General features: G+C 37.8%; 1 protein-coding gene across 3 annotated transcripts; it reads left to right on the forward strand.

The window, feature by feature from the left end:
• Nucleotides 1-15346: 15346 nt before the first annotated feature.
• On the forward strand, nucleotides 15347-46949 carry SH3GLB1 (SH3 domain containing GRB2 like, endophilin B1). Of its 3 annotated transcripts, none has more exons than XM_049771253.1 (11): nucleotides 15347-15501; nucleotides 22677-22818; nucleotides 24247-24375; nucleotides 25678-25811; nucleotides 27313-27405; nucleotides 32315-32401; nucleotides 34211-34234; nucleotides 40688-40777; nucleotides 41058-41158; nucleotides 45251-45473; nucleotides 46763-46949. In XM_049771253.1, exons 1-11 carry the CDS (start codon nucleotides 15430-15432, stop codon nucleotides 46868-46870), a joined length of 1203 nt encoding a protein of 400 aa, XP_049627210.1. In that variant the 5' UTR covers nucleotides 15347-15429; the 3' UTR covers nucleotides 46871-46949. The 3 variants fall into 3 exon arrangements, with proteins under 3 accessions (XP_049627210.1, XP_049627211.1, XP_049627212.1); XM_049771254.1 differs by having other exon boundaries at nucleotides 32315-32353; XM_049771255.1 differs by lacking the exons at nucleotides 32315-32401; nucleotides 34211-34234.
• The last annotated feature ends 25140 nt before the right edge of the window (nucleotides 46950-72089 follow it).

The raw sequence follows: 72089 nt of genomic DNA on the forward strand, positions 1-72089 counted from the left end.
CTTTGTATTTAGGCCAAGGTTATTCCTTTCCATGCCCCTCATATTTTGGTGGGCCTATGCAAACAACAATTGCCACTCTAAAACCGTTTTTACTGTGCTCCTTTGACTCTAATCCTTAAAAAAAAAAAAAGAAAAAACACTTAAAAATTGAGGTTAACTTAAGCTGATATGCATGTACATGGAAGTGTAAAAAATACTATGCCTCTAATGTTTAAGGAGTTACGTAAGTTTTATGGCTTTAGGTTGCCTTGTGTGCTGTTAAGAAATATTATAATGTGTTACAATCTGGGGACTTGAGGGACAAAGTAATTGTACATGGATTCTGTTTTATTTATCTTAATGTTCTTTGGCTGAAAGTTCAAAGTTAAGATATCAGCAAGGGGACTTCTTCTGAGAATTATGTTATGGGTGATTGTCCTTCCACTGTAACTTTACCTTTACCTTGTCCTCTTTCTTTGCATCTTTGTTCTCATAATTAAAAAAAAATTTAAAAAAAAAGAAGGGGTAAAAAAGAAACCTCATAAAAATTAACTCCAATATGTCCATTAGAACTCATCTAGATCTAAAACTTCTGTGGTAAAAAATATGAAGATTATCTAGCCATTTCTCACAAGTTTGTTTTTGATAAATTCAGGTTAAGATTCATCCCATTTTGGGGCCAGAGAGATAGCATGGAGGTAAGGCATTTGCCTTGCATGCAGAAGGAGAGTGGTTTGAACTGAAGCATCCCATATGATCTCCTGAGCCTTCCACGAGCGATTTCTGAGCATAGAGCCAGGAGTAACTCCTGAGCACCACTGGGTGTGACCCAAAAACCAAAACCAAAAAAAACAAACAAAAAAAAGTACTCATTCCATTTACTGGTTCAGAGCGGTAAGCATCTGCTTTACAAGCTAGCCTAGGAAGGACCCTGCGGTTTGATCCCCTGACATCCCATATGGTCCCCCAAGCCAGGAGCGATTTCTGAGTGCATAGCCAGGAGTAACCCCTGAGCGTAACCGGGTGTGTCCGAAAAACAAAAACAAAACAAAGATTCATTCTATTTAAATTGTTTTTAACTGTGTATGTCTTATCTGTCACTTTTATCTGGTTTTACATAGGAAGAAATTGTATAAAATGTTAATTTAAATATACAAGTTGGTCATGTCTTCTTCATAATTTATATAATTTTTAATATTTTACTAAGTATACATCATGTTTATTGAATCAAAAAATTTTACTTCTCAACTTCAAAGAATTAAGAAAATAAAAGTTATGCAAGTTATATAGAAGATAATGAAAGCTAAAGTCTACAATTGCACCCATTCTCACCTCACATCTTTTCATCAATAACAATGATTTATTTCTTAAAATTCTTTTTTTTTTTTTTTGGTTTTTGGGCCACACCCGTTTGATGCTCAGGGGTTACTCCTGGCTATGTGCTCAGAAATCGCCCCTGGCTTGGGGGGACCATATGGGACGCTGGGGGAATCGAACCGCGGTCCGTTCCTTGGCTAGCGCTTGTAAGGCAGACACCTTACCTCTAGCGCCACCTTCCCGGCCTATTTCTTAAAATTCTATTCTATGCCTGTCTCAAAGACAAGCAAAGGGAGAAGGGAGATGGGGGCATTGGTGCTAGGAAATTTGCACTGGTGAAGGGGTATATCCTTTTTATAACTAAATCCAACTATAAACATGTTTGTAATCATGGTTCTTAAATAAAGATATTAAAAAGAAAAAATAAATCCCTTATCAATTACTTGTCATAAAAAATATTCTATTCTTTAAAAATACAGGTAGGATTTTACTAATATGTACAGCATATATATTCTTTTTTTACTTATACAAAAGAGCAAATACACAGTTCTGTGTCTACCTTTTGTTATTATTAATATATCTTGGAGAGTTCCCTATATCAATAGTTTTATATACATGTTTCCATGTCAGCCCTTACTGTGCTCATTTATTCAAAATGTCACAAGAATAAAGATTTCACACAAAGGCCAGAGGCAATGTACAGCAGATAGGGCATTTGCTTTGCACTCAGCTGACCTGCCTCCCATATGATACCCTGAGAACAGCCAGGAGTGATTCCTGAGGGCAGAGCTAGGAGTAAAACTGAGCACTGCTGGTATGCTCAAAACAAAGAATTCGAACAGGCCAATAAATCACAAGTTAAGAATACACAGAAACTGACAAACACTATGTTGAAAATGACAGGAGAAAGGGCAACTCCATAGTTCTGTTTTTCCTTATTCATCAGTAGTAAATTGAAGATAAAGAGTAGGATTGAAAGTATATAGATTGGGGCCAAACAGAGAGCATGGAGGTAAGGCTTTTGCCTTGCATGCAGGATGGTGGTTCAAATCCCAGCATCCCATATGGTCCCCCAAGCCTGCCAGGAGCGATTTCTGAGCGTAGAGTCTGGAGTAACCCCTGAGTGCTGCCAGGTATGACCCAAAAATCAAAAACCAAAAAAAAAGAACGTATATAGATCAAGAATTGGCAACCAGCAGGTGGGCAGGGGTTGGAGGAGGAGCAAACTGTGATCAGGACTTATTCATGGCTCTGCACTCTGTACTGGAAGTTTCAGGGGTACAAATGGGATACCAAGGATAGCAGTATGCAAGTTCTTACCTCCTATACTATCTCTCTGTTTCCCCCCAAATTTTGATTAGATTTGTGCTGCATTTCCTCTACTTTGATAAGAACTAAATCTATAAGCATTTTGTGTTGTAAAATAATTTAAATGACTAGGCATAAATTAAATGCTTTTATATTATTTTTTTATTTGTTTCAAATGACACTGACACTGGAGAGATAGTACAGGATAGATAAAAAGAGTGGGTGCGGGGCCGGGCGGTGGCGCTAAAGGTAAGGTGCCTGCCTTGCCTGCGCTAGCCTAGGACGGACCACAGTTCGATCCCCCGGTGTCCCATATGGTCCCCCAAGCCAGGAGCGACTTCTGAGCGCATAGCCAGGAGTAACCCCTGAGCGTCACCGGGTGTGGCCCAAAAACCAAAAAAGAAAAAAAAAAAAAGAGTGGGTGCTTGCTTTGCATGTAACAGACTCTGTTTTGAACCCTGAAATCACAAATGATCCACCAAGACTACTAGGAGTGATCCTTGATCATAGACACAGGAGTAAGTACAGCTGTGTACCCCTCTCCCAAACTAAACAAAAATGTAATAAAATAACATTAAGTAGAAAATAAAAAAGTATATCAATTTGAAAAAGTAACACAAAATAAAAGGAAAATTATTTATTCTAGAATCTTCTAATGGCATTTTTCCCTGCATCTTAAAGCTTGTAATGAGCTGTAATTTATATACCTGCCCTGTTTATCAATCTTAAACATTGAAAGGAAGTTGCATTGTAGTAGAAAGATCACAGAAAGACTTTCATCTTTAGTCTTATAGGAGTAAGATAGACTTTGATAATTACTTATATTCAAGAAATGCTTGTGTGCATGTGAGGGAAGTGAAAGCAAGTGCTGTACTTATGTTTTTGAGCCACACCCACAGGTGCTCAAGGGCTAATACTGTGTTTCCCTGAAAATAAGACCTACTTACAGGTTTCCTTCTAGGTGAAATATAAGGTATCCCCTGAAAATATGCCCCCCCCAGACTCTATCTCGGAATGAAAATTAATTTATATTTACCTGGTTGCTAGGGCCTCCCTGACTGGAGTCTGTAGGATTCCTAGTTTGTCTAAATTGTTGACAACTACCATACCATATACAGGTAATAAATTTTCTTTATTTTTATTTAACAACAAAGGTGTGCCATATTCTTCTTCATGAAAAAATAAGACATCCCCTGAAAATAAGACCTAGCATATCTTTGGAAGTAAAAATTAATATAAAGCTCTGTCTTATTTGGGGGGAAACAGGATACCAGTCCTGAGGAGTTGCTCTTGTCAGTGTTTGGAGGGATTCCAGGGTGGTACAAGATAGATATCAAACTTTGGCTTCTTGCTCTATGCTTAGTCTGGAGAGCCATTTGTTTGACACAAAGAGAATTTGCCAAGCTCTATAGCATTTATAAGAAATCAAATGACCCAATTCCAGCCTATATAATATAAATCAAAAGTAAAGTTGATAAAAATGCCTTTTCTTGATTTACAAAAAGTTAAAGCAGACTCAGTTTGCAAATACTTTTACCTGTCATCCTTTTTTTTTCTTGAAGACATAAAGATTTTTCTAAGATGTACATTATAAAGGCGTAGAAGAAAAACTAAAGACTAAGAATAGCAAAATAAAAACAGAAAACTCCCTGAATTTCTTAATAAGTAATAAAATAGATGTCAGTTTGATTAAGTCATGCTTTAGCTCTGTTTTCAAATCTTGATCTGTACACAAGTAATCCTTAAGGAGTACAAGCAGACTAGGTCAGTGTTCTGAAGCCATGTGTCCACAGACCAGTGCAGTTTCACAGGTCTTGAAAATCACTTGAATGAAAACCACTAGTTATAACTATTTGTCCATATACTGGTATTTAGGACAATAATCTGCAGATGTAAGAAAAATGAACACTGGACTATAAAACATTAACCCTTCTATTGTAAATACTAGGTAATGCTGAGTAAATTTCAAATATTGCATATACTATACTTAAAAATTACATATACTTTTGTATTTTGTCACTTATACTTGATTTATATTTGTAATTTATATTCAGGTGTCATAAACACCAGAGCATTCAACATGAAGCCGAGTATTAGGAGAATAGGTTAGACCTTGGTTCTTAAACTGTGAGTAATAAACCTATGTGGGGTCATTTAACTGAATGTGAGAATTTCAAAAAAAATTTTTTTTGATAAAAATGAAAGGCTTCTGATTGTGTAAAGATCAAAAATTTATTATAGGGCCCGGAGAGATAGCACAGCAGCGTTTGCCTTGCAAGTAGTTGATCCAGGACCAAAGGTGGTTGGTTCGAATCCCGGTGTCCCATATGGTCTCCCGTGCCTGCCAGGAGCTATTTCTGAGCAGACAGCCAGGAGTAACCACTGAGCAACGCCGGGTGTGGCCCAAAAAACAAAAAACAAACAAAAAAATTCATTATAAACCAAATTTCTGGTAGCACTACCCTGTTTTCTATTTCTTGAGTGAAAGGTGATCTTAAATAGAAAAATTTAAGCTCTGAGTTAGAAAAGAAAGATTCTTTAATGCTTAAGTCTCTGTATGGTAACCTGAGATAAGACTTTAGGCCCTATCATATCTATACAAGCAATTTTTACTTACAGTTATCACAGTTTTACTTTCCACAGCTCTTTTCTGACCAACTTCCTTGAAGTCTGGAACCACGTTTTACTCATCTTTTTATACATATTTCAGAATCTTCCAAGGCCAGGGATGTGGCTCAGTAGCAAAGCATCTGCCTTAAATTTATCAGACCTGGGTTCTATCCCTGGTACTGCAGAAAATAAATAAATAAATAAATAAATAAATCTTCCTGATCAATTCCACAAGTCAAACTATCAACTCCAAAGTTCTTGTTTACTTACATTTTGTTATATTGTTATTCTGTTTTCTTTGGTGAAAACTCTTTAGGCTATGTGCCCATTTATTTAAAGAAAAGTAAGAGAAAGCCACTGTTTAACCAGTTATACTTTATTACATAAACATATGGTGAAGGAAATAAACAAATAAATATCAAGTTTGTGTCAGATAGCTCAAAGTGTTCCCAAGCAAAACATCAAAAGAGGGGCCGGGTAGGTGGCGCTGGAGATAAGGTGTCTGCCTTGCAAGCGCTAGCCAAGGAAGGACCGCGGTTCGATCCCCCCAAGCCAGGGGCGATTTCTGAGCACATAGCCAAGAGTAACCCCTGAGCGTCAAACGGGTGTGGCCCAAAAACCAAAAAAACAACAACAACAAAAAAAAGAAGCAACTGGACACTGATGAAGGTAGCTGAAAAATAAAAAGAAAGTACTAATTTTAACTCTTTGTGGTTGTGACCTTCCCACTGTTCCCTTAGACTAGCTCCTATATTTACTTCAGCCAGTACCATCTAATGTTCTTAAAAGTAATAATGAAACAAAAGTTCTTTTCTACTTATTAAAGGTACATACAACAGAACTACCAATATTTATTTCTGCACTCCACTGGATCATCTTGCACACCCCAAAAAAGGAGATTAATCCTCACTTTAGATGTTTTGGGCCTAGATACTAAGTACCAAAGACCAGCTATCCACAACCAGAAAATTGATACTAGGACCAGAGTGATAATACAGCACATAGAGCTTTTGCCTTGCACATGGCTGACACAGGTTCAATCCCTAGCACAGCGTAAGGTCCCCTGAGCCATCCAGGAAATGATCCCTGATCATCAGGCTGGGAGAAAGTTCTGAAGTAATATGTCCAGAATGTAGCCCCAAAACAGAAAAAAAAAAAAAACACCTAATATATCAGGCTATGTCAAATATCACCTTTATAAAGATTTAAAGTGGGAAAATCCTCCATGCTTTGGGGAGAATTTAAGGTATTTAGCATTGTGTATGAGGTACAATTCTAGAGGACAAATTCCAGTCCTCACATATGTGTTGCATGTACTATCATCAAATCACCCCCAATAGCACATTTTATGACTTAGAAACTGTACAGAGTCAAATCCACAAATTAGAATTCAGATTAATGGGTAAAAGCTGAAGGAAGAACATTTAAGAGCACTGGAGATACCTCCCTGGCTTCTCATCATGCTTTTAGCTAACTATTGATTCATTTTCTGTCTTACCAAATTTATTTATAAGCTTCAAGAAAGCAAGAACTGTCCCTGTTGCCTGCTAATCCCTAATCATGATTATAATGTTATGCAATTGATACACAGTAGGTATTAAAATATTTAATAAATGTAAGAATTTAATGGTATCATTAAATTTTCAAATAGAAACAAAAATATTGCTGAGCAATGAATCTTTAGAACTACCTACAGTAAATCAGAAGTTTTAGCAAAATAGAATGCATTTAGGTAGAGTTGTAGAAGCAGAAGTTAACTACAGAGTTAGGCAGAATACAGACAACAAAGAAACAGGGGTAGTATTTAGGTATTTATCAGTGAAAAAAAAAGGAGGAAATGTATTATAGCTAGAGTGGGTAAAAATTGGGGATAAGGGACCAGAGCTATAGCACAGTGGTAGGGCTTTTGCCTTGCACATGGCTGACCCAGGATGGATCTCGATTTGGTCCCTGGCACCCCATATGGTCCCCCACGCCAAGAGCGATTTCTGAGTGCATAGCCAGGAGTAACCCCTGAGTGTCACCGGGTGTGGCCCCAAAACAAAACAAAAAAAAAGTGAGAATAAAAGTATAAAAGTGAGAATAATTTTTTTCAAATCTATATAGAACTATACTTTTGAGAAGTATAGCTTTTTTGAGATGAGCTTTAAGGTTTTTCCTCTAATCGCAGAGACAGTGATATGATCATTTTTGTTAAATGGACAATGACTGACAATATGCTTATTTTAAAAATCTGGAAAGCGGGGACTTGAGCGATAGCGCAGCAGCAGGGCATTTGCTTTGCACACGGATGACCCAGGACAGACCTGGGTTCGATCCCTAGTGTCCTATATGGTCTCTCAAGCCAGGAGTGATTTCTGAGCACACAGCCAGGAATGACCTCTGAGAGTCAAAAAAAACAAAACAAAACAAAAAAATCTGGAAAGCATAAAAGATTTTAGAAAATAATGAAGTGCAAAATATGTGATTGAAACAAACAAATAAGTCAAACACAAAACTATCAACACGCTGTATGATCAAGAATGCTTATGATCCCCTGCAGCTCTTTATAGGTGATCCCTAAGCATTGAGCCCAAGGCATAAGACCTGATAACAAATAGGTGTAGCCCATACAGACAAGCTCACATTTAAAACAACAAACAACAACAACAACTTAAGAAGTTACTATAATATATTTTGAATAGATTTTTACATAATACTTTCATGTTATTAAAATTTACAACATAGAACATAAAATTCACTGCCCTCTTCTCACATCCCTGGGCCAGAAAATTTCCAGTTCTGACAGTTTGTCTGCCCTCTGATCCCAGGTATGTCACAATGGATGGTACCTGGCCCCTGGAGCTGAAACTGTATGCTCCCGTGTACCAACATAGGACCCACAAACCAATTTAGACATTCATATATATATTTTTTTTTCTTTTCTTTTCTTTTCTTTTTCTCAATAGTTTTCTTAACATACTTAAATAACCTGCAGGTTAGAAAAATAAGCTTTAAAAGGCCAATGTATTATTAGCCACCATTTGGTAGAAATGATTCAACAGATCACTTTCTCAAGTAATGGGGAACATGAACCTTTATCATCAAAACCACAAAATGCAAAGAACAATTGGGAAACTAAGAAGGTCAATTGCAGTTGCAGATAAGGAGAAACATAGCCAAATCTCCAAGCCCATTAAAATACTTAAGCTTGGTTGATGAGGGCCTAAAATCAATAATCAATGCATTAACAATGAAAATCACAGAAGCATTAGTCAGTAAAATTAAGCAATAAATAGATGAGAAATTCAATCAACTCAAAGAATTCTTTCAGAAGATGAGAGAATCCATACAAATGAAATTGAAGTAGCTAAAGAACATGCTAGCGAAAAAACATCCACCCCCTCTGTACTGCTCTGCCAGACCCTCCCCTTCTTCCCTTCTCCCCTGTACCCCCTCATCGATCTATCCCTAACTCCTCCTTCCTGTCCCCCTCATCCCTTCTCTCCTTTTCCATCTCCTCTTCCCTGCCCTCTATACCCCATTCCTCTCACCCATTCCCTAAAAAAAAGAAAAGAAAAAAAAAAAAAGAACATGCTAGCAAGCCTACATAGTAGCATAATCATACAGAGGAAGAAGTGCATAGACAAACAAATTACAGGCCAGCATTGATAATGAAGTTGAAAAAGAAAAGAGAGAAAATATATAAGAAAATGTAAGTTACTTAATGAACAAAGACAAGAGAAATAATCTCTGAATTATAGGAATATAGAAGGGGAGGATAAAGGGAAAGTGGAAGAACATGTAGTGGGAAAGATAATAGTAGTAAACTTCCCCACTCTCTGGAAAGAAGAAGTTGCACAAATTCAAGAAGCCAAAAGAGTACCAAAACAAAAACAGACTCAGACAGAACAACACCAAGACATATAGTAATTCAAATGGCAAAACCCAAAGAGAGAGATGGACTTATTAAAGCAGAAAGGGGGAGAAAAACCATAAATATATAGAAAATAATGCAAAAACCAGGCCAGATCTCCCATATAAAATGATCCAGGCAAGAAAAAAGTGGAATGAGATATTCAAATTATTGAATGAAAGTTTTCAACATAGTTCACTACCCAGAAACCTCTCATTTATATAGGAGAGGAATAAAAATGTTCTCAGACAAAAGAGAACTGACAACATTTGTAATATCCAAACCAAATCTAAATGAACTATGGAAAGTTCACATATATAAACCAAATAATGAAAGTTCACATATATAAACCAAATAACCAAATATAGAAGCAACAACCTTACACAATATAAAGGCATGACAGCTATTTCTATCAATAGTTTCATTGAAGATCAATAGACTAAACTCTTTCATCAAAAAACACAGGCTGATCAGGAAACAAAACTTATCCCTTTTACAAGGAATAAAAAGATAGTATGGCAATAATATTTAGAGATGATAAAGATGAGGGCCAAGAGGACCAATCCATAGTAGGAAGCTTGTCACAAAGAGCAGTGGGTGCAGTTAGGGTAGAGAAAGGTTCACTATGATAGTCGAAACTGATAGTTGAAACTGATCACTCTGGACAAGAACTGAGTTGGGATAAAGCAATATGCATGGTACTCCTTTATTAACAATAGTGCAAACCACAGCTTCTCAAAGGGAAAAAAAGAGACAGAGAAGTAAAATGTCTACCCAGAGGCAGGAAGGGGCGTGGGAGAGAAACTGGGGATATTGGTTGCGGAAAATGGCACTGGTGAAGGCTGGTGTACATTGTATGACTCAAACTCAATCATAAAAAATTTTGTAACCATGGTGTTTAAATAAAAATAATTAAATTTATTTTTAAAAATGCATCCATTTGCTGCTTACAGGAAGCACATCTAAAAATCCCAGGATAGACAGAGGCTCAGAGTAAAAAGATGGAAAACAATTATACAAGTCACTGGGGAGAAAATAAGCTGGGGAAGCCATACTTATATCAGACCAAACTACTTTCAACCTCAAGAAACTATTTAGAGAGAAGAATGGACACCACTTATTGATCAGGAAAAAAAAATAGATTAAGAAGTATTAACTCTGATCAGCTTATACTCACTAAATGTTGGGTTAGCAAAATTTGTAAGGCTTTTGCTCACAAACCTAGAGGAACACACGGATGAAAATGTGTTATTAATGGGAGATTTCAACATGCCATTCTCATCACTAGATAGATCCACTAGGTAGAGAGCATCAGTAAGAACATAAGAGCCCTAAATAAGAAACTAGAAGATCTGGGACTAGTAGTTTTATACAGGGCCTTCCATCCTCAGAAACTGAACATATGGAGCCAGAGTGCTAGCATAGCAGGTAGGGCATTTGCCTTGCACACAACCAACCTAGGTTAAAGGGTTTTAACCCTGGCATGCCATATGGTTCTCCGAGCCTGCCAGGAGCAATTCCTGAGCATAGAGCCAGGTATGTCCCATAAAAACAATTGAATACATGTTCTTCTCTACTGCACACAAAACATTCTCTTGTACAGACTTTAGGACATAAGTCTAACTTATAAAAGTTCACCAATATAAGAATTATTCCAAGCAAGCTCTCAGACCACATGCCTCAGAGATAGACTAAGTGAAAAGAAGATTTGGAGAAACTCTAACACCTAGAGATTCAATAGCATGCTGCTTAATAAAGCTAAATCAAAAAAAAAAAGATTCCTAGATACTAATTATAATAAAAAAAGATTTACCAAAATTTATAAGACATAGAAAAAGCATTATTTAGGGAGAATGTCATATAGATAAGGCCTATAGAAGGGGGTAAAAAAAAAAAAGATAAAATCATCCACCTTAAATATCTGGAAAACCAACAACAAAGAAGCACACATAAAAGAAAATAAATAATAAAAAAGAACAAAAATCACCATAGAAACCAAGAAAACAATATAAAGAATCAATGAACCAGGAGAGAATTTCATTTTTCTAAAGAATAAACAAAACAAACCCATTAGCAAGATTCACAAAAAAAAGAGAAAATGCTCAAATAAATGTTTTCAGAAATAAAAGGGCAGAAATTACATCAGAGCCTTTAGAAATCCAAGACATCATGAGAGCTAACTATGAACACTTCACTCTATTAAGGTAGAGAACCTAGAAGAAATGGACAGATTTATGGAAACTTATAATGTTCTAAAAACTGAATAAAGAGGAAGTTGATAACCAAAACAGGTCAATCACAAGACTCCTTTCTGAGGAAGATAAACAGATGGCCAACAGGCACATTCTTAACATTAAGAAAATCCTAATCAAAACAACAGTTACATATCATCTTACACTAGTGAGGATGGCATATATAAAAAATACTGGAAATAAACTATGTTGGCCGGGATATGGTGAAACAGGAACTCTCATCCACTGCTAAGGAATGCTTCCTGGCTCAACCCCTATAGAAAACAGTATGGAGGGTTATCAGTAAACTCAGAATCAACATGACCCAGCAATTTCACTTTTGTATATCTATTCCCAGGAGGAAAAAGATAAACATTCCTCCAAAGGATATAAGTACATCACTATTCATTGCAACACTCGGTACAATAAGAACTGGAAGAAACCTAGATATCCAACAATGGATAGTGTGCATCATGAAGATGTGGGACATATATATATATATATATATACATATATATACACACACATATGTATAATATATACATACGTACATACATACATATAACACACATATAATGCAATATTGCATAGCTCTAAGGTATGATGCAAATATGCAATTGGCTGCAACATGAATAAAACTGGGAAATATTTTTTAATTTTTATTGTGGCCAAAGTGAATAACAAATCTTTCACAGTGATATTTAAGGTACATAGTGACAATAAATGAGGGGCAATCCCACTACCAGTGTTGTCCTCCCTCCATTCCTGTTCCCAACATGCATTTCATATCTCCCTCCTTTACTCCCCAGAATGCTAGTGTAACTGGTCCCCACTTATACAGCTTGTTGTAGATTGGATATCAATTCTGTTGTCATTGACTTTGGGTTTGGTGTTCAAATCTGATCATTTTTTATTTCCACTAAATGTTTATATGACTGTCTGGTTCTGGTACCATCCATTTTCCATCTCTATTTATGAGGCTGAATAAGATAATTCAAGTTATGTGGGTCTGTTGGAGATAAAAAGGAAAAGAAGAAAAAACTGGGAGGAGTTAATCTATGTGTTATAAATATCAATTTAGAAGGAAAAAGTGAAAAAAGAAGAAAAATGTAACAAATCAAAACAAAATAAAAACAAAACAAAAAACAGCAACTCCAAAAAAACCAAGCAGCAAAAACAAAACAAAACAAACAAAAAAAGTCAAAAGAAAACCAAAACCAGCAACTACATAAAAATATTTGTGTTTCTTCTTTTTTTTTTTTTTTTTTTTTTTTTTGCAAAGGCACAGTAAGTATTGAGGAAATTAGAACGAAAATTCCCTTGCCCTAAGACAGGGGTCTCAAACTCGTGGCCCATGTGCCTTTTGCGGCCCTCCGTACAACATTTTGTGACCTACGGCCAGCCTTCAAATATCGCAGTATTCGCGATTATTCACTTCCCGAATAATCACAATAAAATCGCATTAGTAAAAAAAAATCACATTAAACATTCGCATACCCCGAGCAGTTCCGTTCAGGGTATGCAAAAGTTTAATGCAATTTTTTGCGATTTTTTCTTACTAATGTGATTTTTTATTGTGAATATTCGGTAATAAAAATCCTTTATGCGGCCCTGCTTCTCCCTGACTTTGCCTCCTGTGGCCCCCAGGTAAATTGAGTTTGAGACCCCTGCTTTAAGAGATACCAGGTTTCTCCTCCCTGAAGCATACTATCAAGGGACCAACTCCAGGCTCCGTACACACCCATTTTCACACCCAAGGTCTTTTTATGGTGCCAGGCAACTTTTCACTCAGTTGTAGATGATAAAAATCAGGCCTCTCTATCTAGAGATCTTGGTATTTACACAGGTCATAGGACGAAGCCTAGGATAAAGTCTTTCTTTACTGTTCTAGAAGTTCTGTTCTGTTCCTGATTACTATTGTAATCAGTCTTTTATAAATGGTGGTCTTGGTGTTTGCACCATTCCTAGGACGAAGCCTGGAATCGTCTGTTCATTATGTTTCCATAAGTTCTGTTCCGTGGCAGTTGTCAAAGTCAGACCTCTGGGATTGGAGATCATGGTTTTTATACAGATCCTAGGCTGAGGCCTAGTCTAGGGTCTTTGTTATTAGTTCCAGGGTAAGTACTGCTCCAAACCGAGAAAATATTATGTTAAAAAACGTAAACAAGAAGAAAGATAAATACAGGATGACATCATTTGTATGTGGTATTTAAAATAACTACATGAAAAAATGCAATGGTTTAAATAGAGGGGGGTTCTAGGGCACTCTCTTTTGTTTGTTTATGGGCCACACCTGGTGATGCTCAGGGGTTACTTCTGGCTCTGTGCTCATAAATTGCTCTTCTTTTTTTTTTTTTTTTTGTTTTGGTTTTTGGGGCCACACCCGTTTGATGCTCAGGGGTTACTCCTGGCTATGTGCTCAGAAGTTGCTCCTGGCTTGGGGGACCATATGGGACGCCGGGGGATTGAACCACAGTCCGTCTAGGGCTAGCACTTGCAAGGCAGGCACCTTACCTCTAATGCCACCACCCGGCCCCTTCATAAATTGCTCTTGGCTTGGGGGACGCCAAGGGATCAAATAGAGGTCCATCCTAGTTCAGCGCATACAAGGCAAACGTCCTACCACTTGTGCCACCACTCAAGCACCTCTAGGACACTCTTGGCCCCAGAGTATAGTGAGGGGAAGGAAATAAATTGAGTGGAAGAAAAAAGAGATTTAAAATAGAGGGGAAAAGGGGGCAAGGGTACCCAAGTGCATTGGTAGTAATAAGAAAGGTCAGAACTAACTATCCAAGCCCTAGAGTCAACAACAATGAAATCATGAAAACCATACTTTAACAACCAAACTTAAAAATGTGCCTCTTAAGATGGCAAGCAGGGGGCAAGGGACATAGCATGGGATGCAGTCTGGGATCACTGGGAGGGAGGCTGACACTGGTGGTGGGTTTGGTGCTGAAACACTGTACGTTTAAAACTAAACTGTGAATAACTTGGTAAATCACAATGCTTTAAATTAAAAAAAAATGCAAAAAATAAACTTCACAGAGTTGAAAGGTAGCACTGGCTCTCCTATCTCACCTTCCTTGTCTTCCTGCTGTCTTCCACCTGGCAAGGCGTGCCCCTACCTGGGGCTTTGTATGCTGCAGCTGTCAATGCCACGTAGGGCATCAGTCTTTATGGCAGCAGTTCCAGAGCTTCTGATAAATTCCTGAAAAGTAGCCAGGGAGTTTAAATTGAGAGCTCTCCAGCACCAGTCCTGCAGATTATTACTGGGGAACGCAAAAGGCACAGCAAGCAAATTCGGGGTAGTTAATGAGACTTTATTTTTTTGGTTTCGGGGCCACACCCAGTGACGCTCAAGGGCTACTGCTAGCTATGCGCCCAGAAATCGCTTCTGGCAGGCTCGGGAAACCCATGTGGGACGCCGGGGCTCGAACCCAGATCCGTCCTGGGCCAGCCGCATGCAAGGCAAACGCCCTCTGACTATGCTTGGCCAGGGAGCCAAGAAGGACTCGGTGATGACCGGAAGTGATGGCCTTGGCCTTGGCCTCCGGAGGGCCGGGGAGGCCACTTCCGGGTTCTCAGGGCGCTGGAGCGGCCAACGCGCAGGAGCGGCCAAGGACGCGGGGCCTAAACCGCCGCGTTCCTGCAGGGGGCGCCCGCTCTCGCGAAGAGCGCTCCAAGCCCCGCCCCTTGATCCCCCCTCCCCGCTTCCACCGGGCCTCAAAGGCGCCCCGCCCACAGCCTCGGTCTCAGCCTCGGTCTCGGCCTCGGCCTCGATCCCCGCGCGCAGTCGCGTTCGCAGACCGGTTGGAGCAGGCGGCGCGGGGTCAGAGGTCGCCCATGCGCACGGCCCGCCTCCCTCCGGCCAACTCGCCCCGCCCCGCCGTCCGGCCCCGCCTTCTCGCAAACGCCACGCTGGGGCGGCGAGGAGAGGCGCGGAGGCGTGGCGAGGCGAGGCGGGCGCCGCCCCCCTGGAGCCGAGCCGCCGCCGCCGCCGCCCGGCCGCCGAGCGTGAGCCTCCGCCTCCGCCTCCGCCTCCGCCTCCCCGCGAGGTCAGCCGGCGGCTCCGCCCGGCTGCCGCCCAGGATGAACATCATGGACTTCAACGTGAAGAAGCTGGCGGCCGACGCCGGCACCTTCCTGAGCCGGGCGGTGCAGGTGAGGGCCGAGGACGGGAGGACGGGGCCGGGGCGCGGCCCTGGCAGGCCCTGGACGAGCCGAGAGTTGAGCCTGGTGGAGCCGAGCGGCCGTTTCGCTGCGCAGGCGGCGCGCGCCGAGGCGGCCGGGCAGGCAGGCGGCGGGGTCGAGCCGGGCCCGACGCGGCCCCGGCCTCCCCGCACCCCACGCACACCCCACCCACCCCGCCCCGCGCCCGGTCCGGAAGGGAAGTTGCCATTTTCCTCTTCCTGCCCCGCTGCCCCTGAGCCCCCTGATCGGCGGAACCTTCGGGATCGGGCCCCCCCCCCACACACACACACCCGGCGTTTGCAAAGCGAAAGCTCCCGCCGCCGTCGGGGCTCGGGGGCGTGTTGCAGCGTCTGCGGGGCTTCGCCGGCGGATGCAGCCTGCCGCCCCCCGGCCCCCGGGGAGACTGTCACTGTCACCGCCCTCGTCTGGAGCCACGGGTGGGAAGGATTCTTAGGGCGTTGCAAGTGCGGAGACTTGGCAGCTTTGGTTGTGGAAAGGGAAACGAACCCGGCCAATCGGAAATGGAGGTCAAGCTGTCGCTGGCCCTCTTTGGTTTTTTTTTTTTTTTTTTTTTTTTCTTCTTCTTCCCTTGTCTCCCCCACTTTTTCTGGTCGGTCCTAGGTGACCAGGTCTGTTGGCGCAAGAATTGGTCGCATTCGAGCCTAGTCATAGCCACAGCCCTGAGATGAGCGCTGTCCGCTGGCTTTTTGGAGGCGTTGGATCTGTCTTCCTTCTCCTCCAGCCCTTTGTGACACTTTGCAGAGCCTGCCAGGTCTTGTCCATTAGGAGGACACGGGTTTTGTTTTCTTTTTTGTTGTTGTTTTGTTTTGTTTTTTGGAGAGACTCGGTGACCTGGCTGAACTTGCACGGCTGGTACTGAGCTATTAAATAGCCCGCTGCTCTCTGACCTACTCTGCAGGCTGCTGCTGCTGCTGCTGCTTCTCCTTTGGATGAGTTTTGTAGGTCAGGAGTAATTGACAGCTGCAGTCGAGGGACAGTCAAGGTGCATCTGGTTTAACCTGAGTATTTTTGGAACCAGGAAGCTCCTACGGGGAAGAGATGAGGCATCCAAGTTCTTTCTGCAGTCTGTCTGCCTGTTGAGTGATGAGGCGGCTGCCACCACCCTCGCCTCCCTCTTCTCTGCTGAAACACAAGCTGTGTCCTAAAGACACTGAAATAAATGTACAGCTTGGTTTCTGAGTTTCAGTTAACCTGTCTCTACTAAAGAAAGGCCAGGTAGACTAAGGAAGTGTAAAGTATTAGAGAACTGAATGATTTTTTGATTGAGTCTTTATGTTGCCCATATAGACCGTCTTTGGCATTGGTTTAGTTTGATTCCCTCTAGGAGCAAAGATGCTGAACACAGATTTGACACTATAAACTTGTACTCTTGCATACAGTGAGATGGTTTCAGGTACATAGACCTTCCTTATACAAAGGATATTCTAGAATATGAGTTAAATGTCTAACATTTATTTTAAAGCTGACAAAGCTCTTAAATATTCTTCCTAAATTTAAATTTGCTCATTGTTTCGAATCTTTTTTTTTCTCTTGTGAGGGAGGGGTCCTGTCAGATCAAATCTAGAGCCTTGTTTGTTTCACATTTAGAAAAAAGTTTTAAAATAGCTAATATGCCAGCTGTTAAATTATCAAAATGATTATCAAATTACTTTTGAGTCTTAAATACTTAAACTACACCCTGTTTGTCACCACTGATTTTCACACTGACGATACAATAGTAAATAAAGAAAAAAAAAATTACCTCTCCCTGAGTTTACAGCCTAGCAGAAAAGTACACCAGATGAAAAGATTGTAAAAGGAGAAAAGACCATAGAGGACAGATAATGGCAAAATACGGCTGTTGTTGCCATACTAGTTAGACTTGATGGCAGTATAAGCCTCTAATAGGGTCAGAAGTAAGTGACAGATTTGCAAGTTTAGAAGGAGAAAACATTTCAAGCAGAGAAATCCATGGAGTATAGACGCTGAAGTTGCAGAGATGCTAGGAAAACTATTTAGTATCTGAGTGGTCATAGAAGAGTCAAACATGAAAGCAAAAAGGGAGTGAGGGAGAGCAACTTAGGAAGCCAGCAGGAGAGGATCAGAATTTATTTTATATATAATTTATTTTATAATCATTCCTTTTATTAAATTGACCCTGCCGATATCAAAGATGAATCAAGGATTATTGACTCCCAAGATTTTGTTTTGAACGAACAGTTAAAATGGAAAAAAAAATTAGAGCAATATTATTTAATTTATTTTAATTTAATTTATTGAAATACATTTGTATCTGTTAGCTACATTCTAAAAATATTTCTGAGTAAACTACTTCTTTTTCCTTTAAAATGTTCCAGAAGAAAAAAATAGGGTGAATGAGATTAGTTGGGACATCATTGGCAGAATGTTGATCTTTGAAATTGGGTCATGCATTCATGAGATTTCATAATATTATTTATTGTACTTTTTAATGTATTTTGACATTTTCCACAATACTTTTAAATATGTGTGTTTAAAGAAAAAAGATGGCTTCGGATGTGATTTGAAATTTGGAATGCTGTGACAAGTTTTAACAAACTGTTTTAGTAGTTAATAACTACAGTTCCTATTCTAGATTGAGTTGACATCAGTAGAGTGTCAAAGTGCCAAGTTTCATACTAAGAATAGAGTAAGAGCTATGCCAGCCGTTAGGAATGGAATTCAGCTTTCATATTTTTAAATAATAATTTACAATCAGATTAAAGTATAACCTTAAGGAATCATACTATTCTCTGCTTACCCAACTACTACACCTATTTTTATTTTTACTTTTAAATTCACTTAGAAATATCTAAGTTAAAATATGAAACATGCTCTTGAGTTTTTAAATTAAATTCTCATCCTAAAATATTTTAGGTACCCCAAAATGTAGTACAACATTTGCCTTGCATCTAGCGGATCCAGATTCACACCTGTATGATTCCCAAGCCTGCCAAGAATAATTCCTGAGAGCAGATCCTGGAGTAACCCCTGAGCACTACCAGATATGACCCAAAACAATGAAAATGTACGTGTGTGTACACACACATATACTCACACACACATATACACATTTTATATGTCGTGGCACTTTAAATAGAATGGAAGGCTAAATTGTATTAATAAGCACAGTTAAAAGTTCTTAGTAGTCTGCTTTGGGTGTCAAAATGTTTTTAACTCTATAAACAGTAGAATATTAAAGCATTTAGTTATTTTTCCTCTCTAAATTGTTTGTTTTATCATTTTTAAGCATTTCTTAAAATCATTTCAATGCAGTCTCTTCATTGAGTGTTAGCTATTTCATCTCATTTATAAACATGCTTTAGCATACTTCCTTTTTTTTTTTAATTTCCAATTTGTACTTTTCTAATCTCTAGGCTTTTTCGTATAGTTAAAAGAACCTATTCTGTATATTTTTTTTCTTTTTGATTGGTTTAGTTTTGGGACACACTCAGCAGTGCTCAGAGATTGCTCCTCGTTCTGCTTTCAGGGATCATTCATGGTAATGCTCAGGGACCATATGGGGTGACAGAAATCAAACCCAAGTCAACCACATGCAAAGCAAGCAGCTCAAAATATACCCCTCAAAATAGCCTTTCATTGAGTCAAGACACAGCTTCAAGTTCCTCTCAGACCATAGGTGCTTGATGAGAAATTCTTTACCATTTTTCAGATATGTATGATCCCTGACATTTTTCCTCTAGTGTAGTGAACTAATATAAAATACTTATAATATAAACTATATAATATAACACAATATAAAATAGTTGGAAATATTTTTTACTCTTTTGTTTTTGTTGTTGTTTGGGTTTTTTGGGGGGCGACAGGGCCCACATTTGGGGATGTCCAGGAGTTACTCCTGGCTATGCTCAGAAATGGCTCCAGGCTTGGGGGGGTGGTCATATGGGATGCTGAGGGATCAAACCTCAGCCGTCCTAGGCTAGCATGGGTATGGCAGACGCCTTACTGCTTGCACCACCACTCTGGCCCCTTTACTCTGACTTTTAAATAAGATTATATATCTTTAGGAATCAACTTCTTTTTGTTGTTGTTGTTGTTTTGGGCCACACCCACTGACGCTCAGGGGTTACTCCTGGCTATGCGCTCCGAAATTGCTCCTGGCTTGGGGGACCTTATGGGACACCAGGATTGAACCTTGGTCCACCCTGCTCAGCCACATGCAAAGCAAACGCCTTACCACTGTGCTATTGTTACAGCCCCAGGAATCAACTTTTTTTTTTGCCTTTTTAGGCCATACCTCATGATGCTCAGGGGATTACTCCTGGCTATGTGCTCAGAAATCGCTCCTGGCTTGGAGAATCATAAAAGGACACTGGGGGATCAAACAGTGGTCCATCCTAGGTTAGCACGTGCAAGGCAAACGCCCTATGACTTGTGCCACCACTCCGGCCCCAGGAATCAACTTCTTAACCTTTATATCTAACAATGCTTCCTAACTTTTAAAAATAAATGTCATTTATTCATTTCCTTAAACATTCTAAGTTAGAAATTAATCATGTTTTCTATTTAAAAAAATCAAATCATTACAGCATGTAAAGGGGTCTGACATCTCTAATCTCAGCCTTCTAAATGTTTTAGCTGCTTTGGTGCTTTCAAAAGAATGTTAGGGGAGCCAGAGTGATTGCACAGTGGTTAAGTTAAACTCATTGTTTCCACCAGTAGTCTACAAAGACTACCTTCTTAGAAGCATGAAGAGATGAGACCCAGTCCGTGTACTCAAGGACTTCAGCGTCTATTACTAGATTGTCAAAATTTCTTATTTGCAGTAAATAATGCACTTTTGACTTGCTACTCTTTTTCTTTTATAAAACTATCAGGTGGGCACTTTTTATTTTGTTTTTGTATCCCATGTGGCAATGCCTTATTCTGACACTCTCCTTTAGGGATCAGTTCTGGCAGTGTCCCAGGGGACATAATGCAGTGCCAGAAATCAAACCCAAGTCAACCAAATGGAAGCCAAGTGTTTTACCTCCTGTACTATCTGTCTGGCTTAAAATTGATACATTTTTTTAAATTCTGAATAAGATGAATCCTTTTTCTATATTTAAAGTAACAGATTGGTTTAAGGAAGATCATTCAAAAGGGCTGGAGTGATTGCTTTGCCAGTGGGAGGCCCAGGTTCAGCATAATGATAAATCTAAATTGAAGATGTAAAGATAAATATTGCTGCCTTCATCCAACTCATGTAAGAGTATATCTGAATGGAATTCCTATGACCAAAAATTCTTTTACAAATACTTCTGAAATCCCATTTTCTTTATGGAGTTTAAACTGCAATAACATTTTTCCTAATACATAATAAATAAAACATTTATCATTCAAAGTTCATTCTTCTCTTTATGTAAAAATTGTCAAAACTGCCAGAAATACCCAAAACTTTTGTTATAGGCATTTAGCTAACTACTAGAGAGAAGATGGTTTTTTTAACCAAATGTTAAATGACTATGTTTGAGCTTAGAGCTCAGTCTCAGCTGCACTTGAAATTGCTTAAGAAATCTGTATAGGTTGGTTTTCTAGTTAAGTTAAATTGAGTCCATGGAGTCTAGCATCATTCTTTTTTGAGAACTACTCCAAATAAATTCACCAAGCAGCCAAATTGAGAATTGAGGATTTATCACAAAGTTTACTAATACATAATTTATATTTAGGATTTGTGTATACATTCCCTCAAGGAAACTTTTGCTTTCTAGTTATTCATTTTTACCCAAAGAACTGATGATAAATAAGAGTTTATATAATAGGTAGATATTTATTTTTTTACTTCTTCGGGGGGGGCAGTGATGAAGTCAGGACTGCTTTATTTTGTAGGCTTCCTGCCTTTTCTGTAAAAGCAGGATTCTAGAATCTGGCAAAATGTAGCTGGCTCATAAAACAACTTTTAAAGCACTATTTAGGAGGAAAATAATTTTAAAAAGGAGTATTACATCTTTTTTATTTCCGTTTATGAAATATATGTCAAATCATAATTTAGAGAACAGTGTTTGGGGATTTTTTTTATTTGCATACTGTTTTTACAAAAGTTTAAGTGGTATTACTGTAGTGAATGCATTTTTAAAATTTACTTTCTTTTTTGGGGAGTCCATACTCGGCAACATTCACGGCTGACTTGGGCTCTACGCTCAAAGGTGTCTCCTGGCAGAATTGGGGGACCTTACGGGATACTGGGGATTTAACCCAAGTCAGCTGCATGCAAAGCAAATACCATACCAGCTATGCTATATTTCGACCATTATAATTTACTTTCTTACAAAATATTATCAGGAAACTACAAAATCTTATAAAGATTTTGGACAGGCCTAATAAAGAGTTCAGTGGGCCAAGAGCAAGGACCAGAGAAATAACTCAAAGTTACCCTCTTGGACCAGATATTTTAAAGAACTGAATGCATACTTTGCATACAAGAGGCCCAGATTCTATTATTGGCACCACTTGGTTTCCTAAGCACTGCCAGGAGCAGTCACCATGCATAGAACCAGGAGTAGCCCCTGAATAGTTGGGTTTGATGCCAAAACCAAAATAAACACAAATAAATAAAGTTAACCTTGATTGATTACTCAATATCATGTCAGAAGAAATTGACTATAGGATACAGCTCTCCAGAAATGGACAAAGACATAAGCCAGAGCCATAGCTGAGTAGGTAGGGCGTTTGCCTTGCACACAGCTAACCCGGGTTCGATCCCCAGCATACCAAATGGACTCCCGATCCTGCTAGGAGTGACTTCTGAGTGCAGAACCAGGAGTAACTCCTGATGGCCACTGTGTGTTACCCCCCCCCCAAAAAGAAGAAGAAGAAACGCAGAATATGGGGTATTGAAGTGGATAGAAGTTTGCTTTTCAAATGGTCTATTGGGTTAGATCCCATATGGTCCCCTAGTACACTAGTAGTAATTCCTGAGTACAAAGCCAGTAGTAACCCCTAAGCACTGCCAAGTGTGTCCTAAAAACATAATGTGTGTCTATAGCTCAGCAGTAGCACATATACCTTAAATCTAGGTTCAATGCCCCGATACCACGAGAAAATAATTCTCGCTAAAAGTCAACATTTATATATGGCATTAAGTTTACTACTGATTTTTTTAATATACACATATATCAACTTAACAGTTCACAGAAGAAAAGCTTGGCCAGGCTGAGAAGACAGAATTGGATGCTCACTTAGAGAACCTCCTTAGCAAGGCAGAATGTACCAAAATATGGACAGAAAAAATAATGAAACAAACTGAAGTCTTACTACAGCCAAACCCAAGTAAGAAACTTTTAATCAAATATTAAAATCAAGATTATTAAATTTTAAGATTTTAAATTCAAGATTATTGACTAATTTTCTCAAGTTACTACTGGTGTTTTATGTTGATGACTAATCTTTTAATTTATAGTTTTGGCATCTGATTAATTTTTTAATGTGCTTTTGGTGAAGATGATGGTATGCTCTTTTTATGTACACAATAACAGATAAGTAATATTTTCAAGCTTTATGTACAATTCTCTTAAATATTCAGGTTTACATAATAACTAAGTTTTAAGAGTTAAAATTGGCTATGAAGAAAAATTAGTGTTCTTTTCTCCCACCAGATAAAAAAAAATAGTTCTTAAACAATTAAGGGGAAATTTTGTAGAAGCTTAAATGTGTTGTTATATTAACTTCTATATTTTGTGTAAATTATTTTTAGACAACTTTGAGTTTTTCAGATGATCCTACTCAATAACCTTGCAAATAAGGTACCCTGTAATTGTTTACTGAATAAAAATCACAATTTAGTATCATATCCAGTGTAGCATAGCAAATTAGAAATCGAACTAGAGTTAGAACCAGGTATATTAACTAGTAACATGTTAAGCAGTAACATGGAAGCAGTAACATGTTATTTCTTACTCTTAAACTAACAGCTGTTAAATCAAATTTTGCTTTTTTCTTGACACTTATGCTAATATTTTATTATTATCCCTTTATTTTATATGTTAAGTTTATTTAACTTTTGTGGGTGGCAATTTGAGGGTGAGGGAATTTTGCCACACTCAGTAGTTTTCAAGGCTTATACCTGGCTTTGGCCTAGAGTTGAGGGTACGATATGGTGCCAGGGATCAAAGTTTGGTAATTTGTATGTGGACCAAGTGTCTTAATAGCTATACTTTAATTTCAGTCCCTTAATTTTCAATGGTTAAATCTTTTGAGTGACTATGTATCAGTACATATGTATAATTAAAATTATGCCAATATATGGTATATTGATTTGTGTATAGACTATTCCAGGCTTGGTTTCTTTAAAACATGTTATCATAAATCTGTGACTACAGTTCTTCTTGGTACTTCTTATATTCATATTTTCACAGCTGAAAATTTCTGATTTTGAAATTATGATTATATATCTCAGAGTTAAGTACACTCTATATAAGTGAAGCAAAGGCAGCTTTACTGATAATGGAATACCTGTCCTTTGGAATGTAAAATTTAATAAAATACACAGAAAAGATTTTTATTTCAAAGTATTTGTCAAAAATTATACATTTCTAAAATGTATATGAAATTATATATAAATATATATCAAGATATGTACTTAAAAATATTCTAATTTCAAATTTCTATTAAAGGCAATATTTTCTAGAAGGGCAAACATTCTTTTATATAGTTCTCATTTTTTTATATCATTGATCATTTTAAATACCTTTCTCACAGATGCCAGAATAGAAGAATTTGTGTATGAGAAACTGGACAGAAAAGCTCCATGTCGTATAAGTAACCCAGAACTCTTGGGACAGTATATGATTGATGCAGGGACTGAGTTTGGCTCAGGAACAGCTTATGGTATGTAAAGCACAAAATGGTCTGATAAATAATTTTAGTTTTGAGACTTTTTTTACTACTTAGTGGCATTACTAACACTTAGATCAATTTTAACTTTAGGCTTTTTCATATATTTGAAAATATGGGGCTGAAAAGATAGTTTAGGAGTTAAGAAATTTGAGACCTCAAGCACAACCCACCTCGATGCATGTAAAATTACTTCAGGAAAGTTTTGTTTATATCCTCTTGTAATATAAATATTTATTATCTCCATTTTAAAGGCAAGAAAATTAGACTTAGTGAGATTACATCATTTATTCATTAATTAGCCTAATGAAGGGAGTAAAAGAAATTACAAAACCAAAGCATATTAAAGATAAAGTTAGGATGAGAAACTTAGTTTTTAATTCATAATAAATCATGCATTTATTTTATGATGAACCCCCACATTCAGTTACATGACCCTCTATGGAGTCACACTACATAATTTCAGAAGCAACGAGCCTTATAAGATCTTGTGTTTTTCTTTCTTTTACTCTGTTTTCTACTCTATGGATTTTTTTCAACTTGTACTTTCAAATCTAGTGCTCACAATGAAGGTGCGTACATATAGAAATACAAGACATATTTTACTTGATCTACTTAATAAAATATTTCTCACCTTTTTGTTGATATAACAACTGTACTTCTATCATTAGGATACTTGCACATTTAGTTGTGGTGCTTATACTTAATTGTAGTGTTTACACACAATTCACTTGAGCTGCTCACGGAGGGTCTCACAGTTGTATTTAGTGGTTGCATTCTTAACTGTGGTACTCAATGATGGTCATGCTTTAGTTTCAGTGCTTCCTCACACTTGGTTATGGTGTACTGGAGATCATGCACTCATTGTGCTGGGGATCCCAAATAGTGCTACCTGAGCCATACTTACTGTAGGATGTGGTGTAGGGGATCAGACCCTTAACCTCAAGTCTGCAAGGCAAGACACTACCACTGAGCTCTCCCCTGGGCCCTAAACAATATTTTAAGCCTACATAATTTTTACAAGCCTGTCTATGACCATAAGTACTTATTAGTGAATCTGTCTTCTTGTCCCATTGGTGGAATTGACAATTAACTCTGATATGGTAAATTTATCTTTGTCATTTGGCTACTTGAAATCCTTACTGGTAAAATAAAACTACCTTAATTGCAGTTAATTTTGTTTAACTTTTACTTAAACAAGTAACTACAAATATTAAAAACAGATAATATTTATCTTAATGTGATTTTATTGTTTGACATTAACAGTGATTAAAATAGAAACTTTTTTCTTTGTAGGTAATGCTCTTATTAAATGCGGAGAAACTCAAAAGCGAATTGGAACAGCAGACAGAGAACTGATTCAAACATCAGCTTTAAATTTTCTCACTCCTTTAAGAAACTTTATAGAAGGAGATTATAAAACAATATCTGTAAGTTGAAGGGATTTGTTTAGTAAAATTTAAATCTGTACTTGATTTTTAATGAATAATTTTCTCTCGTGACAGTTTAGGACAGTTAGATCTAGTTAGGTGAATTGTCAACAAAACACAAAAGGAAAGAAAAATAAAGGACTATTGCTGATATGGACTCTTTTTGTATCACAGTTGTGGGTACAAAATACTTAGGTAATTCTTGTTCATTAACAGCATTAAAACTATTAGTAATTCTTGGTGTAAAATAGCTCTGTACTATAAAAATAACTATTCATTGAAACTAGGAGTCAGAAATTGAATCACTGGAAGCTACTTTTGTGGCTCACATACTTCCTGCCTACTTTCATTTATAAAAATTAATTTATTTTCAATTTTTTTCTTTTACTACTGGAGTACAAAAAATTACTATATTCCCAAAATCTATTTTAAGATTTTTTGCAAGGCCATTCTTTATAATAATATAAACTAAAGATTTTTGCAGATTTCTTTTAAAATACTGTCAGAATAGCATTTACTTTGATTTATTTGGTTTAACTAAGTATTTGGCCTGAAATGGGAAAGACCACCAAGTTGAAGTATAATTTAAATGATGATATTGTCAAGTCCAGAGAAGTTAATCAACAGACTGAGCCCATGTTTAATCCCTAGCACTCACTGTCAGGAGTGACCCCAAAACAAGCATAGAAATGGGAGTGACACCAAGTCAGGTGTGGCCCAAAAACAAAGAAAAAAGTTCAGTGTATGCAGTCTGTCTAAAGTAAGCAAACAGTAAATTCTTTCCAATGTAAATAGAGACTATCATTCTTACCCTTTGAAATTTTAGGATGCCATAATTAATACTTATTCATTATTCATTCAACAAATTCTAAATTATATTTTGGAGTAAGTAGTAATGTTTCTTTCACTGCTTGGTTCAAGAGAAACTTACCTAAATCATATTGAGATGTAGAAAATCAATAATCAATTTTTGCCCCTCCACCTTAAGCACTTCCTAGATAATCTTTAAGAGTTGTACATTTTCTTAATCTAAAGAACTGTCTTTTTAGGTCAGATTACTTTGTTATGAGAGCTAGAATGCTTTTTAACAATTTCTCAGCTGGGGCTTTTTGAGGATATTCTAGGAAGACAAAAGGAGAATACCACATAAATGAGGAACTACAGCACAAGACTAGGAAACTAATTCATAGGACAGGGAAGCCACAGGAAAGAAACACAGTTGAGAAACACTGCCTGTTTTTTGGAAGGTACCTTCCTCCTTGGTCTTTATCCCTTCTTCCAGTTGTGACAACCAAGAAGAAAGATATTGCTAAGTGTTTCCTTATAGCATAGTTGTTAATTATTAATACTTCTTTTTTTGTTTCTGCTATCACTTCAGTCTTCTCATATTTTCCAAACAACTAAGAGAACAATAAAAAGGGGGACTGTGGGGAGGATAGATTCCTGAATTGTCATATAATAACTAATTTTGTAACCATAAATTTCGGCTCTTTATTTATAGAAAGAAAAGAAACTATTACAAAATAAAAGACTAGATCTAGATGCTGCAAAAACCAGACTTAAGAAGGCAAAAGCTGCAGAAGCTCGAGCTTCAGTAAGTAGTATTTTTTAATAGGAAAAAAGACATTATAAGTTACTTTAAGACTTGTAAAATATTTTACTTATGCTTTGTAAGTTACACCTTATCAATAAAACTAGAACATGATTTATGGATAGTGTTTTTGTGTTTTGTAATAAATTTACAGAACGTGGGGCCAGAGAGACAGGTCACTGGTAAGGCACATGCTTCTCATACATGATGAGCCCCTGATTTCAATCCTTGGCACCCAAACAAAAACTCAACAAGATTTAATATAGCCAAAGCAATATGCATTAGTCTCATCAAGAGTCAGTATTCTTATTTCAGCAATACGTTGTTATGGGGAAAAATTTGTAAGAGCTTATTGTTGGGTGTTTTTGTTTTTTGGTGATTTTTTTGGTGGTGGTGGTGGTGGTTGTTGTTGAGATATTTTTTGTTTGGTTTTATGGTCACACCCGGCAATGCTTAGGGACTAACTATTACTACCTGTTCCATCCCAGGATGTGACATGGTGCTCAAGACCATGTGTCAGGAATCAAACCCAAGTTTTTTTGCCTATAAATCATGTACGTTGGCCCCCATTCTCCTTAAATATCCTCAGTGATGTTGGCAGATAGATCTTTTAGAAATAGATGTCTGTGTCACATCTGTTATCTTCAAAACCAATGGCAGCAAGGATTCCTGGTACTATTTTAAATAGGGAGGATAAATAAATTCTTGTATAATTTTCATAAAAGCCACCTCACAGGGCAGGGAGATAATACAGCAATTATAGTATATGCCTAGTATGCACCTGACCTAGGATCAGTTACTGACACCACATAGTTTCCCAACTATCTTTGGGTACATCCCTGGAAATCCCCAGTTCTACTCCAGTAATCCAGGTATCCCCCACAGGGCCTGAGCAACATCAGATCCTCAGATCCTGGCACTGAGACAGTAATCAGTGGGTTCCTGGACCTACTGAGTACTGCTTGGCAGATTGTACCTCCCCCAACCAAAATAAAAAACCCCACATTTTTGTAGTCATTTAAAATTGAGTAGGCATATATTAAGTATAAATTCAATGATTATATATTATGTGTATGATTTCATATAATATATAATTTCTAAAATATTTTCTTTTTAAGCATATTTAATATTTATACTGTTTATACCTCCATCTCAGACTTTAAAGAGATGGATCAGATTTGAATTGAAATTCTTTTAAAATAGTACAATATAAACAAATCTATATGTATTAGAGGAAACTAACAAGGTAATTGTTAATTTGAGCTAAGGGTTAGGTCTTGTTATGAGGCCTAATATTCACCCTATTTTCTGTGTCCAACTCACTATTTCTAGGATAGTTGCCACTATCTAGAATAATTAGCTTAATGAGTATATTGCTACAATGCTGATAGAAATATATTATTTCTTATTTAGGAGGGATAAAAGTTTTGTTTTTGTTTTTGGGTCACACCCAGCATCGCTCAGGGCTTACCCCTGACTCTATGCTCAGAAATCATTCCTTGCAGGCTCGGGGGACCATATGGAATGCCGGGATTCAAACTACCGACCTCTGCACGCAAGACAAACGACTTACCTCCATGCTATCTCTCCAGCCCTGGGATAAAAGTTTGAGATTGGATTAAGAGTAAAATTTGATAGTGACTAATGTTTGGACATTGTTGACTTATGAAACTAAACACCTTCTAAAAATAAAACTTTTTAATGGTTTCCCTTTTAGATTCTATAGTAGTTACTGCTATGTTTGGCAAGACTTTAGTAGTATTTCATCTCAGAACTTACCATCAACTTGATGATTACCATTATCAAGAAGATTCTAACAGTCCTAAACAGTATTTTGAAAGACAGACCTTAAAAGTTCTGTAGATGACAAGAGTTTTAGTTGATATATTAGATTCCAGTTTCTAAAATTTTATTTTATATAGTTTAAAACATTTAAGATAATAAATGCAAAATCAGGAAAAGTTTATTAAGATAAATAAGAATCGTTTATAAATCCATGTTTGAACTGGAGCAGATCTCTTTAATTCATAAAGCCTACTTGTGCCAAGTGATTATGGAATAAGAATACTGTCATCAGATGTCAACAGAAAACTGACTTTAAGGCTGAAGTGATAGCAAAGCTGGTAGGGCATTTGCCTTGCACGTGGCCGACCCATATTTAATTTCCGGCATCCCATTTGGTCCCCCACACCTTTCAGGGTTAATTTCTGAGTGCATAATAATTCCTGAATGCTGCAAGATGTGGCCCAAAACCACCAAAAAACTTACTTTTTATGTTGCTTTTTCGTTAAAAGAATTAAAATAAAAATGAAAGGTTCTGGGGCCAGAGAGATAGCATGGAGGTAGAGCGTTTGCCCTGCATCCCATATGGTCCCCCAAGCTTGCTAGGAGCGATTTCTGAGCATAATAGAGCCAGGAGTAACTCCTGAGCGCTTCTAGGTGTGACCCAAAACCAAAAAAGAAGAAGAAGAAAGAAAGAAAGGTTCTAAAAATGACTCCTCAAAATTTTATTTATACTCATACTTTATAGAATTTAATAGTGCATAAAAGAAAAGTTAACTTAGGGGCCAGAGCAGTGGTGCAGGGTGTAAAATGTCTTAGCCTAGGACAGACCACGGTTCAAACCCCGGCATCCCATATGGTTCCCAAGCCAGGAGCGATTTCTGAGCACATAGCCAGGAGTAAGCCCTGAGCGTCATCGGGTGTGGACCAAAAACAAAACACACACGCAAAAAAAGAAAATTTAACTTAACCAAGCATTTAACATGTTCATCTAGATTTAAATTCTTGCTTTTATTCTTTCCTCCTAGATAAGCAACTTGTTTAACTTTATAGCAGTAAGTCCAAAGTACTCTGGAACTAATTTCTCACGGTTTGTTACCACCTAAGGCAGCTTATATTTTATGATCATTCCCACCACCACCCCCTTAAATTTCTGTTTCATTTACTTGAACACTACAAAAAAAATAGAATCCACTAGAAGTATAGATTTACTTTTTTTATTTGCTTATTTTTTCTTTGACAGATTTCCTGCTTCCTAGTCGGTAGTTGAAGAGGTCACTAATCTCAGACTTTCTCTGATTTCTTCATAAATTACATAAATTACTCATTTGGGAACTTAGTATTCCTCTACAATTATGGTTTAAGCCAGGCCTGTACTTAACACTTTTTTCATTTTAATTGTTTATTGGTATTCTATACTTTGCTAAGGTTACAGGTAAATAAAGCAAAATTTCTGCTACTCCCATTTACAATCTAGTACAGTAGATTCAACTTTTTGATAGTTTATACTGTCAGTAAAAAAGAAAAAGCCTCTCAACTATTCCTATTTATTATACTAATCTGTGGTTAATTAGTATGTTGAGGAATGGTAACAAAACATCAAGAGGTTTCTCAGTAATATACTAGTTGAGGCTGGGACCATAGTAGCACATTCTTATGTATATGAAGCTCTGGATTTTCTTCCTGACACAAAACAAATGAGAGGAAATACACATAAATTTATAATGGAACAGAAAAAAAAGAGAATTTATTTTACTGTGAACAAGTATAGTAGGAATTTTTGTTAGGTTTTTGAAGTCGTATAAATGACAAAGCATTTATACTGTAATTTCTTTAATAAAATTATAAGACACTGCCATTTATTAACCTTAGTCTTGCTGGACAGGGGAGGGGTAGGCAGTTGCTTTCAGCAATGCTCAAAGGCTGTTTCTACTCTGCTTAGAGGTTGTTCCTCTGTGCTCAGTGGACCATGTGGTCAACTAAAGGTCACAAATTAAGTCTCTTGTATGCAAAACATACTCAATGTTTTGAACTGTTTCTAGTTCTCCAACCCAATTATAAAGCTTAGCCATATACAGATTTTTAGAAAAATATCTTAGATTTTTGTGAATAAGGGGAAAAACATAATTCTAAGCTCTCTAATATTTATGGACTTATCCTCCTTTGATTAACAGTACCAAACTTAACAGAAAAGACATCTTCAAGTACCTTACGATAGTGAATAAGCCCCCTACACATTTAAGCATTTTCACATTTAATCATTGCCCATTTGTGCATTTTCATAGCAATCTATCCCCATAATTTGTACGGAATTAATTTTTAGCACCATCACTTAATAGAATTTAAAGTTTATTAAAAATACAAGGATAGACATGCATTTCACCTGGCTGAGGCTGATAAAAAGAGAATGTAGTTGAAGGTATTATATAGTAATAAAATTAAAGTGATCTTTAAATAGGAAAGTTGTCAGTAGGAAGAACTATCATTGGTCAAAATTTGATGTAAAACATGGCAATTTGGGGGCCAGAAAGATAGCACAGCGGCATGGTGTTTTGCCTTGCATGCAGCCAATCCAGGATGGACTGTGGTTCGAATCCCGCTATCTCCTATTGTCCCCCGTGCCTGCCAGGAGCGATTTCTGAGCACAGAGCTAGGAGTAACCCCTGAGCACCTGCCGGGTGTGACCCAAACACCAAAAAAAGAAAAAAATGTCAGTTTTTAAAGTAATGTTTTTAAGGTGATTCTTTTTCTTTCTTTCTTTCTTTCTCTCCCCCCCCCTTTTTTTTTCCTTTTTGTAGTGCAGGGGCTTATCCCCCAGCACCATGAAAGGCATGTACTCTTTCTATCAGTGAGCCATCACCCTCGCCCTGAATGATTCTAACTTTTAAGTTAGTCATCAAATTGATTTTTTGTCTTTGAATCTTTTGAAAAAAAGTTGAATCTTTTTAGAAAACTTTTATAGACACCACTATATGAAATTCTTTGGACAATATAAGGGTTTTTTTAAATGGAAAACGATTTTATCTGCTCTGTTAATACTTGTTCATGTCTTCTTTATTGTGTAGAAGTAACTTGTTTCACTGTGCTTATTGGTATAATGTGTTCTTTGTTTCTTACTTATGCAATTAAGCAAGTAAACTCAAGTCGCCCTGAAGGAGATAACATTATGGTAAATTTCTCTTACATGCTCAACTTCCTGCATGTAAAATGGCTGAAGGTTTGTTGGCCTACTGTGTTTTTTACATCTTGAATCAAGTGCCTTCTCTTGCTATACATGTAAAAGTCTAAAATAGTCAAAAGCATTCAATCCATTATGACTAACAAAATATATAGGGATTACTAGATGATATAATTAATATTGAAGCTTAAAGAAATTATATGTTCTAATTGTCAAATATATTGGATATACAAAAAATTTATGTTGTAGAATCTGAACTTATACATATATAAATATACTGCCTTTTACACTCAATAAAATATATTGATTTTTGGGCCGGAGTAATAACACAGCAGCACGTCTGCCTTGCATGCGGCTGACTCAGGTCAGATGTGGGTTTAATCCCCAGTGTCCCATATGGTTTCCCGAGCCTGCCAGGAGCAATTTCTGAGCACAGAGCCAAGAGTAACCTCTGAGCATCACCAGAAGTGACTCAGAAACCAAAAAATAATTTTACTGGTACTTTGTGTTTTCACTTTCAGCAAGGAAAATTAGCAAACTTTTAAGAGAACCCCCAAACACTTGTTCTATATAATATATATATATATATATTCTATATATAATGAAATAAATAGGGGGCGAAGCGATATAGCACAGTGGTAGGGTGTTTGCCTTGCATGCAGGTGATCCAGGATGAATCTGGTTTGATATCCGGCATCTCATATGTTCCCGAGCCAGGAACAATTTCTTAGTGCGTAGCCAGGAGTAACCCCTGAGCGTCACCAGGAGTGGCTCTAAAAAACAAAGAAAACATTTTTTTAATTTTACTTTATGCAAGGAAAACTAGCAAACTTAAGAGAGGTACAAATAAGTCAAGTATAAAAATTGGCTTCTTCTCACTCTCTTTGATGTTAATCTTATTTTTCAAGCAAATGTAATTTCACACTAAAACAAATTCAGTAGTTTATGTGTTTTCATGGTGGAAAAATCTATTTCCCATTAAGTGCCAGTTCAATTAAAGCTTCAGAGACAATGCTGGTCAAAAATTGGAATGATAATTGATCCTTAGTATACAGTATTTGAGCTTAATTTGAGGAAATATTTGAGATGTTAGGGAATTTTAAGTGTCATGCAATCTGCAGTAAGTTAATTTAGAAATAGCAGTAATTGCTTTTATTCCATTAGCTTTGAATTGAAAACAGAATGGGAAAGCCATGTAGTAGGAAAGACTATTATACACAAAACTTTATGTCTTTTTCTAAACTATAATTCTTGAAATCCTCACTAAATTAGCAAGAGAATGCATTAATTTATTTCCATTGTCCTTTATGTAGGTAAATGAAAGTGTGAAGCTATCTTAGGTAAAAAGATTCTTCTAAACAATTAGCAAGACATTTTTGTTTTGTTTTGTTTTTTTGACACTTTTACTATATGTCATATATTTATACTAAGAAGTATTTTAACTTATTCATTTTACACTCATAACTCATGTGTTTATTACGCTACCCCAGATGGCTATATCAGTGTCAGGTGTTTGTTTATCCTTACTTTATTATAATTCCTAAATGTCTAAAGTTTTAGAAATTAAAAGTTAGTCCACATCTCTCATATTACAGAAGAGAAAACTAGAAGTGGGATTAAATACTCCCAACTTGGGAAGTTTTTTTTAGTAATTAATAGAATTAGTATGAAATCAAAAATTGATAGTGTTTATATATACATAAGAGATTTCCACAGTATGTTAAGCTGCATTGATTTAGTTGCTAATGTGTTTATTAATCTTGTTAGTATGATTCTGGAACAGGGAAATACTAAATTCCAACTTTCTTTCATGCTCTATATTTTTCTTTAATTTTTAATGCTGGCTAGATATGGGCAGAGGAAGTGACAAAAGTAAGTAAATTATTAAACTACAGAATTAATGAAACAACTTGTTATTCATTCAGTATATATTTATTGAGCAGCAGTATGGATACAATCATTGTCTTTATCATTACATATTATAAAATCTGAAAATTATGGGAAGTTCTATTTGAAATATTTGGAAAAATTTTGATATGTCTTCTTTGGCTAGGAATGGCTCTATGAAGCTGTTGAGCCATTCCTGAGAGATGTGTTTTGCACGTACTCTCATAAATACAAAATACTATTAGTATTTAACCTGTTAATATACTGTGTTAATCTTTACATACCTTACCAAAAGGAATTTTAAATATTGGTTTATTGATACAGTAAAATATAGTAAATATCATTTTCTTTATTTTTGGAAAAGTGGTATATGTTATTTCACACTGGCCAAAATTAAATAATTTATTTTCTAGATAACTGAATTTTTTTCTCTCCAGCACCAAAGCTAATTTTTCTCAGTCATATGATGAATCTATCTAGCATATATTTTTACATACTTTTTAGGGTCATTGTTGGTATTAGTATATTTTACTTTACTGTATAAGTTATATCCACTATTTGTTTTTCACATATATTGTCTCCTCTTTGTGTCTAGACTTTCACTTTAAGAAACTGTCCTTACAACTTGAATAGTAGCAATTCCTCACTTGTTTTATAATTTTTAATACTATCTGAGCTATCAAATCATCTAATTAAGTCTGTAAAGAATATTACTTGAATGTATTTTGTTTCACATGTTTTGAGTTCTTCAGTAGCGTTTTTCAGTTACTCTTTGTTCAGAATATCAGAATATGGCCTCCAGATGAGGCCAATGCAAAGGAGTTTTTAGGGCAGGTGGTAATCGTGGGCCCTGGTTATTTTTTTTTTTATCACTTCAACTTTTTATTTTCTGACTTTGTAGAATTGCTGAATAGCCACTACTTAATGCATTGATTATGGAACTATTTATGATTTAGAAATTGAGTGTGAAATTATAATTTATATTTTCATCCACCTTTGTGAAATCCCTTTTTAAATTTAGTTGTGATTCCATCTTTTCTTTCGATCGCTTTCAATCAATTACTAGCCTGAAAGTGGGGAGAGAATAAAGATTGAACAAGAGAACCAGGGTCTCTTCCCATTTAGTAGGCATAGAAGTACATCAAGGAGGAAAAAAAGTGATTTGATTATGCATTGTCTACAAGTGTAAGAAATAATATAATAAATGGGAAGAAACAAAAATACATATGTATAAAAAGAAAAAATCAAAATTGATTTTGGAGATATTTTTCTTTTGTTCACATCATTTTTATCTTTTAAAAATGTATACTTTGAAAACTTAACTTTTATTGGAGTATTTTAAGATTTAAACCCATTTTGGCTGGAGCGATAGCACAGCAAGTAGGGTGTTTGCCTTGCACATTATACAGCCAACCGGGGTTCCATTCTTGGCATCCCATATGGTCCCCTGAGCTAGGAGTAATTTCTGAGCACAGAACCAGGAGCAACCTTTGAGTGTCATTAGGTGTTACCCAAAAACAGAAAGAGATTTAAATTTATTTTAAAAAAATAGATAGTTGTTAACTCTTGACTCTAACCAAGATACTTCAGATGAATGAGTAAAATTTTTGTCTTGAAGTCACTATGTTTGATATTCAAGTCAACAACAACAAAAATTTGAACAGGTAGGGGTAGTTGTCCTAATGGGCTACTTGTGGTCTGCTCAGGAGTCACAACTCCTGGTGATACACTGGGGACATGTGCTTGGGGGAACCAGTGAGGACCTCCCATAGGCTAAGTATGTGCTCCAGCCCTTTAGACTATTTTTTCAGCCCACAAAACACCAAATTCTTGCACTTTGCTCGTTATATCCTTCAAGAACTCTTTTTCACTTTCCTAACCATGCTATATCATATTAATATGAATCAGTTTCACCCAATAACAGTAATTCCTAAAGTATGAGGCTTTTTGTAGAACCATGACCTTTTCTTTTTGGTATAAATGATTAAACCCTGGTTTTTATACTTTATGTATTGATCATAGATTAAGTCAAGGACCAAAGCCTTAAGGAAAAAATTAAAATTATTTGAATTCATTTCTTTTCTTAAACCATTTTTATCTTTAATATTAACATTTTCTCCCTAAATAACTTGGTCATATCAAACCTAGTTTCAGTTATCTGAGCCCTCAGTGATGTGTTAGAAGTATAGTCTAAAATGTGTTCAAGAATTAGATTTATATGCCTTTTCTAAATTAAAAAAAACTACATTATAAAAAAATTAATAGTATCCAGACTTTGGATCATGGTTTTTTTACAATTAAATAATTAGATTTTACTCAAATATAGAAAGCAGACTTATTTTTAATGATTTTTTAAAGTGTTATTTTTCTTTTGATACCATGTGGTGTTTGGTAAGCTATTTCTATCTCTCTACATGGTGCTGCTCCCTGTAGTGCTTAGAGAGCCACACAGTGCCAGGGAGCATACCCAGACCCTCTGCATATGCAGTGGTCCTCAAACTACAGCCCACAGACCACATATTATATTTGTTCCCATTTTCTTTCTTCACTTCAAAATAAGATGTGTGAAGTGCCCATAGGAATTTGTTCATAGTTTTGTTTTTCTGTAGTCCGGCCCTCCAACAGTCTGAGGGACAGTGAACTGGCCCCTGTTTAAAAAGTTTGAGGACCACTGATACACAGGATATGCCCCCAGCCATTGCAGCTTCTCTCCAGTCAAACTGCTACTACCATTGAAACAATATTTCCATTTTATACTCATCACCTAGTCATTTTAAATCTCCTGTACAGGGGCCGGTGAGGTGGTGCTAGAGGTAAGGTGTTTGCCTTGCAAGCGCTAGCCAAAGGACCGCGGTTCAATCCCCCAGCGTCTCATATGGTCCCCCCAAGCCAGGGGCAGTTTCTGAGCACTTAGCCAGGAGTAACCCCTGAGCATCAAACGGGTGTGGTCCGAAAAACAAACAAATAAAAAAATCTCCTGTACGGCTTTCTTGCTTATGCCTTGTATAGAAATACTGCCTTTTAATAGGCTTATTATGCTAATAAAATCTATTCAAATTGTATTGCTACAGTCAAATATCTATAAAGAACTAACATAATTTGTTTTAGAAATTCATTTATATATGTCTTGGTAGTTATGTCTATAAATCAATGAATATTGTAAATGTAATACAGTAGTTAATTGGTTTTTCAGAACACTTTCCTTTGGAAAATACTGATTTCTTCTAGGACTTTTTCTGCTTTATTTTGTTTTCAGTCAATTAACTCTTTTTTTTGTTTGTTTGTTTTTGTTTTTGGGCCACACCCAGCTGTGCTCAGGGGTTATTTCTGGCTATCTGCTCAGAAATAGCTCCTGACAGGCACGGGGGACCATATGGGACACTGGGATTCGAACCAACCACCTTTGTTGCTGGATCAGCTGCTTGCAAGGCAAACACCGCTGTGCTATCTCTCCGGGCCCTCAATTAACTCTTGACTAAAGTTTATTTTCATAAATCTAATTTAGTGGTTAATTATTTGTCACTATCCGTTGGCAATGGAATAAGAACAATTATAGTGACCTATTTTCTTTTTTGCTGCTATTTTATTGTTTAATGATTCGCTACCTTATATTATTGTCACCAAAAAATGAAGGAAAAGGTATAAACATAAAAAATTTTGACCTTATTTTTATACTTATTGCAGTCTTTGAATTTTTAGAAGGATTTTAAAATATACTATTTGACTGTAAAGAAGTATTAGAAAATAGTATAACAACATCTCTTGGGGGTGCCGGAGAGATAGCACAGTGGTGTTTGCCTTGCAAGCAGCTGACCAAAAACCAACTTAAAGTGGTTGGTTCAAATCCAAGCGTGCGGGGCTGGGAAGGTGGCGCTAGAGTTAAGGTGTCTGCCTTGCAAGCGCTAGTATAGGATGGACCGCGGTTCCATCCCCCGGCATCCCATATGGTCCCCCCAAGCCAGGAGTGATTTCTGAGCGCATAGCCAGGAGTAACCCCTGAGCGTCAAACGGGTGTGGCCCAAAAACCAAAAAAAAAAAAAACAAAAAAAAAAACAAATCCAAGTGTGCCTGCCAGGAGCTATTTTTGAACAGATAGCCAGGAGTAACCCCTGAGCACCGCTGGGTGTGGCCCAAAAACCAAAAAAAAAAAAATCTCTTGGGGCTGGAGAGATAGCATGGAGGTAGGGCATTTGCCTTGCATGCAGAAGGACAATGGTTCAAATCCCAGCATCCCATATGGTCCCCCAAGCATGCCAGCAGCAATTTCTGAGCGTAGAGCCAGGAATAACCCATGAGCGCTGCCAGGTGTAACTCAAAAACAAACAAAAAAAATCTCTCAAAAAATTATTCCAATCAGGGATACTATTTAGAATAAACTGGAATTTTATTTTCTCCTGCTTACTATCAACCAATTCTGAACAAAGGTTCTAGAGTTTCAGGAGGATGGGTAATACTTAAAATCTACTTTTAGATCATGTTACATTTTCAATAAGCTGTTTATTTCTACTATCAGTCCATAGAAGATAGTAATACTGTTATCTTTTCTACTTCTTCCAGATACATAGTTGGTGACTTCATGCTAGTAGCTTGAAGTCAGTGCTTGTAATATTTATACCATGAAAATCAATATATAAAGTTGGGGGATTTTATATAAGAATTACATTTGGGCCTGGAGAGATAGCATGGAGGTAGGGCATTTGCCTTGCATGCAGAAGGTTGGTGGTTCGAATCCCGGCATCCCATATGGTCCCCTGAGCCTGCCAAGAGTGATTTCTAAGCATAGAGCCAGGAGTAACCCCTGAGTGCTGCCGGGTGTGATCCCCCCAAAAATAAAGAGTTAATTTTGCTCTGATGGTAATATTTATACCATGAAAACCAACATATTAAAGTTGGAGGGTTTTTGTCACATCATTTAAAGATATAGGTCACCGTAACTAGCTCAGCTTTTAGATGTTATTGCTTAGCCATATTTTATGTAAAGTTTGGGGGAATAAACTACAGAAATTAGTTTGTATATTCTGTACTTTTGAAGAAACCAAAGAATTATGCTCTAGGGCCAGAACAATAGCACAGCAGTAGGGCTTTTTGTCTTGCACGCAACCAATCCGGAACGGACCCAGGTTCGATTTCCAGCATCCCATATGGTCCCCTGAGTCTGCCAGGAGCCATTTCTGAGCGCTGAGCCAGGAGTAACCCCTGAGCGCAGCTGGGAGTGGGCCAACCCCCTCCCCAAATGTTGCTCTAAAAACAAGTACCGTATTTTTCGCTCTATAAGATGCACCTGGCCATAAGATACACATAATTTTTAGATGAAGAAAAAAAGAAAAAAGAGGTCGGAGAGATAGCATGGAGGTAAGGCATTTGCCTTGCATACAGAAGGTCGGTGGTTTGAATCCTGGCATCCCATATGGTCCCCTGATCCTGCCATCCCATATGGTCCCCTGATCCTGCCAGGAGCCATTTCTGAGCATAGAGCCAGGAGCAACACCTGAGCACTGCCAGGTGTGACCCAAAAATAAAACAAAACAAAACAAAACAATATATATATTCTAAAGCAAATGGTGCAACACGAGAGGACCCGTCAGGAGATGGCAGCTGGGAACTGGGAACAACCAGCCTACAAGGCCAACGTATATTTACAATACGCCAGTCCACAGGTGATAAAACACTTAAACACATTTACCTAACTTCTTTTACATCAGAAAATAAACATGTTTAATACTTTTCCTTTAATATAAAAATATAAGTTCCATCAGCGATTAAATAGACCTAAACAAAAGCTCTCTGTGATGGTGAAAGTTCATTAACCTGATTGTTCATACTATGTGTGTGGTATGTCTGTGCAATAAAGGCATAATACTGCAGATGTCAAGTGGTTAGTATATGCTCTCCTCCCCTGCACTCAAGCTTCAGCTCTAGGTGGCATTCACTCCATAAAATGCAGACATTTTCCCCCATCTTGAGGGGGGAGTGTGTCCTATATTACGAAAAATACGGTATATGCTTGATAATTAAACATAAAATGTGAAATCCTATGGTTCTGAAGTTTTTATTTGAGGTTAAAGGCTGTCTTTAATTTCAAAATAATTATAATTATGAATTATTTTACAAATTGATGTGAACTTGCATTTCTGTGATGTTAAAGTTAAGCAAAATTTGTTCATAGAAATATATGAAAGTATAATAAGTATAGTATTTTCTTTAGACTTTTATGTTGATATCACTTGGCATTATAATATTAATGCTTTTCAGTGAGCTGTTTTGATGTTTTGAAAATCATTAATTCAGTCTAGATTGGGTAATATTTGAGCTAAGGTGCAGATACCTTTTAGATACAAAATAAAGTTGAGCAATGATTGTTTGGAGTTGGAAAGCTCCTAAATAAAAAAAGAAAGGCTGTGTCTTCTGAAGATTCTAATACCATGTTCCATTTTTAAGTCTGAACAGGAATTAAGGATAACTCAAAGTGAATTTGATCGTCAAGCAGAGATTACCAGACTTCTGCTAGAGGGAATCAGCAGTACACACGTAAGTGTTCAGTCATTGAAAATATCCTTGATACAGTAGAATTTGAAAGTCCTCAGACAATTTTCGGAGTAAAAACTAAATTTCACTTTTCTGTCTTTAAGGAAGTTTAAAATGTATCACTGCCAAGATACATGAATAAATATATCTAAATGGCTCATTTAGACCTCACTCTATTTAATAGGTTTTGTAATACAGGTGATTCTTTGTACAGACAGTGTCATGCTATTTCCCTGTAGCTTTTAATACTTTTTTCATAGCTGGCTGTAACTTTTCTTTCCAGGCCCATCACCTTCGCTGTCTGAATGACTTTGTAGAAGCTCAGATGACTTACTATGCACAATGCTACCAGTATATGTTAGACCTCCAGAAACAACTGGGAAGGTGATCTTTTCCTTTTCACATGTCAAATTCGTAATATGGGAGGAAATTTAGAGTCTATTAGTAGTAACATGTAGTAATAGAGGTGGGAATTAGAAAAATCAAAGACTTCTGTTTGCTTACTTCAAATAAGAACTTTTACGGGAAGTAATTTGATTATTGAGGTTATAAAAGTATTTTTATTTTATGACAAAGAAGAGTAAGCAAATGTCTTTTTAATTCTTTATAAAGAACAATTGATTAAGGAAGTTATTTATTCCTAGACATAGTCTAATGCAGGGGTCCTCAAACTTTTTAAACAGGGGGCCATTTCACTGTCCCTCAGACCTTGGAGGGTCTGACTATAGTAAAAGCAAAACTTATGAACGAGTTCTTATGCACACTGCATATATATTTTGCAATGAAGAAACAAAACAGATACAAATACAATATATGGCCCGCGGGTCATAGTTTGAGGACCACTGGTCTAATGTATACATTTTTTTATCCAATTATTATCTTTTTTTTCCCCTTTTTTGAGGGGAAGAGAGCATTCCCCCAAGTAGTGCTCAGATTTGGGACCCCACTGGCCATTCTCAATCAGCTGGAAATTCAGGGCAAGAACCTAATATACTGCTTGGGCCCTGAGGTACTAGGGATACCTGGACCACCCCAGGACGATCAAATTCACTTTGAGTTATCAGGGGCCGGGCGGTGGCGCTGGAGGTAAGGTGCCTGCCTTGCCTGTGCTAGCCTAGGACGGACCGCGGTTCGATCCCCCGGCGTCCCATATGGTCCCCCAAGAAGCCAGGAGCAACTTCTGAGCGCATAGCCAGGAGTAACCCCTGAGCGTCACAGGGTGTGGCCCAAAAACCAAAAAACAAAACAAAACACTTTGAGTTATCCTTAATTCCTGTTCAGACTTAAAATGGTTTTAGAATCTCAAAGACTCAGTCAATTTTTAATATATTTCTTTAGATAGTTAGGAACATGACAATGAGGAACTGGGATCCCGATGCAGATTAATGCATGCTAGACATACAGCCTAACTGCTGAACTCTCTCCTCCTCCCTTGTTCATTGTTTTTTGTAAAATTGTGTTAGAGGACTTAGAGAGATACTGCACATGGTCTACCCAAATTTGATTTTTTTTTTCACACCCACCGCACCCTCCAAATTTGATTTTTGGCACCCCATGTGTACTATCCGAGCACTCCAAGAGCAAGTCCACCAGGTATGGCCCCCCCAAAAAAAGGTTTTGAAATATTTCAGTTCTGAAAGACTTCAAGCCCTTTGATACTACTTTAAATGTGGTTATATGCTTTAAAGCAGAATAATAGCTTGTAAATGTAATTGAATCATTCCTTTATCAGCTCTTTACCAAACATTCATCATATTATTAAGCACTGTTCTATATTTTAAATTTAAATGAAATAGGCTCAAGTATTTACCTTTATTATAGATGAAAATGGAAATACAGGACACACGTTCACTGCCCTCATAGCAGCTAACATATATGTAGAAGTATAATTCATGGGCCCGGAGAGATAGCACAGCGCCGTTTGCCTTGCAAGCAGCCGATCCAGGACCAAAGGTGGTTGGTTCGAATCCCGGTGTCCCATATGGTCCCCCATGCCTGCCAGGAGCTATTTCTGAGCAGACAGCCAGGAGGAACCCCTGAGCACCGCCGGGTGTGACCCAAAAACCAAAAAAAAAAAAAAAAAAAAAAAAGAAGAAGTATAATTCATTAGGTGGAAAGGTGATTCAGCTGGAGATGAATCTAACAAAATGTCACAGATGAGATTATCTCAGTCAAACCAATCTTGATGAAAAAGGAGAATGGTCAGATGAATTCCTGGCAAAAGAAGAAATTATAAGGACCAAACAAAAGAGAACATACAAGTTTAGGGAACTTACTGTAGTCATTTTGTTTGGAGAAGTTTTCAAGCTAAAAGAATGAGAGATAAAAACTAGAAGAATTAAGCAGAGACTGGACACTTATTTTCATAATCAGTAATGATTAAAAAATGGCATTTATATAATGAGGAGCCAGTAAAGTAAGGGAGCTATGTGTGACTTAAAGGAATATCAAAAGATGTTTTTCAGAGACCAGGCTATTTAAAAAGTGTTTGTTTAGGGGACTGGAGAGATAGCATGGAGGTGAGGTGTTTGCCTTGCATGCAGAAGGACGGTGGTTTGAATCTCGGCATCCCATATGATCCCCCAAGCCTTCCAGGAGTGATTTCTGAGTAACCCCTGAGCACTGACAGGTGTGACCCAAAAACAAACAAAAAATTCTGTATATGACCCTTCAAACTGGACCTAGATCAAAATGAGGCATTTTTTAAATCTTAAACATGGTTTGTGGGGATTGAGAAAGAACATATAGGGCTGGATAGCTTACTTCCTTTCTGGGAGCCTGTTTCAGTTCTTGGCACCACCTGGCCACTACTGGCAACAACCCTCTAGTACCACTAGCTATGGCTTTATGAAAAAACATTGTGGCCTCATAATATTGGTTATTCAAGTAGAATTAGCAAAAGAGTTGTGCTTCTGTATGCAGCTTTGTTAGTAATTTTAATGTATGAAAGCAAAGTGCTTTATTTCTACATTGTAATAACTTAGTACTTCATTTTTACTTTGTCATGAAGCTAAAAGTGGTGTTCCGGGTTTGCACACGCTACCATTCATATTTGCATTTTGCCTGAAGTCACATATTGGACTGAGTGAGCCATTTAATCTAGTTATTGCTGCAATTTGCTTTAAACATACATATTATTGAAATCGATACTATAATTCGAGGGGAAAAGTCTATCTTGGCTCTTGGATTAAATGGTTAATCCCTGGAGTGCAGAGCCAAGCATAATTCTGAGCTAGATATATACAAAAATAAAATTAATATGAATTTATAATTATCTACCGTGGTAATAATTTGATTGATATTACAAGCCAGATGTTTCATTTAGCTATTAGATTTACAATAAACTGGAAATTTAAGTTGCCTATATTTTTAAGCACAGAAATTGCAATGAATTTAGTTTTCTATAATTAAATTTCCTCTACCCTCTCTCCAAATGAAATAAATGAACTTGTGTAACTTGTTCTATTTCTCCCTTATTATCATTGTGGGTCATTAATGCATTCTTTGAATAGTTGTCTACTTTTCTGTATGTCCGTGAAAGAATAGTGCTATATTATTATCTTTGTCTTCAGTTTATGGTCACGATGCCTTGCCTCTTGATACCATTAAATATTCATTATTTAAAACAGGAAAATGTGACTGGGTCAATTTTGTATAAAAAAAAAAAAAAGTTCAAATGTGAAAGCTTCATTCTTGTAGCATATAATTTTTAAGTAATTTTTTCTCTAATTACATGTAACCATTCATAAAGAGTATAAAATAGATACAAATTTCAACAAATTTTTAGGAAGTGTTTTAAGAATGTATTTATGTTCTGGAAAAGCCATTATGTTTTTTGAAACTTTCTTAAAGCTAATTTTAATGTATTTAGAAACAGTGATTTATTTTTAGTACTGTTGATAGAGGTGTTTCAAGTTTACAGTCTCAAGCACTCTTTTCTCTACCAGAATGCCGGCATCCTTCTATTAGTGACCCCGAATGTATATTCTTCCATTCACTATATATACCCCATTGGCAAAATCAGTTCTGCAGTTGTAAAGAAAAAATTTTAATTTCAAGGTTGAAAATAATTTAATTTTTTTTCTTTTTTTCTTTTTTAATTTTTTTGTTTGTTTGTTTTTGAGCCACACTCGGTGATGCTCAGGGATTAGTTACTCCTGGCTTTCTGGATATGCTCAGCAATCACTCCTGGCTTGGGGGACCATATGGGACGCCAGGGGATCGAACCGCAGTCTGTCCTAGGTTAGCACGTGCGAGGCAAATGCCCTACAGCTTGTGCCACCGCTCGGTCCTAATCTAAATTTTTTTTATAACTTAACAAGGGAAATAACCTTAACTGTCCAGTAACAGTTATAGTAACAGCTATAAATTTTTAGCCAAAGTGAGGTTAGTAGAAAGTAAACAGTGCCACCAAGTGGCGGTAGTCAAGAGCTTTGGTCACTTGGAAATAAATTATTGGCTTCTTTCTTTCAACAGTTTTCCATCCAATTACAACAACAATCAAACTTCAGTGGCCTCAATACCATCTGCTGCATCAAATGTGATTGGTTCTTCTGCCTTGACTTTAACAAGTGGTTTAGCAATGACTTCTCCTTCTAACATCACTGACCTTAAAGAGAGCAGCGGCTGCAGGAAGGCCAGGGTTTTGTACGATTATGATGCTGCAAACAGTAGTGAATTATCACTTCTAGCAGATGAGGTAAAAATGTCACAGATTGACATGCCTTATAGTATTAAGTAACAAAATGCAGATTACTCCTTATTTGGAATTCATTTATCATAAATACTTCCTAAACTTAGATGATGGTTATATCAACATTTTGAAGGTTGTGGAGCCAGAGTTCAGATCCTGGTCTGACGCATGTGAAACATGCCTTTTAACACTGACCCACATATACAGTTCCTACATTAACATTTTATAAGATCCTAACTACTATTTCTTAACAATATAATCACACAAATAGTAAAACTTTTTTTGGGGGGGGATTTTTTTTTTTTTGGTTTTTGGGTCACACCCGGCAGCGCTCAGGGGTTACTCCTGGATCCTTGCTCAGAAATCGCCCCTGGCAGGCTCGGGGGACCATATGGGGATGCTGGGATCCAAACCACCATCCTTACGCATGAAAGGCAAACGGCTTACCTCCATGCTATCTCTCTAGTAAATAGTAAAACTTTTACGATTAAGGAGTTTATCTTTCCATGTGGCTGACCCGTTCAATCCCTGACACCACATCTGGTGCTCTGATGATCACAAGGATTTATCCTGGAACTTAGAGTACAAGTAAGCCCTGAGCACCATAGTGTATACCCGCTTCCCACAAGAAATTTAAAAACATGTAACTGGTAGGGACTGAGGTGATAGTTCAAAGGACTGAAGCCCATGCCCAGACAGAGTTCATTCAGTCCCTGGCACTCAGAAGTGGTCCACGTGATCCCCCTCCAGCACCAGTAAGCCGAGTAGCACTGCATCATGGGCTCAAGCACTGGGTTTGCAGAACTTCAGGCTTGTCCAGATGGACTGAGCATCACCAGGGGTGACCCCAGCCCCCCTCCAGCCTCCCTCCGCAGCACTGCTTGAAGGAAGGTCCCACCTCTCCTAGCTAAAGAAAAAAAGGTGGGATCAGAGAGATAGCATAGCAATAGGGTGTTTGCATTGAGCATGGCCGACCCAGAACATATCCTGATTTGATTCCTGGCATCTCATATGGTTCCACGAGCCTGCTGGGAGCAATTTCTTGGGTGCAGAGCTAGGAGTTATCCCTGAGCACCGCCGGATGTGGCCCAAAAATGAAAAAAAAAAGGAAAAAGAAAATTTCACTGCTGAGTAACTGGAAGGTTTTGAAACTTACCTTTAATGAAATTATTTTGCTAAAATAATATTTGAAATAGTTTGATAATGAAAAGTTTAAACAAATATAAATTTGGTTGGTTTTCTATGTATTCTTAATGTATATTATCTTACAACTGAAAATATATTTTCTTTTGTAGGTAATCACTGTGTACAGTGTCGCTGGAATGGATTCTGACTGGCTCATGGGAGAAAGGGGAAATCAGAAGGGCAGAGTACCAATTACCTACTTAGAACTGCTCAATTAAATAGGTGGGCCATGGAAAGCCTTCCCATCATGATGCCATATTTATATACAATTAACTGAATAAAGCAGGTTTATAACTATCTATCTTGTTAATATCTAAAAGACTAAAAAAGTAATCAGCCATCAGAAACTGGCCTTTCTACCACTGAAGTTCCATGGTAAATATTTCACCACAATTTTATGTTAGAGCTTCCATGCCAAGAATGTTTTCTTACAAATTCTCTTTCTACTGAGGTTTTACTAATACAACAGCTCCTACTTTTTGAGCCCCAACTGAAAGCAAACTTTTCTACTGAATTTTTCATTAATTCAAGCTTTTTTCTTTTATGTGAAATAAATTAATTGTGAATTGATATTAGTGACTCATTTATTAAGTATAATTAATAACCAAAGAATAATTTAAAAATTTTAGGACCAAGGATGTAGCTCAGTGATGCTTTGCATTTTTGAAGCTCTGGGTTCCATCCCTGGTACTAAAAATAAAAATGCTTAACTTTGGGTTGAAAGAAATGTGAGATACAAAAGAAGACTAAAATGTTTTTTACTTATGTAAACGAAGTTGTTTTATGTTTATTATGTTTTCCAATAGAAATTGAATTATTTCAATACTATATTTGGGGGGGCTTGTTTTATTAAACACTACTGAATGTTATTTTTAAATTTAAAGAAACCGTCCATGAACAACATTCCCATTTTTATCTGGCATCTATGTTTTTAAGGTTCAAAACATCTGGGTCAAAGTAAAAAATATTTTAAATTAAAAATTGTTCAAATGCCATGACCAAATGTATTATCAGAATAGGAGTCATTGTGCACTGGAGCAATATCACTGAGAATAGGGCATTTGCCTTGCATGTGGCCGACCCATGTTTAATTCGTGCTATCCTATCTGGTCCGTATGCTTGCCAGTAGCAATTTCTGAGCACAGAGCCAGAAGTAAGCCCTAAGCACCACTAGATATGGCCCAAAAGAATTTATTTTAAAAACCACTTATTGGTCAGTAGATAATTATTGTTGAATAACAAATTCTTAGAAAAATTAAGTCAGTTCAAATACATTCATCATTGAGTCAATTGTATACAAAAAGAATAAGCTTTGTTTCTTATTAATATAGTCGTAAAATTTTATAAAGGAATTTAGATACCTTGACCAGGATCTCTTAGTTATGAAACATATTAATGATATGGTCAATGACAGACATACTTGGAGTCAGAAAACAGCAAGTTGGATTATTATCATGAATCAGCATATTGATTTTTACTCTTATGCTTTTACTCATCATTAAGCCAGTGTTGGGGGCTAGACACTATGCTAATTAGCCAGATTACTACCCTTAACAAGATGCATACAATCTTTCACTAGAACTTTAAAAATGTCAGTGGAAAATAAAGGAAAGTATACAGTTGTCATGTAAGAGAATAAGTGTCGTGATGGAGGAAACATAAGTCCTTTGTATGACAGCTTGAGGATCATGTAATTCTAATTTGGAGAGTATCAAGAGAAAGTGTTCCAGGCACAGGAAAAAATGATGTGCCGAGTTTGTAGACCAGAAAATGTAGAACAGTTCAATAATTAAAAGTGGTTTGATTAGGCATGAGATGTAGAGGTGTAGCTGATGACTTCAGGCAGTGTTAATGCATTAAAATGGTATTTTAAACTTCATTTTAAAATGTCCTTTTTAGTTGAATAGAGAGTACTGGAGATAAGGTGCTTGTCTTGCATGTTACTGATTCCAGTCAAAACCCCAAACCATATGAGATATCCCAAATACCACCAGGGGTCACTCCTGAGCACGGTCAGGTATGGCCCAAAGACAAAAAGAAAAAAAATAGTATTAAGGGTTCCTAATAAAAGTTGGTAAGCATGGTGATAATTTAGTTCACAAGTCAAATGTTAACAGTTGTTAAAACTTAGTATCTGTTAGTAGACATTTTTCCACAGTTTGATAGTTTTACAAGATGGTTTGAAGCACGCTCTGAATTGCATACTTCGAAAGAACCCCAAGAGCTGCTCAAACTGGTTTATTACCAACAGGATAAAGCAGGGAAGATTATTTTCCCTCCAAAAAAAATTCTGTATCTTCCCTAAACTGTGTTAACGTCCAGATAGGGTTTAAGTAATTATACAAAAGATTCAGGTCTGTTTAAGCGCAAATATAAACCAGGTTCATGGAAGTATAAGGGAAAGAAATATGGATAAAGAGGAGCAACAATCCTAGGTTCAGATCTGGTCTTCACATGCTGTGTTCTATAACTAAGAGATCACATTAATTGCCATTTCCTTATCAGTAAAATGGGAATGTTATACCACTTTAGGGTTGTTGTGAGGATTTTATAGCACCTTTTTTAGTATATCAGGCAATTTTTGGAAGAAGGCTTTACACATAGTGGAAATGGTCTGTAATCATCAGTTTCCTCTTGTTAGAGCATATAGATCTCTGACCTACCCAGACTGTGACCAGAGAGACATACCTCTTTTATATATACACTATTTCTTATTCTTATACTCTTTAAATTAGGCCCAGATCTAGATTTAACCTAACTACAGGTTGATAACATTTTTAATCAGAACCTTCTGCTTCGCATTAAACAAATGTTGATTAATAATAATACCCCAAATACATACAGAAGTTAAATAAAAAGATGTGTACAACTGCTTGTCTACCACAATATGTGAATGTTTATTTTATGGGATTTTGTTTGGGGGTGGTTTTGTTTTCATTTTGGTTCTGAATTATAAAGTCATAAGTTTAATTTTTACTCAGGTAAAGCTTAAAGATTCTTAGGCGTGGGAGAAAGCTTGGGAAGCCTACTAATTCATGGTGCAGTTATTTAAAAAAAAATCTGTATCCCTGAGCTTAATCTAAAACTATGATAATGTAAAAAGTTGACCAGGTGAATGAGATAGTGATGGTATAAATATATATAGGCTCTTTCATATACAGAAAAAAATGTGTAATGTTTCTGTATTTTGTCTTCTAATGTAAAAAGGTCATGGTGTTAAATCTTTTATGGTGCTAATCAGAAAAAATTATATTGTAATAAGATTAGACCCTGTAAAATGGGAATGTGTCTCACTCTGAGTAACAATGAGAAATACAAACCTGATGAGACTAGATCATCAACCAGTGGGCCAGAGTCTTCATCAGTTTCTTGTTTTCTTCCATCAGTATAAAAGAACTGAATGAATGGAAAAGCATGTATGAAGATGATATATGGCAAAGATGATGGAATACTGAAGTAGCTTCTCTTACCTAGAGAAGACTAACTTACCTCCATATTTTGACAGGGTTTCTAAAAAAAATCTCTACCTCCCACACATCTGCAATTTTTAAATATGTTGCCCTGATACATAGCACTTCAAGCCTTGGGGAGGAACCATAATATATGTATGGCTTTGCAATTTGAGCCAAGGTTGCCTCAGCTCCTCTTCAAATGAAGTGCCTCTTATTTCATGGTGAGAATCACAGGGAATGAGGGAGCTCTACAAATCCACTCTCTCTTTTCTTATTAACCTAGTTAAAAACACTATCCAGTAGAGATAATGGACTTCAGCGTGTGAAATTCTGAGATAGACAATGTCACCATCACCTGAGAACTTGTTAAAATTCATTTTTCCATATACTTTGTAGTACTATTTATACTTGTCTTTATAATGAAATAAAAGTACTTAGTTCTATGATAGTTTTTCTAAATATTTTAAGACAAAAACTGTCTTAACTGTTCTAACACTAACCATATTACATTTATAATAGTTACTTGTTCCTCTAGATACAGTGATCCTCAAAGTACGGCAGGCCACATATTGTATTTGTTCCCATTTTGTTTCTTCACTTCAAAATAAGATATATGCAGTGTGCATAGGAATTTGTTCATAATTTTTGTTTTTACTATAGTCCAGCCCTCCAGTGGTGTGAGGGACAGGAATTGGCCCCCTGTTTAAAAAGTTTGAGGACCACTGCTAGAATGTAGAGAAAAAGGCTATCATTCTCTTGGTCAGTTGAATTTCCAATTTTTATCACAAGACCTAGAAAATTATATGTAATCCATATTCATCAACTGGGAAAAAAATACGTTTATCCTACAAAGATTCTTGGGGTAGAGCCCAACAGTCTTTTATAAGTGTTTGGGTGATTCTTTGCACTCAAGTTTAAGAGCTTCAGTAGAGCAAAGAAATGTTGCCTTTCTCATTTAGACCTATTTCCTGATGTTCTCCCTACCTACTCTACCTTCGCCACTCGCAAATATACAGCCGAGTTGCAAGGCTAAAAAGGTCTGAGTATGATATACAAGAAAGAGCTTAAAACACTAGTAGTTGGTTCCTGTGGAGACTTTCTATGAATGTATATCTTAATCTAAAGGGCAAACTCAGTTCCATCCCTCATAGTTCCACTCAGCAATAGTGACAATTCAATACCAAAGTACTCACGGAGTACAAACCATGGAGGTGGGTGGTCAGTCTCAGGCTAACTAACATATCTATGTGCCTCCGATTGTTAAGTTCCAATCTTACTCCTACTTTAAAGGAATCTTTACAATTTAAGGCTTTTATAATAATATAAATCATAAGTGTGAAAAGGAAAAAGGAAAATGTACTTTAAAAGAAAAAAAATCGATCTTGGTATCCAGAGAACTGTTAGGTATATGACCTTCCAAACTCTTCTGTGAATTTATAGATTTTTTAAATGACATCATGTTGTACAATACTGTTCTGTAACTTTCTCACTTAACAGTACCATGACTATATTGTGTCAAATAGATTTCTACATCATTTTAAATGACTGCATGGTTCCTTTCAGATGTGCCACATTTTAGTATTGAATTTTTAGGTTGTTTCCAATTTTACACTAATAAACTGCTTTAAAGAACAGTGTTGCTAAATTTCATGTCTTCTTACCATTTCTGTACAGTGAATGCTAGGAAATTTAATTATTACTGGAAGAGAATATGTTTTTAAAGCTTTTGGTGCTGCCACTTTGCCCTCTAAAAAGCATAGAATTTTCTTTTATCAGAAACACATAAAATAGTGGAGGGGGTGTTGAAGTGCTTCCATCTGAATGTTCTTGGAGTCACTGAGAAGATAAAAAGGATCATGCAAAATTAAAGCCAAGATCAGTCTTCTGATTATTTTAATGTTCTACCATCTATTTTGTGTTTTGTGATACTTTGAAAATGTGGTGCTAGCTTGCTCCTTTCATTATTATTCATTATGCTTGGTACACTTATCACCTTTGTGCCTTCTTCGGAAATCACAGGACAATCGTCAATAAACTTGGATTTTGTCATTTCAGTTCAATCCTATTGGCTTAAGGTGGCAGTCATAGTAAAGGAAAAGAAAAATGAAAGGAGGCAGAACTTTGGCTGTTCTGTTCGGTTAATTAGCCAAGCCACATTAAGTCCATCTACTTATATCTAAAATAATATAAATTTATTGTAGAATTGAAAGAATTAACCATATTATAGGCAAACTGCATGGCATCTAGTACATAAATTCTTAATGATTTCCATGTTAGGGAAATTGCTGTTAACCTGGAGTAAATGCCATTGTGCCAAGTCTTTGAAAATGTCAATAATGGACTCTGCCCTGTATATCCTAACTGACCTACAAAACTTAGTTCTTCAAGAATCTTTAGAGCCTCCGAGATAGCTTATGTTAGTGTATGTACTTTGTAGGAACCCCATTTTTTAATTAATTTTTATTTTTAATTATGAAAACAATGACACAAAGAGGACAAGGTAAAGTTACAGTGAAAGGACAATCACCCATAAACAGAGTTCTCAGAAGAAATCCCCTTGCTGATGCCTAAATATTGAACTTACAGTCAAAGAACATTAAGAAAAATAAGGCAGAATCCATGTACAATTACTTTGTCCACAAGTCCCCAGATTGTAGTACATTATAACATTTCTTAGCAGTACACAAAGCAACCTAAAGCCATGAGATTTATGTGACTCCTTAAACATTGAAGGCATAGTCTTTTTTTATATTTTCATGCACATGCATATTAGTTTAAGTTAACATCAAAAGTTTAAGAGGTTTTTTTTAAGGGTTAGTCAAAAGAGCACAGTAAAAATGGTGTTAGAGTGTCAAATATTGTTTGCATAGGCCCACCAAAATATGGGGGACATGGAAAGGAAAAGCCTTAGTTTAAATACAAGGAGACCCTACCCCTGAGGTTTCCTGGCATAAGACCAACTCTAGGCTCCAGGCAAACTAGTTTATTCAATCCAAGTCATTGTAGTGCCAATACAGTTTTATTTTTCATGCAATCTCTATTGTTGGCATCAGGTTTCTGTATTAAAGATCCTGGAATCTGCACATCCTACATTGAAGTCAGGCTGGTGTGGAGTATCCTCTAGTTTCACCTCACAATTAAGGGGCAATACAGAAAGCCCTATTCAGTAAGCAGGTCATTGTTGTTAAGTCTTCTCAGTGTTTAGGGAAGTCTCTTTTGAGTAGGTCAATGTCAGAGCAGCGGTAGGGTCTTCCCTGGTAGAGGATGTTATAGACAACCTTGGATGTTTCGTAGATGTCTTCCCTGGATCGGGGTGAATGGAGAATGCCCATTCTTCTGAGGCCTGTGCCAGGTCTTTATGTCAGTGTTCAGGGTGTAAGGTCACATTGCACTACAAGATTTGTGTGTTCCCATCTCTATTAGATAAGAACTTATTTGTATGTATAGTATTTTCCCATTTCAGTGTGCCTATGCAAACAAAAATAGAGCCACGTGGCGTTACAGAGTATATGGGGGCGTAAGAACACGTCCAACAATACCCATGACTTGGTTCAAACATAAGCATTAAACTGAGGGACTCTTTCACCAAATTCCCTATTGAACGGTTCACAAAGAGAAGAAAAGATTTAAAAAAGTGGGGGGGGGGGGGGGGAATCATCACTGTACAAGAAAATATTCAGCAAAAGTTATAGCCGTCAAAGAAAACATATAAAATGTTGAAAAGACATACGTGTCCTTTTTTTGCCTTTTGGAATAGTTGGGTGGGTGTTAACTCCAGGGCACTACTTTTGTCTGTGATTTAGGACTATACAGTACTTAAGTTAAAAAGGGTAAATGTGGAGTAATGATGATAGGGGTAAGAGAGTTAAAGAGAAAAATGGCTCTCTTTGCCCGGCAACAGGACCCCAGCGAGAGACCCGAGTGAGTCTCTCTCTTCGCCCGGCAACAGGACTCCAGCGGGAGACCCGAGTGAGTCTCTTTGCCCGGAGACAGGACCCCAGCGAGAGACCCGAGTGAGTCTCTCTCTTTGCCCGGAGACAGGACCCCAGCGAGAGACTCGGGTGAGTCTCTCTCTTCGCCCGGCAACAGGACCCCAGCGAGAGACCCAGGTGAGTCTCTCTCTTCGCCCGGCAACAGGACCCCAGCGAGAGACCCCAGTGAGTCTCTCTCTTTGCCCGGAGACAGGACCCCAGCGAGAGACCCGAGTGAGTCTCTCTCTTTGCCCGGAGACAGGACCCCAGCGAGAGACCCGAGTGAGTCTCTCTCTTTGCCCGGCAACAGGACCCCAGCGAGAGACCCGAGTGCGTCTCTCTCTTTGCCCGGAGACAGGACCCCAGCGAGAGACCCGAGTGAGTCTCTCTCTTTGCCCGGCGACAGGACCCCAGCGAGAGACCCGAGTGAGTCTCTTTGCCCGGCAACAGGACCCCAGCGAGAGACTCGGGTGAGTCTCTCTCTTTGCCCGGCGACAGGACCCCAGCGCCGTTGAGAGAGACTCGGGTGAGTCTCTCTCTTTGCCAGGCAACAACATCCCAGCACCATTAAGAGAGACTCGGGTGAGTCTCTTTCTTTGCCCGGCGTCAGGACCCCTGCGCACCGCCAAGAGAGACTCGGGTGAGTCCCTCCCCCCGGGTGGACGCCTGGAAAGATAAGTTGAGTGACCCGAATAGATCAGGGAGAAAGGGCCAGCCATCTGGACCCTCAGGTGACCTAGAGCTGTCCACCCCCTTGGGCCCTGGAGCGGACCAGGGACTCCCCAAGGGTGAGGGCAGAGCCTTAAGGGCCGGTTTGAGGGAACCCCTTCAAGAGGCTTGGAGGGGGTGGAGCTCCACTGACTCCCAGAGAAAGGAGGGGGGATTGAGAACTAGGCTCAACAGCGCCAGCATCCATTGTGGCCTGGAGAGGAACTGCACCGCTGACAGAAATAAGGAATAGAAAAGCAACAATACCTATTACAGGAAGACTGAACTCTAGGTAGCAAAGGGGAGGAGAAAGAGCTAGGTTCAACAAGCTCACCCAACAGCACCCTCTAGAAACACCTTCAGGAAGGAGACCAAAGCAGGCCAAAATTAGAAACCACAGCACTCCAAAACACACCATTAAATACAAAGAATTATGCATAAATCAAGGAGATCCCTAATAACTGGAGACAACATGACAAATCCTATCAAGTTTCCAAGTCCACCAAAACGCATAGATCCATGGGAAGAAGACCTAAAAGCGGTCATGAAGAAGGAAATGCAAGAATTACTAAAAGAAATGAAAGAAACCCTAACAACCGAGTATAAGAAAGCCATGGATGAACGAATCAGCCAAATTAAAGAAGAAATGTCAAAGAACATGAGAGATTCCATACAAAAAGAAGTGAAGGACTTAAAAGACAAAGTAACAAGCCTTACGAGCAGAAACACAGAGTTGGAGAAGCACATCGAAGAACTCGAAGGAAAACTACAATCAAAAAATGATCAAGAGGGGCTGGAGAGATAGCATGGAGGTAAGGCGTTTGCCTTTCATGCAAGAGGTCATCGGTTCGAATCCCAGCGTCCCATATGGTCCCCCGTGCCTGCTAGGAGCAATTTCTGAGCATGGAGCCAGGAGTAACCCCTGAGCACTGCCGGGTGTGACCCAAAAACCACAAAAAAAAAAAAATGATCAAGAAACCAACAAAGAAATAAAAGGCAAAGCACTGGAAGGAAAAATCCAATATCTAATGAACAAGGACAAAAGAAACAATCTAAGAATTGTGGGTATACCAGAAGGGGAGGAAATAAGGAAGGGGGAAGAACAGGTAGTTAGGGAGATAATAACTGAGAACTTCCCCACCCTCTGGAAAGGCACTTCAGGACAAATCCAGGAAGTCAAGAGAGTCCCTAATAAAATAGACCCTTATAAGCCAACACCAAGACACATAATAATCCAAATGGCAAAAAACAAAAAGAAAGAGGAACTCCTGAAAGCAATAAGGGAGAAAAAAACCTCAAGTACAAAGGAAAGGACATAAGAATCAAACCAGATCTCCCATTTGAAATAATTCAAGCAAGAAGACAGTGGAATGACATATTTGAACAACTGAATGAAAGAAATTTCCAACCTAGGGTCCAATACCCAGCAAAACTATCATTCATATGGGAGGGCAGACTAAAAACATTCTCAAATATGAACGAACTTGAACTATTTGTGCAAACTAAGCCGATCCTAAGCGACCTACTCAGAGACGAATTGCACAATCCAAACCCCCGATTGTAACAACAACCACGCCACACAATACAACTGCACAACAATCCTCTCTATCAATAATTTCCCTAAATGTGAATGGACTAAACTCTCCAATTAAAAGACACATAGTAGAGAACTGGGTTAGGAAAAATAAACCGGACTTCTGCTGTCTGCAAGAAACACACCTACAGTTACAGGATAAGCACAGGCTTAGAATAAAAGGATGGAAAGTAATTATTCAGGCCAATGGAAAACAAAAAAGAGCAGGGACAGCCATTCTTATATCAGACCAAATTGCATTCAACCTCAAGAAAGTGATCAGAGACAAAGAGGGTCACTACTTACTGATCAGGGGAACATTGGATCAAGAAACACTAACCCTGGTCAATATCTATGCACCCAATGTAGAGTCAGCAAAATATGTGAGGCAACTACTGGCAAACCTGGAGAAACACATGAAGGGAAATGTGATAATAGTAGGGGACCTCAATACTCCACTATCACCACTGGACAGATCCACCAAACAGAAAAATAGCAAAGAAATAAGAGCTCTGAATGAAAAATTAGAAGATTTAGGGCAAATAGACTTATATAGAGCCCTCCATCCCCAGAAAGCAGAATACACATTTTTCTCAAGCCCACATGGAACCTTCTCCAGAATAGACCATGTCTTAGGCTACAAAGCCAACCTATATAAGACCACAAAGGTAAGGATCATTAGAAGTACCCTCTCAGATCACTATGCAACAGAGGTCAAAATTGAATTCAAGAAGAAGCAGTGGAGAAAAACTAATACCTGGAGATTAAACAACATGCTGCTCAACAACAGCTGGATCAAAGAACAACTCAAGGAAGAAATAAAAAGATTCCTTGAGACAAATGACAAATGACAATGACATGTCAAAACTTATGGGACACAGCAAAAGCAATAATAAGGGGGAAACTCATTGCAATACAGGCCTATGTCAAGAAACAGGAAAATAACAAAACCAACAGTTTAAAAGATCACCTCAAAGAATTGGAACAACAGCAACAGAGAAATACAACCACAACCAGAAGGCAAGAAATAATAAAAACAAGAGCAGAAATAAACATAATCGAAACTAAGAAAACAGTACAAAAAATCAATGAGACCAGGAGTTGGTTTTTTGAAAAAATAAACAAGATAGACAAACCATTAGCAAAACTCACCAAAAAAAAAAAAAAAGAGGGAAAACACCCTAATCAGTAGGATCACAAATGAAAGGGGCGAGATTACAACAGAACCCCAAGAAATACAACATATCATGAGATCATATTATGAACAACTATACTCAACTAGGCTAGAGAACCCAGTAGAAATCGACAGATTCTTGGACAAACACCCTCTTCTAAGACTGGAAAAGGAAGATCTAGAAATCCTAAACAGACCAATCACCTCAGAGGAAATTGAAGATGTAATTAAAAAACTCCCTAAGAACAAAAACCCAGGCCCAGATGGATTTACAGGTGAATTCTATCAAACATTTCAAGAAGACTTACTACCACTTTTCCATAGGCTCTTCCAAACCATAGAAAAAAACAGGAATCCTCCCCAACTCCTTTTATGAGGCTAATATCACACTCATTCCCAAAGAAGGCAAAGACACCACCAAAAAAGAAAACTACAGACCAATCTCACTAATGAACATAGATGCAAAGATACTCAACAAAATCTTAGCAAACCGAATCCAGCACTTCATCAAAAAGATCATACATCACAATCAAGTGGGATTCATCCCAGGAATGCAAGGTTGGTTCAACATACGCAAATCAATCAACATTATACACCACATCAACAACATGAAAGACAAAAACCACATGATCACATCAATCGATGCAGAGAAGGCGTTTGACAAAATCCAACATCCTTTCATGTTAAAGACACTCAGCAAAATTGGGTTAGAAGGAACCTTCCTCAAGATAGTTACAGCTATATATGATAAGCCTACAGCAAACATTATACTCAATGGTGAGAAACTAGAAGCATTCCCACTAAGATCAGGAACTAGGCAAGGCTGTCCACTCTCTCCACTCTTATTCAATATAACCTTAGAAGTTCTAGCAATAGCAATTCGACAAGAGAAGGGAGTCAAAGGAATTCAAATAGGGAAAGAGGAACACAAGCTATCTCTATTTGCCGACGATATGATGATATACATCGAAAACCCTAAAGAGTCCACAGTAAAACTCCTAGAAACAATTAACCAATACAGCAAAGTGGATGGTTACAAAGTCAATACACAAAAGACAGTAGCATTTCTATATACAAACAATGAAGTTGAGGAGAGATTAAAAATACAATTTCATTTAAGATAGTTTCAAAAAATATCAAGTATCTAGGAATCAACCTTACAAGAGAAGTGAGAAACCTATACCAGGGAAACTTCAAAACACTTCAGAAAGAAATTGAAGACGATCTAAAGAAATGGAAGAACATCCCATGCTCATGGATAGGTAGAATTAACATAATCAAAATGACTATCCTACCCAAACTCCTATATAGATTTAATGCAATCCCTATCCAAATCCAGACACAATTCTTTAAAGAATTAGAACAGTCATTCACAAAATTCATCTGGAACCACAAAAGACCCAGGATAGCCAAACAAATACTGAAAAACAAGAAGCTGGGAGGCATCTCCTTACCTAACTTGAAACTATACTATAAAGCCATAGTAATCAAAACAGCATGGTACTGGAACAGAGACAGGACCTCAGACCAGTGGGTCAGAACAGAATTCCCAGACATAAACCCCCAGGTATATAGCCAACTAATATTTGATAAAAGAGGCAAGAATCTGAAATGGAACAAAGAAAGCCTATTCAACAAATGGTGTTGGTACAACTGGAAAACCACATGTACGAAAGTGAAAATCAACCCATACCTTACTCCATATACAAAAATCAACTCAAAATGGAGCAAAGACCTTGAAATCAGACCCGAATCTATAAAGTTTATCGAGAATAAAATAGGCAGAACACTCGAAGACCTATATATCAAAAAGGTCTTTGAGAATGGAGCACCAATGGCAAGAACGTTAGCATCAAATATAAACAAATGGGACTACATCAAACTAAAAAGCTTCTGCATGGCAAAAGAAACCCTACTTAATGCAAGAAGACAGCTAACAGAATGGGAAAAAATCTTTTCACTCGACATATCAGATAAAGGGCTGATATCTAGAACATACAAAGCACTCAGAAAGTTGAGCCCCCCAAAACCAAACAAAGCTATAAAAAATGGGGAGAAGAAATGAATAGACACTTCTCTGAGGAAGACAGAAGGATGGCCAACAAACACATGAAAACTTGCTCACCTTCACTCATCATCAGGGAGATCCAAATCAAGACAACAATGAGATACCACCTTACACCAGTGAGGATGGCTCACATCAAAAATAATGGAAACAACCTTTGCTGGCGGGGATGCGGTATGAAAGGAACTCTCATCCACTGCTGGTGGGAATGCCCCCTAGTCCAACACCTATTGAGGAAAGTCTGGAGAGTGCTCAAAGAACTCAGAATTGAGCTGCCATTTGACCCAGCAATTGCTCTCCTAGGCATATACCCACAAGATGGAAGGACATTCATTCCAAAATACGTATGCACCCCACTATTTATCGCAGCACTCAGTATAATAGCCAAATCTTGGAACCAACCTAGATGTCCAACAATGGATGAATGGATCATTAAGATGTGGTACATATACACAATGGAATATTACATGGCAGTTAGAAATGATACAATCACAGACTTTGCAGCAACGTGGATGGACCTAGATCATGTTATGTTAAACGAAGTAAGTCAGAAGACAATAGATAAACACAGAATGGTAGTACTATTCTGAAATACCTAGAACATACATTTTACACACAACTAATACCTAACAATCATATAACAGGGTTCAACAGGGTAGAAACTCCGAACACTGTAATAGTCAACATATACGTGGAAGCAGTGTCCAAAATACATGAAAAATGAACAACACAAACTCTTGACAGCACATTATACCACAAAGAAAACAGAAACAGCAACATAGAGAGAACAGGTATGTAATCAGACTCCTACAACAAAGGCCCACAATAATCCCTTAGGGATTGTTAACAGGAACACAAGTATAAAACACTACGGGAATTCACGGACTGCAAGGGCAACATACCATAACACTACGTTTTAATCCCTTTACCTTACTATATTTTAAATAACCTCTCAGCTTTTCTGTTCACAGGCGCCCTTAGATACAAAGGGCGGACAAACTAAGATGGCAACTCGGGATACCACACGAGATACCATACCTTGCCTGCACTACGAGATGGCCACGCGAAAACTCTTTAACATACACTTTATCTCTAGGTTAAACCTTCATTTAGGAATTGAAGCACGTGACCAGTCAGTCCACCAAAGCAGTAACTGTGATGTACAGACCTAAACTACAGGCTCTAGTCATCGAACACATTCAACCAAACCAGCATTCCCTTGCAATTCTCTTCGTTCTTCTCACTACTTTTTGTTTTCTTCTTTTTTTCTCTTCTATTCTTCTCTTTACTTTTTTCCCTTTCTCTTCTCCCTTTCTTTCTTCGATATCTCTTTTCTCTTCCTTCATACCCCTCCCATATACCTTCCCCTTTCTCCCCCCCGAAATCCAACTATCCCTTCACCCCTCAATCCCATCCAGGTCTCCCACCATATTAAAACTCTCCACCCTCAGCCCTTAATCTTTTAGGCATCAAGATCGACCTCCCACCCAACGAACCAGTACCCAGCACCCAGGCGAGGGGACACCCAGCCAAACCCGCACCTCGTCTCCTGCAAGAAAAGACAGCCAACTCCCCTGTGGACTCATGCTGCGAGACCCTCCCTACCATCTCCCCCTAACGTGGACTGTTTCTTGAAACCGGACTTAGGTCCAATAGTATCCCCAATGCAAGAACTCTTCCAAGACCTCCCTGCCGCAAAATTTTTACCAACCTGAAGAAGGTCGGGGTGTGATTGGAAGATGCCTACAAACCCACACACCACAAGAAAAATCCAAAAGACAACGGGAAAAACTGTACTTCCAACATAGGAATAAGACCTGTAATACACTGCCTCTTTACCTGTTCTCCCCCAATTGTAAAGTAGTCTGTTGCACCACTTTGGTCCTTTAAAAACTTCGCTAACTCATTTTATTTTATTTTTTTTTGTAATTTATTTAATTAATTACTTTTTTTAAATGTTTGTCCTACATATACATTTGTGGGCACATATACTTTTATTTCTTTTTTTTTTTATCATTTTTGGGTATGCAATCTATTTCTCTTACCCACTCTGTCCACCCCAAATACACCGACAATATAATGGAGCACCACTTCCCCATGCAAAGGCACACTAAATAAAGGGGAAATCGTACATACAAAAAAAAAAGAGCTCTTATCTACTAGAGATAGGAACTCATAGTTGTTTATAATACAGGGATATCTCCTACCTTGAAAATATGTCATGTGGAATCAACTTAGACGTCAGGTGATTAGATACCATTCATCCAGCCTTGAACCCTGGATCCCAGACATAGAAACGGCACAGCTCTTCACAACAGCTGCAAGAAACAAACTCCATCTGGGACAGCCTTAATACTGCAGGGTCAACAACAAGGGCCAGCTCTAACATGATATCCCGACAATGAGGAAAATGTGAACAACTTGACCTTAGAGCAGTTTAGCCTACCTTACCAGCTAACGACAAGACAAAACCAGAAGACGTGGCACCCTTTGGTAGGTCCAAAAAGCCAAGATTGTGATTTACAGATGACTGGCTGCTAGAACCACGACCAGACTGTATACATCTTGGGACCAATAAAAAAGCCATAGTCTAGGGCTTGAGCTAAGACCTGCACAATAAGCATGATCCCCAGTTCCAAAGGTCCGGCAGAGACAATTGTAACGGAAAGGGGCTTCTGGAAGAACAAAGAAAGACGCTATTCTAGATGCCATCCTAGGTTCACTGCAAAGACCAAGACCACCAACCACAGAAGATGGATTAAAATGGCACTGAGGTAACAGAACCTCTAGATTCACAAAGACTGACTTCACCATAAGTCCCACCTCAGGATCTGTACAGATACTGAGACCTCTAAACACAGAACTCTGATTGTATCACCCTGGACAGAGCAGAAGTCTTCCACACACCAAAAACAAAACAAAACAAAAAAACACCCCGGGAGAGTAATGATCCTGAGCAAAGAGCTGATCCCATGACACTATACTCCAAGGACGAAGAAACCCCATATCGCATAGGGCAAGTGAATTCCTTTTCGAATGACCCCAATATTTACTGTGCCAGGGCAGGAGGGAAAAAATCAAAAATACAAAAAACACAAAACCTTGGACATTTTATATATATCTTATCTTCATTTATTATCGTTATTATTATTTTTATTTACCTAGCTATTATGGTCGATTTCTCTGTTTGGATGTGATTATTGAAATTGTTGTCCCCAATTATTCTTTTTTTTCTCTCTCTCTCTTCCTTTCTCTTCTTGCGTTTTGTGCTACGCCATGTTTCTTATTTCAAGACCACGGCGTGTTTTTTTTTGTTTGGTTGGTTTTTTATTTTTTATTTATTTACGTGTTTTTTTTTGTTTGTTTGGTTTTTTATTTTTTATTTTTTATTATTTTTTTTATTTTTTTTAATCTGTTTTTTGTGGTGCCTATCGATATAACCGGAGTCCTCACTGGATATTTGACACTTCTTTTGGTACTGGTGGAGTGTTTCACCTTCTTGTTCTCATGCACTTCCCAAATCGATGATGAGAACCTCTAGAAGGATTCTGCCCATTTTCGGGGTATTAGACCCTTACCCCAGTTTATTTACTTTTTCTTTTTCAGGCAAAACCACGCAACTTGAACTAGCTAGCCCTGCCCCCACTTACAGGGGGAAATAAGGGAGGCATCAAGACCAAACTGATGCAAGACTACTAAGTAGTAGGTTAGATACAGAGGGGACCACATATTCTAGCCGCCCTGAGGGTGAGGGAAGAGGAAATGGGAGGTAGGACAAAAACGGAGGGTTAGGGAGGACAATTTGGGGATGGGAAGCCCCCCTGATTTTATGTAAATATGTACCTAAAATATTATTGTCAACAATATGTAAGCCACTATGATCAAAATAAAAATTATATTAAAAAAAGAGAAAAATGATCTTTTGTAGGGGTGTGCGAAAGGGCAGAGTACAAAATGGACATTCTGCATACATAAAACCATAATTCAATGATAGTACTATTAATGTATCTTGGGCTCGCGGGTTTTGAAAATAGACTGGTAAGAGATTACCAGTGACTGCTTCAAGTGAGTACTATTAATATATCTTGTGCTCGCAGTTTTGAAAATATAGACTGGTAAGAGATTACCAGTGACTGTTTCAAGAAGCTGGGTGGCCAGAAGTTCAGAGCCCACACCCAGACCCTCCCCAAGGAGCCGAGTGGGGAATGGGGGAAAGCCTAGGGTACCTTCAAGCTTCACCAAGGGACCCACCTCGATGGCTTGCCCAGGCATGTGGCCCGAGGAAGCCCTGGAGATCTGGAGCAAGGTGGTAGAGGGGTGCTGGGGTCACCCAAGTCCCGCACCCCCCCCAGGCCTCGTTAAGAAGGCCTTTGGCATGATGGAGGCCTGCCGAACCCCATGCTGCTAGAGACTCCCAGCTCCCAGGAAGGAAGAGATCCTTCAAGAAGCTGGGAGGCCGGAAGTTCAGAGACCCACCCAGACCCTCCCTAAGGAGCCCAGTGGGGAATGGGGAAAAGCCTAGGGTACCTTCAAGCTCCGCCAAGGGAGCCACTTCGCTGGCTTGCCCAGGCATGTGGCCCAGGGAAGCCCTGGAGATCTGGAGCAAGGTGGTAGAAGGGTGCTGAGGTCACCCAAGTCCAGCACCTCCCCCTAGGCCTGGTTAAGGAGGCCTCTGGCATGGCGGAGGCCTGCCGAACCCCATGCTGCTAAAGACTCCCGGCTCCCAGGAAGGAGAGATCCTTCCGGAACCCCATTTTTGAATCCTGACACTACATAATACCATAGGTACCACCTGGTGTAGCCTCCATCACCAAGCATTACCAGATGTGGTCCTTAAAAAAAAATGTTATTTTTCCTATAAGATGGATAAATGTTTCCTTTTTAATTTTTTTCAAATTTTTCAATTTTATTTTATTGAAACCATTGTGATTTACAAAGTCCTTCATAGTTGGGTTTCAGACATATAATAAACCGAGGCCAATACTATCACTTAGTGTCCACCTCCCTCCACCAACGTTCTCTAAGTGCATCCCATACCATCCCCAAATTCCCCAGACTGCCAGTATAACAGGCCCATTTTAATTAAAATTTGTTAAAGTTTGTGTCTCAGTTCCACTGTCATTGCCTTTGGCTTGAATATTTAGTTTTGTCCTTTATTAACATTATCAGTGCACCTGAGACTGCTTGGCCTGTGACCCTCCATCCTTTCATATTTGTGTTTTTTCCTCTTCCACTCACTTTCCTTCTCGCTATACTCTGGGGCCAAGGGTGTTCAAGACAATTCCCATTTAGACTACTGTGTTTTTTCATGCAATTCTACATACCACATATAAGTAACATTCTATAATTATATAATTATGTATAGAATATAATTATAGAATTATAATTCTATAACACTCTATTTACCGTTCTTTTGGCTTCAATTAACATAATATCTTCCAGTTCCATCCATGTAGTTGCAAATTGCATGATTGCATCATTCCATAAAGCTACATAGTGTACGTTGTGTATTTGTGCCACATCTTTATGATCCATTAGTCTTCTTGGACATCTAGGTTGATTCCAAGTCTTGGCTATTGTACTGAGTGCTGTAATGAATAGCAGTGTGCATACATCCTTTTGGATAAATGTTTTTCTGTCCTTTTTTTTATTTTTGTACATGTTTCCCCTCTCAAGAAAAAATTAAAACATACCACATAACAGGAGAAATATAACTATACAAAGGAAAAATAGTCCCAAAATGTATGTAAGGCTTAATTTCTATTCTTGATTGGGAGATCTCTGAGATTCTAGCAGCCAAGGCAAAGAAGGAAACCTAGTCAAGTTCATATTGACCATTCATAGGTAGATTCATGCTGATTGCCACTCAAGATGGTAGCAATGAATGAATATAACATGAAACACTTAATTTGCCAGACTAGAGACTAGTTCTTGCCCTGACCTAAGGATCAATGTTACATGACTATTGTGCCACCTATCTTGGTGAATAAATACAAAGTGACAAACACCCTGGAATAATATAGATCTCAGCCTTTCCTATACATTTAGATTCTAAGACACTCAATACTTATATCTACAAATCATACTCCTACTTACTGATTAGAAGGAAATGGAATATAATCTTGTCCCTACAACTCATTTTATCTTGCTCCTGGTTTCCTCAGAAATTTTCCTGGATTTACTACCAACATAGCTGAAGTTTATCAGGCTGAAAGTTGGCGAAATTAGGTCATCCTCTAATGTAGCAGATCACTATCTGATGTAGCATTCTACAGAAGAGGATGTGGAATGCAATTTTATTTTAAGCAATAAGTTTGATGATGAGGATTCAGTTTTGCAGTGTTTAGATGATGGAGATCTTATGTCTTTTGTAAAACTCATGGAGACTTACTGTTTTTGCTATCTCATAATGACAGGGATAATACCCAATCTTCTCTGCTGTTTCTTAACAACCAGCCTATCTCCTTTTCATTACTATCTACTCCATTACCTAGTTTATTGCTCCCTTGGGAAGAGCTGGATGTCAAAGCACTCTGGTATGACAAGAGCCATTTCTTCCTTTCCTGCTATATTGAATCGAATGATTCCCCAAAGGTGCTTACTCAGTTTGGACACAAAGGCAGTTCTCTCAGGAGCTATTCACAAGGATAGCTTGTGAAGACTATTTGTAGATCTGAAACCAAGACTCCTCTTCATCATATACATAGCCTTTGGTATGGGAGATCTTCCATCAGTCCAGTATAAGTCTAGATTACTGATAAATTCCTTTCTAAGGCTATATTGCTGTCAAATCTATCAATCTGATTGGAATCACTTAAAATGTCCACATGGTTTTTAGCCTAAACTTGGGAACAATAGAGGTCTATTCTATTGCTAATTTGTAAAATATTACTATTATACCCAGGAAGAATATATTATTACTACTTAACTACTTAGCATAGGCACTAAGATCAATGACTTTGGATCAAGGTAGCAATATTTCAAATCCCTTCTCATCACCAACTAACCATGTGTTGAACAAGTTATATAACCTAATTCCTGTTTCTTCTATAAAATAAAGATTAAACTACCCACCTCCTAGGTTTATGTCAAGTAGTTTCCAGAACAGGCCTCTTAAAAAAGCACTTAAAAACTTGAATGTAATTTCTGACACTCCTACTGAATCAAATAATTGTGAATTTTACCAGTGATAAGGTGATCTGATGCATAAAGAACCATTGGAGATTCTGAGAAACAAAGGACTTGAGTCAGTAACTGATACATGGTTTCTATTATTGCTATCTGAATTTCTGAAGACAAAGATGATGACATAGATCTAGATATAGATCATTAGAATACTAAGTTTGACAGGGCTGGAGAGATAGAATAAGAGGTAAGATGCTTTACATACAGCCAGCTTTGATTTAAATTCCTCTAGTACATTTGGTTGGACCAGTGAGTACTGCCAGGGATTATTCTGAGTGTGGCTGCTGGATATGAATAAAACTTCCCTCCCCCAGTAAAAAAGAATATTGATTACAAACACTTCTACTTTAATCAATAATGTAGAAAATTAGCTAAAAATGTTTAATCCAAAATCTCTATTGAACCTATACAAAAAAGAGAATTAGAGAAAGATATGGAATTTCTTATAGGCATATAAATGAAGATTCAATGTTCTGGGTTATAAAATATGCCCACGATCATTTTGGCTTGAAATTTTTCAAAGTATATACTACAAATTGTCCTGACAAAATTTCAATCACATTCAAAAACTGAATTACCTTTTTTCGTGCAATTTTGTGGTGAATGCCTCCAAGTACATTTGTTTCATAATTCTAGAAAATTAAGTGGATCAATCCTCTTGATAGGGTATTTGGATAACAACCAATTACATGTGAAGAGTCTAAAATAATTGTGCTTTAACAATAATTCAAATAAGTCAATTTTCTAAAAATATATTTAAAAGGCAAGTCCAGTGAAAATTTGAGGTTATATGTCTCAAGAAACTTATTTACCTTAAAGATTTCTCATCTAGGGTTCTGAGTGGTGGTGCAACAGTCAGTCATTTGCCTTGCATAAAGCTGACCAAGGATGGACCGCTGTTTGATACCCCGGTGGCCTGTTCCATATGGTCCTACAAGCCAGGAGCGATTTCTGAGTGCATAGCCAGGAGTAACCCATGAGCATCACCGGGTGTTCCCCCACCCCCCCAAAAAAAAGATTTCTCATATGTAAAATGAAAGGATTACACTTAATTACTTCTTTTGTTTTGTTTTGTTTTGTTTTAGGGCCACACCCGGTGGTGCTCAGGGGTTACTCCTGGCTATCTGCTCAGAAATAGCTCCTGGCAGGCATGGAGGAGGGGGGCAGGGGGAGGGACACCATATGGGACACCAGGATTCGAACCAACTACCTTAGGTTCTGGATCAGCTGCTCGCAAGGCAAACACCACTGTGCTATCTCTCCAGCCCCACACTAAATTATTTCTAAGGTTACTTAACTTTAATATCCTAAAAGATCTGAACCAAAAAAAGTTGATCTTATTTTAATAGTACCTAATGTTAACCCTTGAGTTATTATCAATTAATTTGATTAGGTAATTAATAACTTTGCACAATCTATTTAGGCTGGTAGCAAATAAAACTGTTTTCTTTTTTATATTTTGGGCCACTCCTAGCAATGCCAAGGGCTTCATCCTGGCTGTGTGCTCAAGGATCACTCCTACCAGGCTCATGGGATCACATGGGGTGTTAGAAATTGAATATAGGTTGGCTGCGTGCAAAGCAAACACCCTAATCACTGTCCTTTGCTCCAACCGCCAAACTTTCCTTTACACTTAATTTTAACAAAGCTCTACTGCCTAAGTCTTCGAGAAAAGACATACTGTGTGGCAATCCTTTGGGAAACACTCTATCTGAGTTGGCACAGCCTAACTGGATCAGACCTCCAAGGGAAAAGACCCTTTATGCTCAGACTTTCTAATGAGTCCTAATGAACAAATACCAACAACGTTGTCTTAGTCATCATAGGCATGTATTGTCTTATGCAGCCTGAGTAGAAGAACGGCTACCTTTTATTCATTTCTTTAAACCTAACATTAATGTTGGTGTCCTTCACCCCATTTTACAGACAAGAAAATAAGTCTGAAAATCGCAACAGGGCAGAACTAGGTCCCTTTCCTTGTTTTCCAGTACCATGACCCAAGTTCTTCATCAATGTGTAACACAAAGCCATTTTTTAAAAATATGTGCCCCAACTATGGTCAGTGGTCCATTCGTCCCAACATTCCTGCGCTAGTAACTTTCTTAAGATAGGGGGGAAAATGTATATATGTATGTGTGTATATAGATATATATATAATTTCTCTCACAACTCTAAATTGTTACTTAACCAACCAAAGAAAAACCCCGTTGGGTATCATTTAGCCCATCACTGCTACAACTGAAAGTGAACAATGACCTTAGCTTAAAACATTTGGGTGGGGTTCAAACATCTTAAAGTTCAACAAGCTCTCCAGTTGATTTCTAAACACATGTTTGAAGACCATTTGTTTTATGAAACAGAGACTAACACTATCTTTTGCCTCTCCCTTTAAAGCCGATTTATCTGCAAGGAACAATAGAAAAGAATAATGACAGCCCCAAAATACTACTCCACACTATTAAATTGAAATGTGGTATCATTTTACTGTCAATCAAATAGACCATAATTAATGAATAATTTGATCAGCTATTGTACTCAGAATATAATTTTTTCAGGAACAGGAAAGATTCCCTGAATTTGAAATTTATTCAGAAAACCATTTCAGATTATTCTGAATTTTAGAATAAACTTCAAATTCAGTTATAAAAGAATATGCTCTATAAATTTATCTCTTGTGAAGGTAACATGTATGAAATCTTCGTATTCTTTCTAGGTAGAAATGAGTGGCATAAGAGCTTCTGAACTGTTTAGAAGGGCATGAGCTTGAGGGCTGGAGCTATATAGTACAGCAGGTAGGGCATTTGCCTCGCACGTGGCTGATGTGGTTTTAATCCTTGGCATCCCATATGGTCCCACAAGCCTGCGAGGAGTAATTTCTGAATGCAGAGCCAGGAGTAACCCCTGAGCACTGCTGGGTGTGCATCCCCCTTTTCCCCAAAAACGAAGGGCACAAGCTTGCCATTAGAAAAGTAGATACTGCTCACTGGCACTGACAAAGTTGAACCACTGTATGGATTGCTCTACGTACGTTCTGTAGTTTGATTCTTGCAAAAACTACTGTGAAGTAGAGATTACTGTCCTCATTCTGCAAATAGGAAAACAGAAGCTTAGATAAAAGATGTTTAGTGTGAAAATGTGCCTCTCATTTTCAGGGGTTTGCATCTTGGAAATGTACATTTCCTAATCTATACCTTCCTTTTCCTCTTTATTTTCTTCATGCTTATCCCCTAACTTTCCTTTACTCAAAACTGTAAAGGATGATAGCTATTCCTTCTTAGACCATCTTCTTAAGCATTCTTAAGCAATGTGGCTCATTTTAAGCCTGAATTCCATCAATTCTATTTCTCTCCTGAACTGGACTAGAAAGGACCTATAGAGGCTGTGGACCAGGAAAAGGAAGGGAATAGGAGTAGGCATGATTTAATAAAGTGTGGGGAAATGTGTTGGTGGTGGCACTGATCAGAGAGATACTGGGCTAACAAAATGAGCAACTAATGGATTGAAAGCCTTGTGTGTGCCAGACTTCAGTTCCATCCCCAGCACCTAGTGGTTACTTGAGTATCACCAAGTACAACCCTGGAGGTACCTGGAGCACTGCCAGGGTGACCCATGTAATGACAACATCACAAGGCCCAAATAGCACCTCATCCTCAGACCCTCAGGTGGAGCCATGGGCCTGATTAGGCCCCCCATCACCACTTGGGAGGAAAAAAATGTTTGGTAAGTAGGGAAAACAATTATAAATTGTTCACTAGATCTACTTCACCATAGCACAACAAAGCACAGCACAACTAATGTACCAGTGATTAAGTAGGTTGGAGTAAATTGAGTTTTGTTAGGAAATTGACTTCCATAGCACTATGCCAAAACTATATTTTAGAGTATAACACACATAGTATCCACTCTTTTAAAATTGGGGACCACTGTTTTATCCTTATTTCCCTAGATTAAAGAGATATATGATGTATCAATATATATATACTCTAAAAGAACTGGGGTAAACCCCTTTAATGAAAAGTAAGCAGTCTATCCATTCTAGAAATCCATCTAACATCTTACACCTTAACATCTAACACCTTCCCTTCTATCTGTGCCCTGAAATACCTCATTTGCTTCAATTGAGGAGGTGGACAGGGATTCCTGCCAGTTTTTCTTAATTTCTTCCCAAAAGCCCTATCAATATAGTGTGTTCAGTACATTATAAAAATGGAGAAAAATGAAACAAAAATCACTTTCATGATTTAAGTACTTCCTGCCTGCAGGCCTGCACTCTTTCTACCTAATATAGGGTAGGTACCTTTTTTTGTTTGTTTGTTATTTAATGTCTATTTCTTCTCTATCAATATTGGTGTATAAAAAGACCATTGACTTTTATGTGTTAATTTTGTAACCTGCCACTTTGCTATATGAATCTACTGTTTCTAGAAGCTTTTGGCAGAGTCTTTAGGGTTTTCTAAATACAGTATAATGTCATCAACAAAGAGTGAGAGCTTGACTTCTTCCTTACCTATCTGGATCCCTTGATATCTTTTTCTTACTTAATCACTATGGCAAGTACTTCCAGTACTATGTTGAATAGGAGTGGTGAGAGACGGTAGCCTTGTACCAGATTTTAGGGGAAAGACTTTTAGTTTATCTCCATTAATAATAATATTTGTCATTGGCTTGTGGCAGATGGCCTTGACTATATTAAGAAAAGTTTCTTTCATTCCCATCTTGATGAGGGTTTTTATCAAGAATGGGTGTTGGAACTTATTGAATGCTTTCTCTGCATCTATTGATATGATCATATGATTTTTATTTTCCTTTTTGTTGATATGGTGTATTGTGTTGATTGATTTATGGATGTTAAACCATCCTTGCATTCCTGGGATGAAACCTACTTGGTTGTGGTGAATGACCTTTTTGATGATGCATTGAATTCTATTTGCCATAATTTTGTTGAGGATCTTTAAAGGCATCTGTGTTCATCAGGGATATTGGCCTTTAATTTTCTTTTTTGGCAGCCTCTCTGCCAGGTTTTGGTATCAAGGTGATGTTAGCTTCATAGAAACTATTTGGAAGTGTTTCTATTTTTTCAATTTTATGAAAGAACCTGAAAAGGATTGGTAGAAGTTCCTCTTGAAAGGTTTAAAAGAATTCATTAGTGAACCCATCTGGGCCTGGGCTTTTGTTTTGGCAAAGATTTTTGATCACCATTTTAATTTCCTCAATAGTGACAGGCTGTTTAGATATGCTACCTCAACCTTATTTAGCCATGGAAGGTTATAAAAGTCCAAGAATTTACCCATTTCTGCCAGGTTCTCATG

The sequence above is a fragment of the Suncus etruscus genome, chromosome 4 (assembly GCF_024139225.1).
Source record: "Suncus etruscus isolate mSunEtr1 chromosome 4, mSunEtr1.pri.cur, whole genome shotgun sequence".
Classification (NCBI taxonomy): Eukaryota; Metazoa; Chordata; class Mammalia; order Eulipotyphla; family Soricidae; genus Suncus; species Suncus etruscus.

Excerpts from the sequence above, each read along its gene's own strand:
- SH3GLB1 (XM_049771253.1), top strand. The coding sequence starts at position 15,430 with ATGAACATCATGGACTTCAACGTGAAGAAGCTGGCGGCCGACGCCGGC. Across the intron at positions 34,235-40,687 it reads GGGCAGAGGAAGTGACAAAA|TCTGAACAGGAATTAAGGAT; the intron begins GTAAGTAAATTA and ends TCCATTTTTAAG. Across the intron at positions 41,159-45,250 it reads CTCCAGAAACAACTGGGAAG|TTTTCCATCCAATTACAACA; the intron begins GTGATCTTTTCC and ends TTCTTTCAACAG.